Here is a 72,089-nt window from a genome sequence, read left to right as displayed (position 1 = left end):
AAGTACTGTACTGGAGCTTTTCTACCCAGGCCTTTGCTGAAAATGGGCTTTTTTGCTCAGTCAGACTTTCCCGATAAACAAATGTAAAATAAAATTCATAAATAAAGTGACCCCCATCTCAAATCGTTAGAGTGTTTCCTAATAAAATTCATTCTGTTGTTGCCCTGATCTTCATTACTTTACTCACGGATTCCTCAAAATCTGGGGTTCATGTGTTTACTTCTTTTCTGGAACACCTGTCTGCCCTATTTCAAACTTCACAGATTATGTTGAATGTCTATAAATGTACAGTTGTGCTCACTGTCCCAAAGAATGTCAGCCATTAAGACCACAATTACCAAATTATTCTCTGTAGTAGTTGAAATACTTCACATGGTATGGTTTGTTGAAGTATTTGGCCCCATATGTGTTTATGGCATCCTTTCTAGTTATCATCATGACTTTATCCTGGTGCACTGAATCCTGGTTGTTGTGTGCCAGCCTAATGACATTGGACCTGGTGCACTGCATCCTAATTGTTGTGTGCCACCCTAATGACACCATATCTGGTGCACTGCATTCTGATTGTTGTGTGCCATACTAATAACAACAGACCTGATGCACAGCATCCTGACTGTTGTGTGTCACCCTGATGACATCAGACCTAGTGCACTGCATCCTGATTGTTATGTGCCACCCTAATGACACTGTACCTGGTGCACTGCATCATAGTTGTTGTGTGCCACCCTAATGATACCATATCTGGTGCACTGCATTCTGATTGTTGTGTGCCATACTAATAACAACAGACCTGATGCACAGCATCCTGACTGTTGTGTGTCACCCTGATGACATCAGACCTAGTGCACTGCATCCTGATTATGTGCCACCCTAATGACACTGTACCTGGTGCACTGCATCCTGACTGTTGTGTGTCACCCTGATGACATCAGACCTAGTGCACTGCATCCTGATTATGTGCCACCCTAATGACACTGTACCTGGTGCACTGCATCCTGACTGTTGTGTGTCACCCTGATGACATCAGACCTAGTGCACTGCATCCTGATTATGTGCCACCCTAATGACACTGTACCTGGTGCACTGCATCCTGACTGTTGTGTGTCACCCTGATGACATCAGACCTAGTGCACTGCATCCTGATTATGTGCCACCCTAATGACACTGTACCTGGTGCACTGCATCCTGACTGTTGTGTGTCACCCTGATGACATCAGACCTAGTGCACTGCATCCTGATTATGTGCCACCCTAATGACACTGTACCTGGTGCACTGCATCCTGACTGTTGTGTGTCACCCTGATGACATCAGACCTAGTGCACTGCATCCTGATTGTGCCACCCTAATGACACTGTACCTGGTGCACTGCATCCTGATTGTCATGTGCCACCCTAATGACACTGTACCTGGTGCACTGCATCATAGTTGTTGTGCCCCACCCTAATGAGACCAAATTAGTGATGCCCTGCTACTGCTGTTAACACTACCCTTCTGCTCTCCACCATGATCATCAAATTACCCCACACATACTTTTGCCCCATTTAATAAATGATCTACTTTTACTCTACATTATCATTAAAAAGGCAAAATACATGAGCTACCCTTCAGAGATTGTCTTCTAAAACATGTCTTTGTGTACTGAACTGCTTTTCTGCTGAGATAGGTAACCTCCTTCCTTTCCTCAGATTTAGGACAGTTCTACAGATCCATGTAAAACATATCTTAGATGTTATGAAAGTGAATAAGAGGGGTACATCTCCTTCATGCAAAGCTGCTCCTAATACTTCTGTTACGTTAAAGATTTTTGCTTATTTTTGGACATTCTCTCTGCTGCCCATTGACTATCAGCCCATTCATTGCCTGTTACTGAGGTGAGGACTAACTGGGAACAGCTTTCATTCAGAGAACCATCAGCAGTGGTGTGAGGTTTTCACTTAAACCCTACATTCCCTGCAAGCACATGGCTCACCAAGCCAAATAGGCTGTCCACACTGGCCCTCCTTCACTTCCACAAGGGACATGCCAGCACACAGCCTGTTTCCTTCACTCAAGCACAAGAAATAGTTTCCCTTGTCTCTGCCAAATAAATCACACTTCTGTATGTGTTGACCCCTGGGAGTTGCAAGCAGGCTGTGCACCTTCACCTCTCCCTGCCTCACTCTTCTAGTACCGTGGTCACTAATGGATTCCTGGTCACCGGGACCACAGTTAGGGCTCCATCCCTCTGCACCATGCAACAAGGATAATTTAACCATTTTTAATAGTTGTTTAAATGGATGTTTTTTGAACTGCTTCTACTGTGTTCATTTCATTACCAACTGTTAGGTTCTGCTCAGCACTGACTTATGTTCGCTACCAACTTTATTTATTCAATACCCAAAGCTACAGCCAATGCTTTGCCAAACAAACTTATTATAGTTTGCTATATATGTTTTCTTTGCAGCTTAAGCTAAGAAACAAAAGTGCACTTTGTATTTCTGTGTATTTGACTGTGCGTGATAGGGATATGCCTGAAGATGGTGCATGGACTAGTCCAGACATTCTTTAGTGTTAAGACACAATATCCCTGCTGTACATCTAGAAAGATCTCTTTTAGTGTTTCTAAGGATCTACCCAGGAGACTGTTCATATTCCTCTTGTTTATTAACAACCAGAACTGAGGTATCCTGAACTTGTGGTAAGTTTATACAGATCTTTAGTTCCTTTTGATTACATCTGCAGGATGCCTGCTCAGCTCAGACTCCAACCTGGGAATGATGCTGTATAGCAAATAATACTTAACTTCTCCAAGACAAAAGCTATAGTTTTTGGTACTATAGTTAGGCTGTCTCCCCCTTGCAATCAGTGAAATTACTGTCCTGGACTCCTCTGTTGGTTTGAAACCTTCAGAACTGTCACTAGATTTTAATTCCCAGGGGCTTTGGAAGCCAACTCGGGATGGTGGGGGGAGGGGAGCTTTACATGCCTTGCTATTTGATGGCCTCCAAATAGCTAATGGCTTCCCATCCAGCCTCAGCAGAATACTGTCCCTCTATGACAGAAAAAAATAGGGTTTCTCCTTACATTTGACAACATGCCAAAGCTAGATAGCACAACGACTCATTTATTAAGCTTCCTGTCTTACGGCTATATGAAGAGGGGTTAAGGTCTCTCCTCTGGTAAATATCTTCATGAATTTTTTATTTTCTGTTAGTGTATATGATTCTTCTAGGTACAGTTTCTTCTTCCCCTCAAATTATGCAGGTTCATAGCTTATTCTAAATTGTCCATATATGTTCTGAGACATAGCTGAAAGATGTCTGCAACAGACCATAACTACTGAATTAATTAATTGTTGTAAAAAACTAGGTTGGCTGCCCATCAGGAATTGAGCAGAGTTGCAGTTATACTAACAGCTGCACATGTTTTAAGCTCCTTGTATCAGACTTATGCCTCCAGGCCCCTTATTTAAAGCACTCACAGTGGGATACTATGCAGAACTACTTTCCTAATCAAAAGTCATCTAGGTTCTTCATCCAAATGGAAGTACTCAGCAGGAGGGCAAAATTAAGACAGAAAACCTTTTCCACCTTTGCTGCATGTGTCTGAAATGCTTTGCCTTGTTGAATCCCGGTGGTACTGGACTATGGGTTAATTAAGAGCTGGTGTGGCAGTTTAGCTATGCTAATGTTGTGTGTTAGCAATGAGCTTTATCTTGTAGGTCTGGGTTTGATTCTTTCCCTCTCTATTTACCAAGTGTGTGTGTGACTCTAAAAGGATTCACTTGATCAGACAATATTCCCAGGTTGTCCTTAAAGTGGGGATGTTGTACCTTTTGAACTGATTTAAATTAAAAGATGCATACCGAAATACCGCCTTAAGGAAAAGTAACTGTTAATACTTTGGTCAATTACTCTGCCGTCATTTTCTATTGTCATTCTTTTATGTAATGGTATTTAAGTGGCCTACACTTTTTTGGGCTTATCTAATCTGTATTTCTTCTTGTATGCGTAGTAACAAAGGTCATGCATGAAAAAGGTCCTTGGAGCAATATGCCTACTAAATTAACAAATGCATTAAAAACACAATTGGGCCGTCAGACTGTTGACCAATAGCACAGAACTCATACTGCATGACACAAGTGTACATGAATGCTTATGAAATCAGGTTAGTGTGTTTCATCAGGATTGCACAGAAGGCACACTATGACCACAGCTATAAACTCACTTTATCTTAATACAGGATGTGGGGGCACTGAAGGTTTATTGCTTTCTTATACTTATACAGAATAATGAAAACAGTTCATTGCTGTTTTTTTTTCATTTTATTTAACAATATAAATCATTGATGACTATATAACTGGTCCTTTTGTATGAAGGTACATTCATGTGTCAAAAGGAAAACGTTTCTCTTATTTTACATCAGGAATATAGTTTTTCCTGAGCAGCTTGCTGTTGGTAAGATTTTCCCTCAGAGGTGCAAAGTTCAGTCCTGACCTCCGGTCACTGGGTAGAGTTGGCGTGTTCTTCTTATGTCTGCATGAAATTTTTCTCCCCTCTCCAAAAACAAACTGGTTGATTGGTCACATTTGTTTTTGGTCATGAACAAAGAGGGCCCACTCACTCAATTAACAAACAGTAAATAAATAAACAGATTGTTTGCTTTTTATAATAAATACTGTAAGAACAGCTGTGATAAAAGTATTTTCACTAGAAATTAATGTTGCTGAGTGATTTATCAGCACCTCATTTAATTGGATAGGAATTATAGGAACATCTATAACAGGTTTTTATTGCTTGGTCTGCAACGTGCAGGGATTCTCTTATTAAATGTGACTTCCACAGTTCACGTCTCTTCCCTGTAAGCACAAGCAGGTAAACCATTTTTACTTTTTTACTAAATGTAAGAATGACCCCCCCTTTAACAGTTTGTGCCTGAAGTTAGTATTTTTCTTTGTGCACCATATACAATAGATATGGCAACTTGTTTCCCTTTTAATAAAGGGCTGTCTGTAAATGTAATCTTAGCTTGAGGTACTTATAAAATAAACAGTAACCATTTGCTGAATAAGTGCTAAATGCAGCTATAATGCTGTGTTCTGATATCACTTAAACGTTTCAAGGCCCACAGAATGTCTGCTGAATAACCTTGTGGTCTGGGATGCAATGTGTAATAATTGCTGAATAACCTTGTAGTTTTTGATACAACGTTTAATTTCTGCAGGAAGCCTTTATATGGCTTTCCGTTATCTGCTTGGCTTGCAGTGCAAGAATGGAAACTGTTGCATCATCACTTCGCCGTTAATAGTGAGTCATTGCTGCTGACTTTTAAAGTTTGGTTCTGCACTCTGAATGCTGACTCACGCTGAGGCGAGACCGCTTTCAGTTAGAGCTCTCCTTTATGTACGTCCACACCTAGCATTTAGTGGTTAGCAGTATAAGTGAACGTTGCCAAATGCCCATTAATGTTTTCTTTCAAATCTGACTGGGATACCAAACCTGCCTTCATGTTGTACTTTTGCCTTGTTAGCTCTTTCAAGAAACTGCCAGGAGACATGATGCAGTGATCTGCTGTGTTAGATGACGCTTTGACCTGCTTGAAGTGAACATCTGCACTACAGACATTTCCTTTGGATATTAACCTTTGAACCATGCCTGAAATAGCTTTAATCGGACTACAGCTAATTTTATTATTAACACTATATTGCTGATTATTATATATTGAAAATACAAATTCTCCTTTTCAGTGCACCCCTGTGTATCCCTCTTCAACAAACAGCTGAGACAGCTGAGAAAACATTCCAGTGTTAAGGAAAAAGTCTGACCAGCTGAAATGTACTATGCAGTGAACTAGACACATGTATTAAAGCATGCAACTGTAATGTTTTAAACTGGTAACGTCTGTTAGAAAGAAAATATTTTCCATGACCAAGTTCAAGTCTTTTGTAATTAATGCTCATGTTTTATCACAAAGGATTACAACTGCTGACAAACAAGCACACTCAGAAATAAGAGAAATAAGAAAAGCATTTCTGCAGGGGGAGCATGCCCTCCTGTGTTCCTGGTCATGGGAGGGGGCACCGCTAGACACACACACACACACACACACACACACACACACACACACACTCGCACGTACATTTCTGAGATGTGTGTGTATGTGTGTGATATAGTTATATATGTATATATATATATATATATATATATATATATATATATATATATATATATATATACATGTGTGTGTGAGTGTGTGTGTGTGTGTGTGTGTGTGTGTGTGTGTGTGTGTGTGTGTGTGTGTGTGTGTGTGTATAGATAGATAGATAGCTGGACAGATAGATATTTTTTCCAGTTTTTCAGTTTGTTTCATTGTATATTTCTTGCATCAACCATGATGTCCTCATTTGTTTTCAAGGATCACTGCACACTGGAATTTTGCCATTACCCTCTGTTTTGCAGTCTTGCAGGTGGTATATATAATTAGCAAGGGGCATAGATAAAATATTTGTTTCTTTCTTTTTTTTTGCTTGATGTACTCTGAGGAAGCTACACCAGGGGTTGTAGCGAAAACGTTGCTTGTTTTTGTAATAAAAGGTGCGTTAAGACTAAATATCGCTGAGTGGACCTGTGGCTTTCTGGTTTCGCTGATACAGTCTATCTTAAAAAGCATGTTACCATTTAATTTTTATGATTTTAATGTATCAAGTGGTACAAATAATTTATGGGTTGTATGTGGGAAAGGCAATGATGTAATGTGATGAACCAGTGAGTGAGTGAGTTAATGTCAAATTGTGTCTAAATAGAACTATTCACTGTGAATTATCATTATGAAGAAGACTTTTTATACAAAAGAGCTAAATAAATATATTACTCTTTTATTTGGAGCATGGAGTGTTTCTGTTAGTACAGAAAAGCACATTTCAACGTGGCTTACATTAAACATTTGATTGAGTATGTTTCTGGAGTAAGTGAAAATTAATATTCTTTGACATGCATGTTAAATGTGTAGGCACTGATTTAGTTACTATACTAGCAGTAGTAGCAGGTTGACTAGTAGATCCAGATCTGATAAGATGGATAGATACTGTTGGTTAGGTGGAGAGGAAGTTGTGTGAGTCCTAGAGCAAGTGTTAGTGTTAGGGGTTAATTGAAAAGAGGTAGTTCCTAGGATATTAAGCATGGCAGCTTTGAATAGTGTGGATATTAGCATTTAGATTTATTGAGTGCGGTTGAGAGATGGTCACATTTATGGTTTATCCTGTAGGGATGCAAGGCAAAGCCATGACTGTCTTAGAAATTGTTTCAGTAGAGGTCTGAATTGTGAGATTCTATCTGCCTGTCTCAGGAGTTGGTGCAGTTTATTCCAGAACTCAAAGACATAGTTTAAGTAAAGTGAGTCTCCAGAGCTGTTATTTGATTTGGTGATGGTTTTAGATTTTTAAGTCTAATGCGTAGGTTTCTGGGGGTGGGGCTGTTTTAGGATGTCATGCACTAAAGGCCATTTCTCTAATTTAATAATAAGCTGATATGCAATAAGCAGTTGACCGAATAATATGTTGTCGAAGTTCTAATTAGTCTAGTTTTTTTAGAAGATTCACAATGGTGTGTTTGAGTGTTATGTTTCATAGCAAATTTTGCATCCTTATTGTAGCATATGTCTAATTTTGATCTTTGAGTAGCTTGAAGGTTTGCAAGTATTGGACATGCATAGAGTAGGGTTGGTAGGAGATATGTGGTAACAATAATCTTTCTAGCTGAGGCTGAGAGGTAATAGTTCGCTCTATATAGGAGGCCTAGTTTGTAGTGTTTTTTGTAGTTTCTTATATATGATGGTCATATTTTAGGTTTCTATCAATGGTGATGGCAAGTCATTTTTGTATGTGGGATGTTTTCTATTTGTGTGTTGTTGGCTGACATGATTGTGGAGTCAGTTATTTTGTTGGCCAGTTGTTTTGAGGAGAAATTCATTAAGTTTGCTTTTCTTTGGGTTTAGAATTAGCCCCGAGTTCAAGTCTTAGGTGAAATGTTGTAGCTTATCTAAGGTGAGGGTATAGCAGGTGAGGGTGGAGTTGTCTGTATACTGAACTATGGAGGCATGTTTGGTTGAGGTATGTAGGCTGTATATGAAAATATTAAGTAGTAGTGGTCCCATGTATGGAACCCTGGGAGAGACCGACAGTGACCGACAGTGACAGGTAAAAATGATGAGGATTCTGTTTGCCATTTTACATCTTGTTGCACTATTAGAAAGGTAACTGCAATCAGTGCATGGAGAAGGTCAAAAGACCAAAAAACGGTAGTTCTATTAGTAGTTCATGATGATAAACACTGCCAAAAGCCTTTGATAGATCTAGAAATATGGAGGATATTATGTTCCCATTGTTTCTGTGGACATTAATAGTGTTGATGAAACTGAGGAGGGTTGTGGTGGTACTATGGTTTGGCTGGAAACCGTGCTGAGTGGGAGTGAGGAAATTATTATGTAAGATGTATTTGAATAACTGCGTATGGATGCATTTCTCAAAGATTTTTGATAATGGAGGTAGTAGAGAAATGGGGTGGTAGTTTGTTAGGTCACTAGATTTTCTACCTTTGTGCAGATGAATAATGTACAGTACTTTTCCAGAGCAGGGTGGCATAGTTTTCTTTAATGGACCAGTTGATCCGGATGGAGAGAGGGTGGGTGAGGGCATCGGATGTGAATATATTTGCTTGGTAAGTTGTCAGTGGCTAGAGTGGTAGGCTTCATTTTGTGGAGGACATTTCTGTTGGCAGTGGTGGGGACTGCTTGCAGAGGAAAGGTAGGTAACACGTTGTTAGTTTGAGTGGGAATGGGAAGTTTAGTATGTTTGATGAGGGACATAACATAATCGATGAAATGAGAGTTAAACTGGTTTGCAATAGAGTTTGTTTGATTCCTAGTCATAGGGGAGGGGGTGGCTGTTTGACCTGGTTGCAGAAGGTTTTTAAGGATGACCAGAATTGTTTAGGATTTGTTTGTTGTGTGTGTTGTAAGTTAGTGTAATCATTTTTTGTCTAGTTTTATTTGGTACCGTATTTTATGTTTTAGTTGTTTGTGGTATTTTTTCCTTGGTCCATTTTTTCCATGCTTTGCCCCTTAGTAGCATAACTTGTTTGGTATTTTTCGTTAACCATTGGGGCTGGCTTTGATTTTTATACACTTATTGCATATTGTGCTGGTATTAAAAGTATTGAGACAGATGGAGCTGAATTTGCTTATTGCTTCATTGAGGGTAGAGTTTTTAGGATATTCCAGTCACAATATTTTAGGTGGGAGTCAAAGTTTTCTTTTTTGAAGGTAGTAAGTCTACGGACTAGATTGCAGTGGGGTTGTTTGATGATATGAGATGGTTGTCACAGGGCAAAAGTTGGGAGGTCGTCACTGAAAATATCTGGTAGGCAACCTGAGTGAGTTACATAATTAGAAGAGTTTGAAAGAATCCAATCAAGTAATTATTGTTTGTTATTCTTTTTCATCATGTCTTGTGGAGGGGCAGATATGAGTTGGGTGAAGTTGTTTGAAGGTTGTTGAAGGTTTAGGGAGAATAGGGACAGTGAGGAATTTTGTTTTAGCCAGTCAATATTTAAGTCCCCTAGTGTGATAGTTTTGAGGATGATATTGTCAGATACCCATGAGAGAATATCTTCAGTGGTGCTGGTGTTATTCCAGGTGGTATGTAGATGGCTATTATACATAGGGTTTTATGGTTGCTGAATTTTAGATAGAAGCACTGCTAAATTTTGGAATGGGTATATGGCAGGGAGATTGATGTAGAATATCAGGATATATTATCGGTGTTGCTCCTCCTTTTTTATTTTCTCAGTCTTGTCTAAGAATATTGTATGCCTGGGGCAGTATTTCATTGTCTTTAGTTTGGGTTCTAACCAGGTTTCTGTGGCTACTAATATGCTGGGGAGTGTAAGGCCACGTGAGCATGCAGGTGAGATACGTTGTTCTTAATGCTTCTTAGGAGGTTCATGTTATGTAAGAGGAGGGTTTTTTTGTTTTTGCGGAGATTGGCTTTGTATGGAGAAGTTGGTGATGGGAGTTAGTCTGACTGTGATTAAGATAGATGTCTTCAATTAGCATAAGTAAGCTTGAGAAAGGATGTTGATGTGGCAGACGTTTGAGTTTGTGTTTTAGTTTGATACCTACTTTTTGAAGTATGGGGTTGGAAAGCTGGTACCTGTGTTTGTAGAGTTGGGAGATATTTATGTTGTAGATATTGGGGGCCTATGTAGTGTGAGTAATGGGTATGGTTAGGTGACAGTAAATATATTGTATGTATCGAATAGTGTAGGCGATGTTGGAATGATACTTTGTTAGTTGTGAGAGTGCATATAGTGATAGTACCGTGAGCATAGTTTATGGCAACATTGTGTGTGTTGAGAGTGGGAGGAGTGTGAGTTTGATTGGCAGGGGTGAAAGAGAAACATTATGAGATAAATGATTTATTAATTAAGGTTCTTGTTAGATGTTAATAGTGAGCTTAGGTGAAGTAAAGATGAGATGATGATTGAGGTATGATTAAGTGATTGTATTACATTAGTGGTGGATGTGAGTCATAGTTGTGGTGTAGGACTGTCGCTGGTGTTTAAATTTAGAGTAATAGAGGTGCATGAGAATTGAGGGTAGGTTAAGAGAGTGGGGTGAGCCCGAGCATGGTGGGTTACACCTGAATCCAGATGTCCTTCTGCTAATAAAGAAAATAATCAGCTGATTTTATGTGCAGGTATGGTTTAGCTAATACCTAATAGGCGCTGGCTGTCCTTTTACTTTTGTTGAGGTATTCAGTTTGACGAGAAGAGAATAAGGGTGTTATAAATTCAGCTTTAGAATAGGGTTTGACTCAGTGTTTCAATAGACGTAAAATAATTATTTTAGTGAGGCTATTTGTGCTACATACAAAGAGACTATGTATGACTAAAGATGGCTAAGGTCTCTGCACAGTTTTTGTTCTGTGCATCCTCTATGCAGGGAGCATGTAAGGGCTCTTGCAGCTGGAGTACAACTATTTAAAGCAGCGGGAATGTAGGCTGTTTAGTTACATTCTAAAGCATACAGCTGATTACCAGATATAAGGTAGTGAAAGTAGAAAAGGGGTGCAGGAGACTCAGGAACGAGATATTATTATGGAACAGTGTGAGTGAAAACACAATAGAAAAAGATGGTTTAGTGGGCAGTTATTATTTACTGGGCATTATGAGTAGTATCAGACCAAGTCCAATAAATAAGTGTCCATACGTGGACACAAAAGAATATGTAACTGAAGCAATTTAAGATTAGGATAGACAATACAAGGCTTGAATAGTCTGTGACTTCTTTCTCTCTGGTTAGGTTCTTCCTGCTGGAACAGATCAAGTTAGGATTTGTTCTCTTAGATGGAATGTTTAAACAGAGATGGATGATGAAAGAATAAAAATCCCAGGAGAAAGCTTTGGTCAGGATAGGGCTTGAGTGGTGTGTGACTTGTTTCCATCTGATTTGGCTCTTCTTGCTGGAAAATATTGAGTTAGGGCTTGGTCTCTAGGTTGGTATGTTTACACAGAAGTGGACAATGTAAGAATCCCAAGAGTGAGAGCTTTGGTCAGTATGTTGATATGTTTAAGCAGAAGTGGATAATGTAAGAATCCCAAGAGCGAAAGCTTTGGTCAGTATGTTGGTATGTTTAAACAGAAGTGGACAATGTAAGAATCCCAGGGGAGAGCTTTGGTCAGTATGAAGGTATATTTAAACAGAAGTGGACAATGTAAGAATCCCCGGGGAGAGCTTTGGTCAGTATGTTGGTATGTTTAAACAAAAGTGGACAATGTAAGGATTCAAGGGAAGAGCTGTGGTCAGTATGTTGGTATGTTTAAACAGAAGTGGACAATGTACGAATCCCAGGGGAGAGCTGTGGTCAGTATGTTGGGTTAGCCCATGCTGGTACTTCTGGAGTACTGAAGGTGCTGACTGAGCTTCCTTAAAACCAGGAAAAAATAACCAGTAACTGTAGCCAATCTCAGCCGAGACTTCAGAGTAATCAAGCACACATAACTTGCTTAGAAATTTATGCTTCTTTATTAAATAAATAAATAGATGAGCATGTTTACCCTTAGCAGGGCTTCATCAGAGCTTTAACACATATGGTAGACTCCCTCTTATCCGGCCTTTCTTTAACTGGCCATCAAATTTCTGCCGTAGCTCTAGCAAAAGACAACAGAGAAGAACAGAATTTCTGTCTCCTCTAGGCTAAATAATGACAGATATTGGAGTTTAACATTTCATATTCTTTAGAAAAATGCATACTTACACAAATTACTCTAGCTGATTTATAAATAAATGCTATTTTGTATGCTTTTTCTGATTAACCAGCCATTCGTTTATCCAGCCTAATGCCTGGTCCCTGTGAGGCCAGATAAGAGGGTCTCCTGTAGTTAACTGCCAATTCACTTGAGGTGGGGTTATAAATGTATGCTACAGGCTGTTTAGCCAAGCTGAAGCAGGATAGGTCTCATCTTTCACTGGTCTGCATATCTACTCCTATTGGTAGCTAACAATTTTTAGCTCATGTGCTGTGTTCCCATGCTATGTAGCTAGTGCGTAATTGATATAGACACTTTATATATCTGTTGTTAGTGGCTATGCAAATCCATTAGTACATCATCTCCTCTGTAATAAGATAAGCAGATGCCATTTGTCACATTAAATATTGGCAGCAAGTTTTAGCGAATGCATGACAATCAGTTGTTATAATCATTAAGTGTTATGTTGTTGTAAGCATAATTGCAATTAGTTAGAACCATGCTGGGAAGTGACCAGCTGCCCCAGTGACTGGATGCACCTACCTTGTATCCTTTATGTCAGGTAGTGTACCACCCTTTCCATGAAAGAATGAATATATAACTAGTGTTACAACAATTATAAGTAGTGTGACCAGAGCTCTGAGTGTGCTCAGTTTAAGATAACGTACAACATTCTATGGCAGCAGACTGAACAGGGTTAAATATGACTGATTCCTATCCCTGCAGGCTCCATATTAAGGCAAAAGATTTAATCTAAGTCCAAAAGCCACAAGCAAACTCTAAATACTAGATAAAACCATAAAATAAACAAATACGTTTGGAGCATTTCTCCCCGAGCCTCCTCTGAAAATTGACTTGTTCCAAGTCAGACTTTCCCAGTAAACAAATGTTAAATAAATAAAAATAATATTAACTAAAACTGTAAAATAAACAAATGAAGCAGGATTAGAAGTTATGAAATTAGGTTATTATATAAATTTAACTGTAATCTAAATTTGTTGTCTACATTGCCTTTTGTGAACTGTGTTGTGCGTTTCATATAGAGAGAACTATAAGGGAATTTTATTAAAGAATATCTGAGCATTTCAGAGCCATAAAGTGTCTAGTTTTAAGTAATGCTTTAGCTACGCATGTTAAGCAAAAGCTGGAGAGCGCAGAAGGTCGTGTGTTTTAAAATGTCTGCAACAGATCAGCTAAATGATTATGTTTTTAGACTGTAAGTCAGAGATGAGTTAGACTGGGCTGAGTATTGTTGGCAGTTAAGATTAAATGCTTGTAGTTTCCCAGGATTAAATGACAGGGAAAGTTATGGAGTTGTCCAGTAAGGAAAAGGGATAACTCTTCACAGGTTGATGGTCATGTGATTCCACAAGTATATTTCATCAGTTTTTAATTACTGGTAACTTGGTCTGATGATGGAATGAAAGCACTTACCAGTTACTTTTATTTATTTGTTATTAATAAATTTACATCTGTGAAGTTTTACCTTTTATGCATATATAAAGGTGTAATCTGCCTATAACTGAGGAAAGTAAAGATTAATTCATAGATTATTGTTATAATACTAGGAAAAATTAGGTATTGTATGAAAAAACTTTTCTTCTACCATCTTTTAATTTTTTTTTTTTTTTTAATTTCTTTTTATTGACTTTTAGTTACAACAAAACAAATCATACCAAACTATAATACATTATAAAATATATAAACAGAAGTCACTCTACAAGAACTAACTATATACAGAACCCATCTATGCAAGGTCCCTAAAAAGAAGGTTTAAATGCAGAGTATTTATGTTAGTATAAACTCATACACCATTCTCCAAGTGTCCCTCTGTGTAGGATTTAAACCATCTTTTAATTTTGAATATCACCATTCAAGCCTTCTTTATTATTTTTAGATATAAATATGCAGAATGTTACTGTATAATCACACTTTATTAAACACAGCTAGCGCTTTAATTCAAGTGACAGGACTTCTTCAGAACTCTATTAAAATCTGCACACTTCCATCTTATATAGCTAAACATATGATCAGATACATAATTAAATACCATAAAGCCACTAAAATGGGAACTAGGATTGATAAAATGTACCATAAAGCTTCTAAAAAATGGGAACTTGAAAAAATGTAAAAGTGAAAAATAGAAGTATAAATACCTGACTACAATAAGAATGTACACAAATCCATCATATCATAAAATATAGCAGGATTAATGTACTAAAATGTTTATCTAAAACAAAATGCTGCACTTGTTAAAAGAACAAGAGATACCTTCTTCAAGTACCACCACAATGGATATAATATACGTTGTAGATTAACTACGTTTTATTTAAGGATGGCCAGCTCATTCTGTACTCCTGTATTTTGTAAGCTATTGTGATGGCTTTCATATTATGAACAGAGATTTTACCATCTTGTTTTATAAGTATATCTAGGTACCCCTTTCTTCACAGTTCATAGGCAGTTAATAAACCTCCAGTCCAACAGACTATAGAGGAGCCTAGCCCATCCCTTCAGGACACTTCCTGGTTATTTGACTTGATCAGAATCACACAGTAAGCCAGTGAAGACAGAGTGAATCAAACCCTGGACCTTAGGAATGAGCTGATTTGATTTACTTTGCTTTTGTTTAGTGGGTTTGTCCAACTGGATTTATTGAGAAAAAGAAACTTTTCAGCGAAGGAGAAAAGCCCCAACATATTCAATATCAGGTGAACTCTATTCACTCTCTGGGGCTTTCCTTTCTCTCTCTAAAACAGGAATTTCATCTACTAACTACTAGCATATTGGACTAACAGAATTTCCATTTTTCTACACCCTTATCTTCCCACCTTCTAAGCATCTACTTGCATCTAATGTTCTGATCCTCATTCTTTATCTTACTCCTACCTAATGTAGAGTTTGCAGTCTACCACTTTACTTTAATTTAGTATATGTTTTATTATTTTATTTACCTCTTTGTACTTATTTTGTATTTATTATTGCACCTACGTCTCTGTACTTATTTTGTATTTATTATTGCACCTACCTCTCTGTACCTATTTAGTATTTATTATTGCAGCTACCTCTCTGTACTTATTTAGTATTTATTATTGCATCTACCTCTCTGTACTTATTTTGTGTTTATTTATTTTACCTACCTCTCTGTACTTATTTAGCAATTATTATTGCATCTACCTCTCTGTACTTATTTAGTATTTATTATTGCACCTACCTCTCTGTACTTAATTTGCATTTATTATTACATCTACCTCTCTGTACTTATTTTGTATTTATTATTGCATTTACCTCTCTATACTTATTTTGTATTTATTATTGCACCAACCTTTCTGCACTTTAGTATTTACTATTGCACCTACCTCTCTGTACTTATTTTGTATTCATTATTGCACCTACCTCTCTGTACCTATTTAGTATTTATTATTGTATCTACCTCTCTGTACTTAATTTGTTTTTATTATTGCACCTACCTCTCTGTACTTATTTAGTATTTATTATTGCACCTACCTCTCTGCACTTATTTTGTATTTATTATTGTACCTACCTCTCTGCACTTTAGTATTTTTTATTGCACCTACCTCTCTGTACTTATTTAGTATTTATTATTGCACCTACCTCTCTGTAGTTATTTAGTATTTAATATTGTATCTACCTCTCTGTACTTATTTTGTATTTATTATTGCATCTACCTCTCTGTACTTATTTTGTATTTATTATTGCACCTACCTCTCTGTACTTGGTATTTATTATTGCACTTACCTCTCTGTACTTATTTAGTATTTATTATTGCATCTACCTCTCTGTACTTATTTTGTATTTATTATTGCATCTACCTCTCTGTACTTCTATTGTATTTATTATTGCACCTACCTCTCTGTACTTTTTTAGTATTTATTATTGCATCTATCTCTCTGTTCTTATTTTGTATTTATTATTGCACCTACCTCTCTGTACTTATTTAGTATTTATTATTGCATCTACATCTCTGTACTTATTTTGTATTTATTATTGCATCTACCTCTCTGTACTTATTTTGCATTTATTATTGCATCTACATCTCTGTACTTATTTAGTATTTATTATTGCATCTACCTCTCTGTACTTATATTATTGCACCTACCTTTCTGTACTTATTTTGTATTTATTATTGCATCTACCTCTCGGTATTTATTTAGTATTTATTATTGCACCCAACTCTCTGTACTTATTTTATATTTATTATTGCATCTACCTCTCTGTACTTATTTTGCATTTATTATTGCATCTACTTCTCTGTAGTTATATTGTATTTATTATTGCATCTACCTCGCTGTACTTATTTAGTATGTATTATTGCATCTTCCTCTATGTACTTATTTTGTATTTATTATTGCACCTCCCTCTCTGTACTTATTTAGTATTTATTATTGCACCTACCTCTCTGTACTTATTTTGTATTTATTATTGCATATATCTCTCTGTACTTATTTTGTATTTATTGTTGCATCTACCTCTCTGTACTTAGTATTTATTATTGCATCCACCTCTCTGTACTTATTTTGTATTTATTATTGCACCTTATTTATTATTGCATCTACCTCTCTGTACTTCTATTGTATTATTATTGCATCTTCCTCTCTGTACTTATTTAGTGTTTATTATTGCATTTACCTCTCTGCACTTATTTTGTATTTATTAATACATCTACTTCTCTGTACTTATATTGTATTTATTATTGCACCTACCTCTCTGTACTTATTTAGTATTTATTATTGCATCTACCTCTCTGTACTTATTTTGTATTTATTATTGCACCTACCTCTCTGTACTTATTTAGTATTTATTATTGCACCTACCTCTCTGTACTTATTTTGTATTTATTATTGCCTCTACCTCTCTGTACTTATTTTGTATTTATTATTACATCTACCTTTCTGTATGTATTTGGTATTTATTATTGCATCTACCTATTGTACTTATTTAGTATTTATAGTTGCACCCACCTCTCTGTACTTATTTTGTATTTATTATTGCACCTACCTCTCTGTACTTATTTTGTATTTATTATTGCACCTACCTCTCTGTACTTATTTTGTATTTATTATTGCACCTACCTCTCTGTACTTATTTAGTATTTATTATTGCACCTACCTCTCTGTATTTATTTAGTATTTATTATTACACCTAACTCTCATTACTTATTTTGTATTTATTAATGCACCTACCTCTCTGTACTTATACTTATTTAGTATTTATTATTGCACCTACCTCTCTGTACTTATTTTGTATTTGTTATTGCATCTACCTTACTGTACTTATTTTATATTTAGTATTGCATTTACCTCTTTGTACTTATTTGGTATTTATTATTGCACCTACCTCTCTGTACTTATTTTGTATTTATTATTGCATCTAACTCACTGTACTTATTTTGTATTTATTATTGCACCTACCTCTCTGTACTTATTTAGTATTTATTATTACATCTACCTCTATGTACTTATTCAGTATTTATTATTGCACCTACCTCTCTGTACTTATTTAGTATTCAGTTATTATTGATGTGGGCTTTAAGACTTGTTTTTATCTTGTTCATGTAAATTGTCTTAACTTCCATGTATCATTTGGAGCTTTTCTTCCCGGGCCTCTGCTGAAAATGGGTTCCTGACCCAGTCGGACTTTCCCGGTAAATAAATGTTAAATAAATATTACAAACATTTTTAAAGTGGCATTCAGTAATATATGTGAACAGACACTCCCCAGGATTTACTAATCTTCCTTGTAAGACTAGATTAGTCTTACACGGAAACGCCAGTCTAAGAGTAGGATGGCAGCACGCCATGCATATTAATGAGGGCGTGCTGCCTCAACTCTAAAGCTTACATGGAGCGTGGATGAGTGTAGGGGGCATGTCGGACTGCCGAGCAGTCCAAAACTCCACACCTCTGCACTGACAAAACCCAAGAAATGTCGAGTTACATGAGCGAGTCCACTCAGATGTGTACATTGTAACTCTATACTCCTCCATATGTTAAACCTCGTACAAATTTAAAAATTAAAAGAAATTTATTTTTTTTGTTTTATTTCCGATATAGCTGCCTGTATTTGCGCGTGTTTGCACAGGATTGCCCATTGCTTAGCTACAGTTAGCAGCTTAGACACTGAAGAGGATAATAAGAAAAAATATGCAAATTAAACAAAATAGCAATAGCATAGTGGTTAGAGCCTTCGCACAAAGAGAAGGCATTCCTGGTTCAAGTCCCACTACTGCACGTTCCATTTTGTTTTGGAAATCTGTATATAAAAATATTTCCTGACATTTATCATGTATAAGTTTTGTAAAAAGCATTCAAATGTTATATGTAGTAGTGAACAAATTATTTTATATATATATAAAATCTGGAGCATTTCTCCCCGGGCCTCTGCTGAAAACAGGCTCTGTGGAACCTAGTCGGACATTCCCGGTCAACAAATGTTAAATAAATAAATAAAAAAAAATAAAATGAAGGTGAAATGGTTATGCATTCTGAGGCATGAGTAACTTATTTTAAGCAATATAAAGCACTGCTAAGCACATTTTAGTAGTATTTAGCATATTTAAAACCAATTGCTCATAGCTGAGTACTGCGTTAATAAGCTCAATGTATTTGTGCGTAGCTGCTCACCGCGCTAACCAGCGCAACGTCGGGCAATGTCGAGCAACATCGAGCAACGTTGAGCAACGTTGGGCAAAGTCGGGCAAAGTTGAGCAAAGTCGGCTAAACTTGGCCACACCTCCTTTACTGTACCTTAACCATTCAGGTCTGGCCAGTAGGAAAATAAAAAGCAGTGACAGGGCTTGAACTCAGGATACTGTGCACTATAGTCACAATACATAACCACTAAGCCATGACAGCATTTCATAACCATGCACTTTCAACAGACACATATCTATCAAAGAAATATTAAACATTGCCAACATCAGCTAAGCAGGTGTGCCTACAGCTGAGTTTTTTCAAAACTAGCCAATCACAAATAAGTGCGGGAAATTTGGCATATTTAAGCTCCACAGGTGGGAATACTTGCCATAACTGGTTGTAGCTCCCTTCTGCAGTCAGCATGGCTGGTGTTGGAGAAGGCACTTGATTGTGTGCGCAACGCTTGGGCATTGAGGAGACCAAAATAATGGCTTGGCTCCTTGTCCACAATCATGAGGAAAGACTCCTGTGGGGCCAGTACCAGGGCACCCAATATAAAATGGAGGCCTGGAACAGTCTAGCTCTTGATCTCACCAGTGCCACTGGCATTCCTTGGACTGGTGAGCAGGTCAGGCACCATTATTCTGACCTGAAGTGACATAAGGAGGATCAACTAGACCAGTGAATCCAGGAGTCCCGTGCGATGCCTAATGCCCCAGTACTGAGTAAGTAGCCATTGTATTAAGTAGTTAAGAATTGCTATGCTTGTCTATACTATGGATAGGTATGTCTCAATATCATTGCATGTACTTCACAGCTGCAGGTGTCTGGGCTATGAATCAGCAAGCCCATGAAGATAGGTTGCAAAGGCTGTGTCATCAGGCAGGTTAGTAATTATTCTGCATGTACTGTTATATAAAATAAATGAGAGAGCCCTCAAAAAGTGTTTTAACCCAATAAATAAAGATGTAATAATCCTTTAATAAATGTATAATTCCTGGAGTGCGTCTGTGTCATTTTCTTTGATATGTTGTTGTACTGTTGCATTTTACAAATAGTACTGTTGTATTAAGCAGTGTTAACCCACACTTGGGTAGGCCCTTATAACATGGATGAAGGGAGTGCCAGTAGCTTTTATGCATATTTACAGCCCTCAACTGTTGTTTCATGCCCAGCATGTACAGGTTGATCTGGCACATGAGTAGCTTGGTATTTTGTTCCCCAGAAATGTCAGTGTGCTGCCAGAAATGTAGGGAGCTGTTAACATATAACTGATACTTTCACCTGAACATATCTAGATAATTATATATAAGTAGACCTGTCAGTGTACCATCTTAGCAGTAGTGTGTGTGTGCAACTCTCAAAATATGTAGCAGTAACATCTGCATCTTGGACAGTTTGTCAATATAAGGACATTGGGTAGTGTAATAATACATGTAAGGGACATATAACTGCAGTTAATAGGAATGTAGTGAAAACTAGAAGGATATATATGTTGTTAATTGAGCTATCTTTTTCCACCCTACTGTATGTGCATAAAAAATGCAATTCTACACCTCAATTGGTATGTCTAATATCAAAACATTTGTTGGGACATATGTCCTATTGGTTTATAAATATTTGCATTTATTTCTATGCATGTGCCCTGTTAAAATACCACAATATTGGTGGCTTGTTGCCATCAATTCAACCTGCATGCTGTTGTAATGTCCACTATTGTTCTATATATGCATGTGTTATGCTTGCTTTTCAACTGTTGAAATCTGGTGTGTTGGGTTAATGGGAATACTTCTGCATGCTGTTATAACTAATTGGGAATACTGTTGACTGTTACTAACCCATATCTTTATTAAACCCTCCAAACCATAGTTCATATGGGAAGGCCGGTCCCAGCGGACCTACCTTTCCCACCTCAGCTGGCCATGGCACCTGGCACCAGCAGGTCCAGTGCCCAGCCTGGGACCTCCTTCTCCGTTGGCCCTGTGCCACCTTCAGGTGGAAACACTGCAGGGGATGGGGCTCGGCCCCCCTTTGCAAGCGTGGGTGGAGGAGGGCCACCTATCACCCTTCGAATGGTCTGGGCTGTGGTGCATAGAGAGATTGAACGTTCTGTTGCAGAACCTCTACGCCAGCTTGAGGCATGAGTGGTGCAACTCCCGGGTCAGCCTGCCCCTCCTACACAGCCCCCAGCACAGCCACCCTCTGGGCTGTGAAGGTGCAGTGGTGACTGCCCATGGGTGGGGACCTCAGTCCCACTGTTTCCATCTGTGGGCTCATGGGCTTGCGATTTCCAAACATCCCTCCCCGTCAAAGGTGTTCAGCCACCACGTGTGTCATATACCACCCCTGTATGCATCTTGTTTGTCTTGTCTGTTTACCCCCCCAACCTACCTCCCCAAATATACCTACTTCCCCTAACCCACATTCCACTCTCACCTGAAAAAAAAGGGCAATCTGCTCCCAAAAAATGAAATTACGCCCCATATATAGCTGCCCATTTTGCACACATGTCCACTGGACACATACAATGTAATTTAATTGGCATTACAACATACTTTGTTGTCCTCACCCCTCTCTCAGGGGTTGAAGGTTTCATATCTACCTCCAAATTTATTCCATATGCACAGGTGTTGCTGTTAAAGAAATGGGCAGCTATGAACTTTCTCTACACCCATCCTGCACATCCCAAGCTACTTTCCATACTGTCTTTCCCTCTTTGTGCCCCTTTTTGACCACTTTCCTATCTCCCCATTTTTTCTTTTCTTTCAAAGAAATGAGTGCGGGGGTTAGCGGGAGTAAGCACCATTAAGCAGTAGTTAGTGGGTTTGCGTGAGTGTGCACTTGTTTGCACTTAGCTAAGCATTGCTAAGCATCACGCAAACCCGCACAAACATGCTTACAACTGCTTAAAAGTGCTTTAGTCACTCTGTATGTTAGGGCCCTTGTTCTACTCAGGAGCAAAATAAAACACCTCTGTCAGTCTCGAACCCCAGACCTTGTACACACTACACAACATGAAGTACCACTAAGCCATGGTAGATATACAACAAGTTGGTGCTGAAATAAATATATCATGCATCAGAATGAGTGAATGTAAAGGAAAAATAGGAATGCCATACCACACAACTTGTTCTGTGGATCTTTACCAACAGTTGTTGTGGGATTACATTACATGACTGTGATAAGAGAAGCAGCCATTCTAGCAGGAAATACTGTTATACTATCACTTTACAACCCCACACAGTATCACAGCAGGACAAACACTGGCATATCTGTTTAGGACAGAGGCCATACCTCCCAACTGTTCCTAATTTTAAGGGATGTCCCTGATTTTGACACAAATTTTAGCTCTGTCCCTCTGAATCCCTCCTAAAACTACTGACTTTGGCCAGAAAGGTGGTGAATTACACTTAATGAATAATGACAATAATTAAGAGTTAGACACTTCTTTTACTTCAGAAAAGGTGTATTAATTCATATGCTCTGATTCTCTCAATGTTTCAACTTAATGGCACTAACATTTTAAAGGTGTCCCTGACTTTTTTTTTACTTTTCCCTGAGTCTGTTAAAATGTGTACCTGAGTGTTTGAGAGGTCTGGCAGAGGCAGAAACACAGAGGCATATCAGCCTTTCTGCTGTTACACACTGTGCAAATAGCTTTGGAAGGTGTTTCAGAAGCATATCCTTTTGTAGGAATACAACACTGAAATACAAATGGATGTAGCCATATACTGGTAGCAACCAACTGTAACAATGCCATTGCTGTATTGCTGAAAAGACCTGTGTGGTGCACAGACAAAAAATAACAGGCTATTCTCTGGCTACCATATGGATAGGTCCACAGTTGGAAGTTACGCAGACAGATTACTTGCCTTAATAAACTAACATGTACACAGCAACCCTGTAAGTCCAGCAAGATAAAATCCACACAATAATACTTACGCTCTCTGTACTTCTGCACCCCTACCCAAATGTAGAATATACCTGTGTGTGCAGGGTCTACCAAGGATGTAGGTAAGCATACTCACAGTACTGAAATGTGTCCAGTTTTTCTGAGCAGCTTGTGCTAATGTCAACACTAAAAAAGCACAAACTGTTTAGAACTGAGTAAATGAATATTCACAGTATAGCAGTTCACAAACAATTCTTGTGCCAAAGGAATACATCTCAACAATTAGCTTTGTATGGCAGTTAATTGTAAAAGTTGAAAGGAAAGTACATCTTTCCATGTATCTTGGGGTAGCATTTTGAGGGGTGAGTACATTTCTACACTGACAAGTAGGTACTGGAAGCAGCAACATTAGGTCTGAGTACAAAATGTAAATCTCTGGCTACACCCCTGGCTTCTGATATAAGAACTATACCAACCTTCTGTCTTAAACAATGATGTCCACAGCAAACAAGGATGATCTCCATCTTGGAAAGCTGAAAGGGCCACGCATACCTGAGTTAGCAATTTATAGTACTGGGTTGCTATGACAGTGATTACTGCAATTACTACACAGCAGGCTGCATGCAGTTAGCAAGTGGTGGCCAGTAACTGGTGCAGAGGCCATCACATGCTCATGTGCAAATACCTACAAAAGCAGACTGCAATCTCTGCCAACAAACTCAATCACTCTATTGCAGAGACTGACAGAGAGAGAGAGAGAGAGAGAGAGAGAGAGAGAGACAGAGAAAAGGAAAAAGAAAAAAGAAATATTGCCAAATCATACAAAGGAAAGGTATGTGACACATATGTATTTACTGGCATGTAGTAGATGTTATTGAAGAATAGTCTACATAATGTGAACCATTCATATGTGGCAGTAGTACTTATTTATGCATAGATGTTCTGCTTAACTACTGCTATGGACAATACAGTGTGTACCTGTGGGCAGTGGGACATACCTGTGAAATGTGTAGCTCAGCATTAAATGTCAAAGATCTGATCCATGTTATCTGTGTTCTGTACAGTAGTGTGGCCAATGGCTGTTGGGGGGATTAGTGCTGACATTATATAAACATGGGTGTGACAGAACAGCACATGCATGATAGTAATATTAAAGTGTAGCTTAGCAAGGCCCAACAATTCAGCTGTGAGGTCCAGGGACTTACAACAGTGTGGACCTTGTGTGTGTATGCCACACACATACAGAAAAATATATGTGTCATATATATTCACATCTGTATATGTGCATAGAGCAGGGGACATATTGCAACTGTTTGTGGAGGGTGGAAATATATATGTTGGTGAAGGTTAGTATGTGCATATTTGTATGTAGGTTTTAGTGTGTGACAAACAAGATGGCATACAGTGCTGGTATATGACATGTGGTGGTTAAACACTGTGGGTGGTTTGTTCAGTTTGCAATGTTGAAGCCAGTGAGGCCTGCTAAAGCTACCTGGGCTGTGAACACCTTTAATGCATTTATCCCAAGACTGTGCAATTTTATTACATTACTGTATACATCACATCCTTTGTATAATTGATATTCTCACTATGAAAGGTGAAATGTATATGTGCCTACATATATATGTATATGTACACCAATGTATGTGTATATGTGTATATATATATATATATATATATATATATATATATATATATATATATATATGTGTGTGTGTAGTTATATAGTTATATATACTCATACACACCTACATCTACTTTTTGCAATAGAGTCTCTGTGCTGTTAACTGACTGTGATGGTCAGTGTGTTTGTGAATACATCAAAGATATGTATCTGTGGGATAGCTTAGTGGGAAACTGTTTATGTCATGGTATTATGGGTCCTTGCTTTGATCCTAGCAAAAACTGTGCATTCTGTTGCTAGGCAGAAAAAGTGATATTGCATACAATGTGATTAAGTCCCTTGGTTTTAACTCAGGTGTGTCATTGGAGGCTAAAGCACTACATCTATGATTATTGATTGGTACTGATATTGAATCCAAATCCTGTGTGTACTGTAGTACTACTTGAAGCTCTGGGCCTGTACAGCAAAGTATGGTGTATGTCCACATTGCTTGCATCCACTGTTTTGTGTGGTCCCTGTATTCATCACAGATTACATTTCTCCAGATGAAGGTTGTGTAAGTACTGACGCACAGTACTGTATAGTACACACTGAAAGCTTATCTGGGTTGTCATACCTTTGTGTCCTGTAATTATGTCTGATGTGTGTGTATGTCTGTAACATGTCCTTTTACATATGTGTGGTCAAACATATAACTACGTATCTAGCAACATTCATAGTGTACTACAGCAGTATGCAACCTATATTCACAATTGTGCACATGTTTTGGACACGGGTTTGCCATTAACAAGTTGTGTGGTATAATAGTAATACATTTACTGGACCTTACACTCATTGTGATGGATGATATATTTCTTTACACATCAGCTTGATGTATATCTGCTGTGGCTAGGTGGTGCATCGTGTTGCATACAGTGTGCCAGGTACTCTTGTATAGTCTTATATAGTGATTTAATTTTGTTGCTGTGCAGAACATGGTTCATTAGATTGAGAGTGAGCCAGGCACTTCCAAGCAGTTGTGGGGTGAGCAGTGATAAGTGGCAGTTAAAGTGTTTCACTCTCAGTTAGCTAATAGGTTGCTATATATGGCAGTTCAATGACATCTGTACTGTATAATGTTAAATGTGCCATATGACTTGCTCAGACATATTTTCGTATTTATGTCTTCCAGGGATCATGGCACATCGCAGGAACCCCACTTACAGTAGTGCTGAAGATGACATAATTGCTACCAGTATGATTCAGCACTACAGTCTTATGTTCTCATGAACCAGCCAGAACCAGCAGGAGCATACTGCAATGTGGCAAGATGTTGTCCGCATGGTAAATGAAGTAGGCCTGCATAACCGGACATATGAGCAGGTACGCCACCACTGCAGTGATCTTCTCAGACATGTCCGTCAGAGTGCTGCTGATGTGCGGAGACGGGTTCACTTCAGTTCACTGAACTTTCAGTTCACTGACTTTCATTTCGCTGACACCATTTCACTGAAACTTCATTTCACTGAAAGTTCATTTCACTGACAACTATTATTAGCAATAAAATGGAATATTCCCCCTTCCCCACTGTAGTGCGACCCTGGAGTTAGAATATATAGTTGGGGGGGGCACTAATATTGCTTAGTAAAGAAAGTGGGGGCTGTGCCCCACACCCCGATGTGGGGGGCTCTGCCCCCCACACCCCGCTAACTATATATTCTAACTCCAGGGTCGCACTACAGTGGGGAAGGGGGCATATTCCATTTACTTTGTAATAATACTTGTCAGTGAAATGAACTTTCAGTGAAATGAAGTTTCAGTGAAATGAATTTCAGTGAAATGGTGTCAGTGAAATGAAAGTCAGTGAATTGAAAGTTCAGTGAACTGAAGTGAACCCGTGGAGACTACAGCCCCCCCTCACCAGAGTGGAGGAGCTGCTCCTGAGCCTGGTGGCACCTGCACAACAACAACAGCAGCAGACATACACCATGATGGAGGTTGGTGCCACCCAGCATGCACACATGGAGCATGCAGGTAACATGGAATATCTGTAGACTACCGTTATCTGTATTGGTAGATCATGCATATGTGAGATGTGGAGTGTGTCGTTAAAAGATGTGGAGCCTGTTGTTGTGCAATACTGATCATTTGGAACATAATCTGTAGCCCTGTGAATGTAAACTGTTGTTGCACTGTAAGATTGCAAACACACAGTAACAATGCCACAGCTGTGGCCACTGACAAACTGTTTCATCTCTATGTAGGTCCCTCTGGGGTGACATCAAGGCAGTGGACAGATGCTGGTGAGTGTGTTCTACATTTATTATTGTAAATAAAAAGTGCATGTCATAGTTAAGGTGTAGGCCATGTACACATGTAACACACCTACCCATAATGCATGCTGTGCATGTTTGGTGTAAGACCATGCACATCTCACTAATGTGATTAGCTGCCTCAAACACATGCAATACCCAGACCATCTCAAACAAATGTGGCTAGACTGTAGTGACCATTGGATAGGCACAGCTGATACTCAACATGCACATAACATGCACATCTATGTCATACACAGAGCATTTTAACATGCTACACACAAAGGATTCCCAATCCCTCTGTAAATAAACACTCCAGTATCCAAAATCTCATCCACACATTACACATAATATACCTGAGGGGTAGAGGCCTATCATGGGGCATTTAAACACTCTGCAATACACTACACATTCATGTCAGGGAATGCTCCTTATTGGCCTCCTTACAAACTCATGTAACAACTGGTTGTGAAATGTTGAATGTAGCCAAGATAGTACAGTTCCAGTACAGCATGAGTAGTGCTGGTTTGGGAAACATTTGTAGCCTTGAGTGACCACATGATGCTTCATGATGATGGCCTATGGTACTATACCCCATCCAGTTATTGTAACCACAGTACTACACATAGCTTTCATTGCTATACACCTTGCTATACTCCTTAATGTTGCATGTGTGCACACATATACACCTCTAAACAATATGCATACCAATCACCATTTGCACAACTGACACATATATGTCTTGTGATGCTATTGAGTGGCTAGGTCATATGACACACATTGGGTATGTGTAGTGTTTAAATATGCAATTGTATTTTAGCATGCCATGTCATGGATGACACTGGCATGTCCACAATATGATCTACACTCACCATAAGTACCTTACATTAGGTATGGTGCCGAATGGTATTCCATCAATTATCCATGTACCACTGATGATGTTGTGTGAATACTCATCATGCATGTGCTAAAAATGTGTCTACAATTATTTGCTAAAGACACAGAGACTGTAATCAGCATTGGATGCCTATCTGACACACAAATACACACCCAGCCATGGTATGTACACCTGTTTGTTATGGTGCACAGTACATTACAGAGTTTTGAATACCTGCACAGCAATGTTGTGTCCATGTATGCATTGTGTTCCAGGGGGAGGCCCATCACCTAATAACAAAGCACATGCATCAAAGCCATGTATACTGTTAGTAACAAGGACTGTCTACACTTGCACTGCATGCTGTTGAGCAACACATGTCCTGCATGCTGACATGTGTGATATGACTGTTTTGCTTGTGATACTGTACCCCACCATCACCTGCTATTGTGCATGTTCTGAGATTGCTGGTGTTGTGTGTGTCTGCTTTAGGGAGGAGTGTATTTTTGTGTGTCTGCATGTGTGCATGTGCGCATGTGTGCTTGTGTGCATGTGTGCATGTGTGCATGTGGTCTGAAGTCATGTTCAGGTCTTAAAGTGTGTTTCCTGTTTTCCTCTCACAGGTGGCGAGGTGGGGCTGGTTCAGTACAGCAGGGAACCTGATGTCACTGACACAGACAGTGATCATGAGGATAGGTGTGTTGAGGCACAGGCAGGTTTGTCAGGGTCTGTTGTTGGGCCACCAATTGACAGTACACAAGTCTCCACCCCATCCATCCACACAGTCATACTGCCTGTACATCCATCATCACCATTGCCCTTAGCTGAGGGACAGTGTAAGGTTGGCACTGGCCAGGACAGTGTGGTATCTATGACACATATATCAGGACACAGCAGCCATAGCCAGATGTCTCGAATGGTACCACATAGGCAGATACCCAGGGGGTTCTCGTCAGAGCACTGCTGGTCATCATGTCTCTGGCAGACGTGCCACAACTCTTTCTACCACACGCATGTTCCAGGCTGTCATGGAGGCACAGACACGAATGGAGTGGTACACCAGATAGGGACTAAGGGCACAGAGGGCTCATAACACCTCTGTAAATGACAGTATCCGTGACCTAGCAGGTGCCATACGTAATTACACTGACGTCATTGATAGACATTGGGATGAGACATTGGATGTCCTCCACAATGTCATGTCCATGTGTCAGGACAGTGCGGGACAGTTGAGACGCCGACATGAACGTATGCCAGCAACATCAGCAGCTGGAGGTCGCTGTGGATGTCCAGCAAGTCACAGCTGCTCCCGTAGTGCCAGTACCAGCCCCAGCAATGTTGGGGGGGCTGTCCATAGACTGTCCTAGAAGACCACATTCACATGGCTCTGGCCAGTCCCAGCAGGGACCTGGATCCAGTGGACATATGTCAACCTCTTCGGATAGTACCCAGTCTGGATTAGTACCTAATACTGTCTGTAGCACCCCTGCCAGGCACAGGTTCCATATCCATAGCCAGAGACGGTTATCTGTAAAGGCTGCCAGGTACAGTCTGTAGCTGTCTCACAAATCCCCGTATATGGCAGCCACATGGTGGAACTGTGTGCATGCAGACACACACACATAAACCATAAACCTAGGGCAAACACATACCCACACACATTACATCAACATTGGCCCATAATAGTACTCATGGCCCTCACACACACTCTCACACACACATGTCGATTGTATGGCTCAGTGTAGGCCTCTGGCAAACCAACAACACACCCTGTGCATATGATGAAACTGTGCCACCTCCTGTCATCTGTAACACTGATGCAGGAACAGGTTAACATGGTGCTGATGTACAGGGTGACTTTATAGCCATATAGCAATGTTAGCATGTTGTCAGCAGTAAAGTGTAATGATATCCTTGAAGGTGTAGCTGAGCAGGCATGATGCATTAAATCTGTAATTAGCAATGTTGTATTGTTTCCACCAGTGTTTATTCCAATTGTGTTTTGTTTGCCCATGTGTCACTTGGCTGATGTGTTTAGTTGTGTCAGCATGTATTATACAGTGGACAGTAAGTATGGGGTGTGTGCAGCAAAGGTCTGCAGGTGTACATTTGTGAACATGGTGGAGGTGCACTGCCTGCATGTACGTGCATATTGGACACATGGGCATGGTGACATGCCCTGTATTGACCAGTGTTAAGACTCCATACTTTCTATTGGTGGCCAGTATACATTGTACTACACACATTTTGGAACTTGAGTACACGTGTGTGTATATGACATGAGTTGACACTGTGCTGTGGGTGATGCTGTTGTTGCTATCTGTCATCGGTTTGCATTACTATGGTTAACACTGTCCCAGCTACATAATCCTTTATTAATGCATACTGTTTACCTACAGGGTTGCATGGACCATGCTATCACAAACACAAGAAATTCTCACTTATACAGTAAAAGTGCATTAGTCTCATGGACCCCTGCCATAAACTAAATATATAATAGAAGGTGTGAAGTTGTACCAAAAAAGAGTTACATACCAAGAAGGGATAACCTCTCTGGTCAGTATCATTGGGAAAATACAATCCCTCAATAAACATACAAGGCAAGCTTCAAAATACAAAATGGCAAGGATTCCAAAGACAACACTAAAGCTTTCTTCAGTGTTGTTCATAATCTACACGTGAAATCTCAGATCGGGTCACAGTTAATGTAAATGGTCACAAAGTACACTTATCTGACTGACATTACCAATTCCTTGTCAGACAGTTTGAATGTGGATTTCACCACCCTGTCATTACACAAAGGCCACATTTCCAGACCTGAAGAATGTAAAACCTGATGATTCACAGACACTCTAGTTACAACATCTCTTTAACAAAGTACACACCACAGTGGCAATGGTACTGGACAGTGTCCCTGGCTGTGTCATGCACAAGCTGACATATGAAGTCACCACTTACCTAAATGCTCTGTCCAGATGCAGCCTCTATACAGGTTACATACTTGTGGAATGACACATAGTAACGGTGTTCACAGTCCACAAGGGTTGAGCTACAATGTCTTCTTCTTCTTCTCCTTTCGGATGCTCCCATTAGGGGTCGCCACAGTACATAATTTCTTCCTGGCCTCTGAATCTTGCGCTATCACACCATCCACCTGCATGTCCTCTCTCACAACAGCCATAAACCTCATCTTAGGCATTCCTCTTTTCCCGTTACCCGGCGGCTTCATCCTTAGCATCTATTTCACAATGTACTCTGCATCCCTCCTCGGCACATGTACAAACCAACTTAATCCTTCCTATCTGGCATGTTCACCTAACCTTCAAACCTGGCCTGACCCTCTAATATACTTATTCTTAAACCTGTCCACCCTCATCACACCCAGTGCAAATGTTAACATAAATTGATTAAGGGTAGAACTACAACAGGTCATGGAAACTCTCACCCTATAAGCCAGACCAATGTTATCTGGAAGGCTATGGAGCACAGCATTATGGAACTCATTAACAGAGACATTATGAACCTGCAAACACTGCACCATACCCACTTAGGTTCTCTAAAGGCCAGATCATGGCTCCCACACCTAGTAGACTTCAGGCCAGTCAACAAGGCTATAGGTGAGGGAGGGGAGGTCAACGCAGCCAAGCTATAGCTCACCAGCAATTCATACCCATCCCACATACTGGTATTATACATAACCTCAACAGACTGACCATAAACGATTGTTAGATGATGGCTTGACAACTGACGCACAGATGTAGGACACACAGTAACATCTGCAGCCTCCATGTACTATTCTATGCCAGTAACAAGTGGTATTCACCTGCACTCAGTCCTGGGACCACTCCTGTTTGACATATAGCTTTCTTAGGTACAAGCAAACACAGTAGGGATATGTCTGCCCACGTTTGATGACAATGCATACTGTGGGCTATACTTTATTCTCCAGATGACACACACATCCTCCAAAAGGGTATCATACAGACAGATACCTGGTGTCAAACTCATGCTGTAAAGCTATAAGCCAAAGAAAGCATAGTAATCCACTTTTAGAAAACAAAGTATCCCTAGAGTACCACATAGGTAGTAGCTCCCAAAATGTGGAACAGGTACTAATGTATACATAGAGCCATGTGTTAAGTCATCTCTCCTTTGATAATCACATTACCAAAGAGTTTTGGAAATCCCTCTGTGGATCGCAAAAGCAATAAAGGGTTTGCATGCAGATCCACAGAGGTTGTTGCACACCTATAATTGTCATCTTTGCCAGACTTTGCTTGTTTTGGAACAGGTTTCAAATATACCTCAAGCATAAACCCTCACTCACACTCTTCAATAGAAACCGTGATGAGTGGATGTGAAACGGAAGACATAGCCCAGGGATCACTGCAGTGGCTAAGCTTGTCACAAGCATACAGAAGTGACCTATGGTCTGGAAAGCACCAGCACGCTCTGGCAAAGATAACAAATGCGTTCATGGAGAAAGCAGAGTACCCACCTATGAAATACTTGAGGTCACATGTACGTATATGGATTTGCCCCACAGCTACCTTACATGTGTAATGCACATACAGTTGTCATTGCGATATGTCATACACTAGAAAAATCAAAACCCACTCCACATTGGCCAGCAGTGTCACACACCTGGAGCACACACACAGTCAGCAAGTGCGAGATGCAAACTCTTTCCTAACTACTTTATGATATTACAGCAGTATGCATTTACATGACACGCTGCACACATTACTGGGATTTTACCTTTCCACAGGTATATTTGTAGGATGGTGACATCATCAGACTTGACAAAGATGAGTATACCACTTTTAAGGGGTGTGAGTAGTCTCCAGAAAGGTTGTTTCTTCCCAGGAAGACGCACGCACATAGTGGGCAAATGCAGGATTCAAACCCCTACCTAACTATATGATGATACTATAGCAGTATGCATGTACACGACACGCTATACACATTACTGGGATTTCACCTTTACACAGGTATATTTGTAGGCTGGTGAAATCATGAGACTTGACAAAGATGAATATACCACTTTTACGGTGTTTGAGTAGTCTCCAAAAAGGCTGCTCCTCCCCAGGAAGACACACACACAGAGTTGACAAGTGCAGGATTCAAAGCCCTACCTAACTACATTATGATACTACAGCAGTACACATTTACACAATGCGCTATACACATTTCTGGGATTTCACCTTTCCAAAGGTATATTTGTAGGATGGTGACATCATCAGACTTGACAAAGATGAGTATACCACTTTTAAGGTGTGTGAGTGGTCTCCAAAAAGGTTGCTCCTCCCCAGGGAGACACACACACTCTTAGTTGGCAAGTGCAGGATTCAAACTCTCTGTTTATGAGTTCCATGATAATTCACTCCATAGCTTTGCGGACCAGGCTGGTCAGACTTATAGGGCGATAGTTCCCAGGTTCTGTTGTGGCACCACCATTGTGGAGCAGGATGACTGTTGTTGTACACCATTCTTTGGGTACATAGCCTGTGGTAAGGCTGAGTCTGAACAGTGAATTTAGGTGAGGGTTTAGTTCCTTTTGGAGCTCGTGTAAGACGCAGCCTGGGACACCATCTGGTCCCATTGATGCTGTATTCTTAGCTTTGGAGAGGGCTGTTTTTACCTGCATGTCCGTGATGTCTGGGACTCTGCATTCTTCTGGGATGGACACGGGCCCTTTTGGGGGTGGGGGGTGAAGTTTGCATTAAACTTGTCCGCCAGGATGTTGGCAATGTCAGTTGGTTCAGTGTATTTTTTGCCATTTTGCAAGCATATCTGAGAGTTGCCACCTAAATGTGTGATATAGCTAAAGAAGGCTTTGTGGTTATCTTTAGATTCCTTGACAATTTTTTCTTTAGAAACTGGCCTTGGATGATTTTATGAGCGATCGTAGTTTCTTGCTAATAATGATCAGTGATGCCTTTCCTTTTTGGAATTTTGTTCTATCATGTAGTAGTTTCCTCCTGTTGTATAGCTTATTTATGGCCAAGGACCACCAGACTGGTTTCCTCTTTTTGGAGGAGTGAGTTTTGGTTTTACTCGGGATGGCTCGATCTATGCATCCCTGTAGATGCTCATATAATGCACTTGTAAAGGATTCTGTGGATTGGATAGCATTATCCTGTAGCAAGGGGCTTTGAAACTTTCCATTTCGGTCTTAAGAAGTGTGAAGTTTGCTTTTGAAAAGTTTTTCACAGTGGTTTCCTTGACTGGGGGTGGGGTTGGGATGTGGATGTCCAGTGTAATTACTTTATGATCTGATCTTACCAGCGAGGGGTTTACCTCTGGTGTGGAACACTGATCCCCCATGCTGGTGATGATCAGGTCCAGTATGTTGTCACCTCTAGTGGGCATGGTGACTTGCTGTTCCAGGGCGTTTGAGTTTATAAACTCTAGGAAGCATTGGGCAAAGGAGTTTGTACTAGAGTAATCCTCCCAGTCAATGTTTGGGTAGTTGAAATCTCCTAATATCATGGTGTTTAGTAGGACCTTTATATTTTTCAGTGTTCTCAGGAATGCTGAGTGAGGGTCCTGAGACAAGGTAGGTGATCTGTAGCAGGCTATGATCTGATAAGCAGCTTTGCCCACTGTTAGTTGCACTTGGATGGTCTCCGAGGCCTCGTGCTGTGCCACTAACCTGGAGGTGTGGGTATCTTTTATAAGAATGGATACACCCCCTCCTTTTGTATTTCGATCCGGGTTTTGGGGCCAAAGCTCAGAGAGATTGGGATTTCTTTACGTGGAGCATGTCCAACAGCTCTGTGTTTGACATAGCTTTGTATGTTAGGCAGAGATCACCTCTGAGTAGGCAATATGTGACAGAGTAAAGCTGGAGTGTTTTGTGACGGTCTGTGTAGGGCATGTATTTGAAGCTGCTAATCCTCTTTGTGAGGTATTTCTGCGGGCTTTCCAGTTGTTGTAGATGTCTTGTGAGGTACATACCAAAAGGGCTGTTGTACTCTATAATGGATCTAATGAGTGATGAGTAGAGGGGAACAATGACCTCTTTTTTTCTGCATTAGAAACCTTTTGTGATGAGGTGTGTCACGTAGAAGGATTTCCTGACTACTGTGGCGATGTGATTATCAAAGGAGAGTCTACTGACCACCTGTGTCCCAAGGTCTCTTATCACACTTTCAGTGTTAAGTATACTACCAACTATGTTGTAGTTCATGGGTACATAGTTTTTACCAAAGGGGATGACAATGCACTTTTTGGTACTGAGCTTGAGGCCACGGCTTTGACACCGGGCATCTGTCTCAGTGAGGCCCTTTTGTAGGATGTCCACATCGTTAGTAGTTTTGATTATGGCTCCTAGTTTGCAGTCATCTGGGAACTTCATTAGCCAAAGACCTTCTGTATTAGCCTGTACTTCAGGGAAGTAGATACCAAACAGGACAGGACACAGGACTGAACCCTGTGGTACTCCACTTGTCACTGGTCTGAAGTCGGACTTGGAGTCTGCTACTTTCACAGTGTGGGTTCTGTCAGTGAGCCAGTTGGCAACTCATCTTGTGACATAAGGATTTATACCTAGCTTAGTAAGTTTATCTATAATTCCAGAGGGGGGATGGTGTCGAAAGCCTTGGCAAGATTTAGATAGGCTGTCTGAACCACCTTACCCTTGTCTACGGCTTTGGTGACTGCTTCGAAGAAGTCGATCAGGTTTAGGAGACATGATCTGCCTTTTACAAACCTGAAATGGCTGTGGTCCAGAGTTTGGAGATTGCCAATGTCTTTGTTTTTAAGTTCCATGATGATATGTTCCATGGCCTTGCAGGCCAGGCTCATCAGGCTAATGGGGTGCTAGTTCCTGGGGTCCATGGTGGCCCCCCTTTGTGTAGTGGGATAACCGTCACTGTGCGCCATTCAGCAGGCACAAAGCTTGAGGTGAGGCTATGATTGAACATGGTACTTAGGTGTGGTGCCAGTTCGTTCTGTAGTTCGTGTAGAACGCAGCCTGGGATGTTATCTGGTCCCATGGATGCTGTGTTCCTGGCTTTGGAGAGTGTTTTTTACCTGTGCAGCCATGATGACAGCAACTTTGCATTCTTCCGGTATAGAGATGGGTTCTTTCATGGGTGAGAGGGGGGTAAAGTTAGCACTGAACCTGTCTGCCAGGATGTTGCCAATATCAGTTGGGTCTGTATATTTAGTGCCATTGTGCTGTAACTCAGAGCAGATCTGAGTGTTGCCATTGTGATTCTTGACATAGCTATATAATGCTTTGTGGTTTTCTTTAGAATCAGTGGTGATTTTGTTTTCATAACTAGCTTTGGAGGATTTTATCCGGGATTGCAGCTTCTTACTGAGGCTGACCAGGGTGCTCCTCCACTCATGGGTTTTACCCTCTTTTGCAACAGTTTCTTCCTTCTGTTGTGCAGTTTGTTTATGGCAGTGGACCAGATTGGCTTTCTTTTCTTGGAGTATAGCATCTTGGTTCTGTTTGGGATAGCACGATCCATGCACTCATGTAAGTGCTTATAAAGTGCAATTGTGTAGGATTCAGTAGTTGTAACTGTATTGTCCATCTGCATGGGTGTCCTGAGGTTCTCCACTTCTGTCTTAAGAATCATGAAGTTGTCTTTGGAGATATTTTTTAACATGGTTTCCTTAATGGGGGAGTGGGGGCAGAATGTGGATATGTAGGGTAATTAGCTTATGGTCAGATCGGACCAATGAGGTGTTGACTTCAGGTGTGGAACACCAGTCACTCAGGACAAACCAAACCCCGTAACAAACACAAATAACCACAAAGTGAGCTAAATGCTACTCATTGCCAGAAGTCTCAGCCTCCAGATGCACACACTCGAGGCACTTCTCAGTATGGAGAATATTGATTTCTGTGCAGCAACAGAAACCTAGTTCAAGGCTCCAGAGAGCACACCAGCACTACCAGGATACTACTCATTCCATACCTTACAGCATCAGAATCTGGATCATAGCACATAGGATGGGGATGTATCCATATTCATCAAAGATACCTACACCTCTCTCTACATGCTCTCTACAGGATATGTACCCATAGAATGTTGCATAGCAACGTTCTTCCCACTCCACAGGGGTGGGGCCACAAAAGACCCCTGGCATTCATGCTCTATGAACCTGATGAGTCTGATCTGCAAGGCTATGGAGCCAATCATAATGGAAGTCAACAATAAAGACATTGGGAACCTTCACATAGTTGAGCACACCCAGTTTGGATTTGTCAAATGCAGATCACACCTTCTGAACTGGGTGGATTTCTTTGAGACAGTTACCCAGGCTACAGATGATTGAAATGAGCTCCGCATAGCCTACCCATACCTCACTAAGGCCTTTGACACTATTCCCCAGTCAGGTATCATAAATGAACTCACCAACCTGGGCATGAATCCATTCATCACAAGATGGATTGCAAACTGGCTCACAGATAGATCCCACAAATTAAGAGTTGCTGGCTACATGTCAGACTCTACACCGATAACAACTGGTGTCCCGCAGGGTTCAGTCCTGGGGTCCCTCCTGTTTGGTATAGACTTCTCAAAAGTGCATGCCAACACAGGAGGGTTGTGGTTGACTAAGTTTGCTGCGAACTGTAAAGTGTTTGCCATAATAGATTCCCCGGATGACACAAATATTCTGCAGAAGGGACTTTATGAGACAGATGTGTGTTGTCAGAATCATGGCGTCAAGCTCAATGTGGAAGAATGCATAGTAATCCTCTTTGGTGAAAACAAAGTACCCACAAACTACCACATAGGTGTTACCCCCTTAAAACTGACAAGGTAATAAGGGATCTGGGGACACAAGTAGATAGTCATCTTTCCTTTAACAACCATGTTGCCAAAGTGATTGGGAAATTCTATGTGGCCCACCTAATCAACAAAGGGTTTGCATCAGGATCAAAAGAGGTAGTGGTGGCCCTCTACTCTTAAGTCATCAGACCCATCATTGAGTACAATACACCATTTTGGATGTACTCAACTAAGCATATCCAGCAGCTGTAGAGACCACATAGGTACCTCACCAAGAGGATTACTGGCCTCAAACAGTTGTGTTTTGCAACACAACTGGTAAAACTAAATCTGTTCTCCGTTGTGTACCACCTACTCAGAGGCACACTCTGCCTAACATACAGAGCCATGTCCAACTCATAACTGTTGAACATGCTCCATCTACGGATAACAAAACTGAGTCACACTACACACTCCAGGGATATGAACCTCATCACAACAATGAATACAACATGCTGGTGGGATAGAGTATCATCCCAGACACTTGCCTTACTGTGGAACAGAGTCCCAATGTACATCAGACAGAGCCCCTCTCTGACACTCTTCAATAGGAACCTTGATGAGTGGATGGGAAACAGACAATTCATGCCAGGCATCACATCAGCAGCCCCACTAGAAAGGGGCTTAGGGTACTAACTATTAGAACTAGGCCTTGGGAGACTACCCAATGTGGTGGTGAAAGCTGCACAACTTGCCTAGGCTAACATATGCCTTATTGAAGATAGTCTACTACATACATATGAACCTATGTGACAGGTACATGTCTACAGATAGTAGATGTGTACTTCATTGTACAGTCATGTTGTACAGCAGGCACATGGACCACATACACTGTAATACTTACAGATACTGGTGGCTGTTATGTACAGTGGGTGAGATGTGCACCTCATGTCTTTTGTGCCATTGGGATGTGTGCTGGGTGGGACAGTCCTGGATGGCTCCCTGTCATGGTCACCTTCTTACATACATTTCTGCCATCCTATATATATATATATATATATATATATATATATATATATATATAGGTACGTAGATAGGTAATAGGCTATCTGCCTGAAGGCATATATTAGTATGGTCAGAGTGTGCTATCACCACACATGGGGTTAGTTCCCTAGGCCTCTGTGTAGTAGAGCTGATGAAGTGATCCATGGTGTGACAGTTCAGTTTCACATACACTCATCAAGGCTCCTCTGGAAGAGTGTCAGTTAGGGACTCAGCTTAATGTAGGTTGGGAGCCTGTTCCAAAGTAAGGGAAGTCTGTGAGTTAGTAATATATCCCTCTAACATGTTCTATTTATTGTCGTGATGATGATATCCCTAGAGCATGTGGCACAGTGAGCTTGGATTTACTTCAGATAGCGCATGTACATCAGTTCTGCATTGGACATGGACCTGTCTGTTGGGCAGAGATCACCTGAGTAGATAGTATGTAACAGAGTACAGATTGAGTTAAATTCAGTCTTGTTGCATGGAGCAACTGTTTGAGGCCAGTAATCCTCTTGTTGAAGTACTTCAGTGGTCTTTCCAGCTGCTGAAGGTGCCTAGTCAGATTCATCGCAAGTGTGCCATGATACTGTCTGATGGGTCTGATGACTGATAAGTAGAGGGAACCTCCTTTGACCTACATGCAAAGACCTTGGCAATTTGTGGGAACACATAGCATGATTTTCTAACCACTTTCTAACCACTTTGTGAATGTGTTTCTGGAAGCAGAGATGACTATCCACATGTGTCCATAGATCCCTTATTATTACCTCCATGTTTAGAGTGTTGGCACCTATGTGGTATTTGTATGACTGTAGCTCGAGGCCATAATTTTGACACCACATCTGTCTGACTGAAACCCTTTTTAAGGATGTCTCTGTTGTCCCAAACATCGATTATGACAACCTTTCTGCAGTCATCCACAAACTTTGCCAAACATAGCCCTCATGTGTTTGACTGTATTTCAGAAAAGTATACACCAGACAGGAGGGGTCCCAGGACTGAGCCATGGGGGACAGCAGTTGTTACCAGCTTGAACAGGAGACCAAAATTCTTACCTTGTGGGATCTATCTGTGCCCCAGTTGGCAATCCATCAAATGACATGCGTGTTTATGCACAGGTTGTTAATTTTGTGGATACGGCATGCATGTGGGATGTTGGAAAAGGGCTTTTCAAGGTCTATGTAGGCCGTGTGGAGCTCATTTCATTGATGTATGTCCTGGGTGACTGCCTTGAAAACTGTCTAGCAGCTTTAGGAACCATGATTTTCCCCTGACCAAACCAAAATGGGTAGGGTTGGGTGTTTGCAGGCTCCTAATAGCTCTGTTTATGAGTTCCATAATGATGGACTCCATGGCCTTGCAGATCAGGCTTATTAGGCTTATAAGACTATAGTTCCCATGGCCAAATGTTGCTGTAACCCATTCAACAGTTTCATATCCTGTACAGAGGGTGAGTCTCAACAGACTGTTCAGGTGCAGGGTCTGTTTGTTTTGGAGTTCACATATGACACAGCCAGGGACACCATGTCATCCCATAGACGCCGTGTTTTTAGGTTTGGATAGAGCTGTTTAACCATTGTATATGTGATTTCTGGGTTTTCACAATCTCCAGGTATGGTAATGGGCCCTTTTGTCAGAGAGAGGGGGGTAAATATGTTTGAACCTGTCTGACAAGATGTTGGCAATGTCAGTCATGTACATGTATTCATTTACACTTTGCACTGACTCAGAACATATATGAGTTTACACTGATATTTATGACATAGCAAAAGAAAGCTTCATGGTTCTCTATGGACTCTTTGACAATATTTTTGCCAGGACATGGCTTGGATAATGTTAGAAGAGCTCATTGTTTCTTGATCATACTGATGGCTTGGATAATGTTAGGAGAGCTCATTGTTTCGTGATGATACTGATGGCTTGGATAATGATAGGAGTGCTCATTGTTTCTTGATGATACTGATGGCTTGGATAATGTTAGGAGAGCTCATTGTTTCTTGGTGATACTGATGGCTTGGATAATGTTAGGAGAGCTCATTGTGTCTTGATGATACTGATGGTTTGGATAATGTTAGGAGAGTTCATTGTTTCTTGATGATACTGATGGCTTGGATAATATTAGGAGTGCTCATTGTTCCTTGATGATACTGATGGCTTGGATAATGTTAGGAGAGCTCATTGTTTCTTGATGATACTGATGGTTTGGATAATGTTAGGAGTGCTCATTGTTTCTTGATGATACTGATGACTTGGATAATGTTAGGAGAGCTCATTGTTTCTTGATGATACTGATGGCTTGGATAATGTTAGGAGAGCTCATTGTGTCTTGATGATACTAATGGTTTGGATAATGTTAGGAGTGCTCATTGTTTCTTGATGATACTGATGACTTGGATAACGTTAGGAGAGCTCATTGTTTCTTGGTGATACTAATGGTTTGGATAATGTTAGGAATGCTCATTGTTTCTTGATGATACTGATGACTTGGATAATGTTAGGAGAGCTCATTGTGTCTTGGTGATACTGATGGCTTGGATAATGTTAGGAGAGCTCATTGTTTCCTGGTGATACTGATGGCTTGGATAATGTCAGGAGAGCTCATTGTTTCTTGATGATACTGATGGCTTGGATAATGTTAGGAGTGCTCATTGTTTCTTGATGATACTGATGGCTTGGATAATGTTAGGAGTGCTCATTGTTTTTTGATGATACTGATGGCTTGGATAATGTTAGGAGTGCTCATTGTTTCTTGGTGATACTGATGGTTTGGATAATGTTAGGAGTGCTCATTGTTTCTTGGTGATACTGATGACGTGGATAATGTTAGGAGAGCTCATTGTTTCTTGATGATATTGATGACTTGGATAATGTTAGAAGAGCTTATTGTTTCTTGGTGATACTGATGACTTGGATAATGTTAGGAGTGCTCATTGTTTCTTGATGATACTGATGTCTTGGATAATGTTAGGAGTGCACATTGTTTCTTGATGATACTGATGGCTTGAATAATGTCAGGAGAGCTCATTGTTTCTTGATGATACTGATGGCTTGGATAATGTTAGGAGTGCTCATTGTTTCTTGATGATACTGATGGCTTGGATAATGTTAGGAGTGCTCATTGTTTCCTGATGATACTGATGGTTTGGATAATGTTAGGAGTGCTCATTGTTTCTTGGTGATACTGATGGTTTGGATAATGTTAGGAGTGCTCATTGCTTCTTGATGATACTGATGGCTTGGATAATGTTAGGAGTGCTCATTGTTTCTTGATGATACTGATGGCTTGGATAATGTTAGGAGTGCTCATTGTTTCTTGGTGATACTGATGGTTTGGATAATGTTAGGAGTGCTCATTGTTTCTTGGTGATACTGATGACGTGGATAATGTTAGGAGAGCTCATTGTTTCTTGATGATATTGATGACTTGGATAATGTTAGGAGAGCTCATTGTTTCTTGGTGATACTGATGACTTGGATAATGTTAGGAGTGCTCATTATTTCTTGATGATACTGATGACTTGGATAATGTTAGGAGTGCTCATTGTTTCTTGATGATACTGATGGCTTGGATAATGTTAGGAGAGCTCATTGTTTCTTGATGATACTGATGGCTTGGATAATGTTAGGAGAGCTCATTGTGTCTTGGTGATACTGATGGCTTGGATAATGTTAGGAGAGCTCATTGTGTCTTGGTGATACTAATGGTTTGGATAATGTTAGGAGTGCTCATTGTTTCTTGATGATACTGATGACTTGGATAATGTTAGGAGAGCTCATTGTTTCTTGATGATACTGATGGTTTGGATAATGTTAGGATTGCTCATTGTTTCTTGATGATACTGATGACTTGGATAATGTTAGGAATGCTCATTGTTTCTTGATTATACTGATGACTTGGATAATGTTAGGAGAGCTCATTGTTTCTTGATGATACTGATGGCTTGGATAATGTTAGGAGAGCTCATTGTTTCCTGGTGATACTGATGGCTTGGATAATGTCAGGAGAGCTCATTGTTTCTTGATGATACTGATGGCTTGGATAATGTTAGGAGTGCTCATTGTTTCTTGATGATACTGATGGCTTGGATAATGTTAGGAGTGCTCATTTTTTCCTGATGATACTGATGGCTTGGATAATGTTAGGAGTGCTCATTGTTTCTTGGTGATACTGATGGTTTGGATAATGTTAGGAGTGCTCATTGTTTCTTGGTGATACTGATGGTTTGGATAATGTTAGGAGTGCTCATTGTTTCTTGGTGATACTGATGACGTGGATAATGTTAGGAGAGCTCATTGTATTGTTTCTTGGTGATACTGATGACTTGGATAATGTTAGATGATACTGATGGCTTGAATAATGTCAGGAGAGCTCATTGTTTCTGTTAGGAGTGCTCATTGTTTCCTGATGATACTGATGGTTTTGGATAAATTTAGTGCTCATTCATTCTTTCTGAGTGATACTTGATGGTTTGGATAATGTTAGGAGTGCTCATTGTTTCTGTTAGGAGTGCTCATTGTTTTCTGATATATACTGATGACTTGGATAATGTTAGGAGGAGGCTCATTGTTGATGATGGATGATATGGCTTCTTGAGTGTGTTAGGTTGTACTTGTTATTTAGATGATTGTTTCTTGGTGATACTGATGGTTTTTGGATAATGTTAGAGAGCTCATGTTTGTTTTGGATGATGATGAAAATTTGGAGATAATGTTGAGAGGTTTCTTGTTGTTACTTGATGATAATGTTAGGATTGCTCATTGTTTCTTGATGATACTGATGACTTGGATAATGTTAGGAATGCTCATTGTTTCTTGATGATACTGATGACTTGGATAATGTTAGGAGAGCTCATTGTTTCTTGATGATACTGATGGCTTGGATAATGTTAGAGAGCTCATTGTTTCCTGGTGATACTGATGGCTTGGATAATGTCAGGAGAGCTCATTGTTTCTTGATGATACTGATGGCTTGGATAATGTTAGGAGTGCTCATTGTTTCTTGATGATACTGATGGCTTGGATAATGTTAGGAGTGCTCATTTTTTCCTGATGATACTGATGGCTTGGATAATGTTAGGAGTGCTCATTTTTTCTTGGTGATACTGATGGTTTGGATAATGTTAGGAGTGCTCATTGTTTCTTGGTGATACTGATGACTTGGATAATGTTAGGAGAGCTCATTGTTTCTTGATGATACTGATGGTTTGGATAATGTTAGGAGAGCTCATTGTGTCTTGGTGATACTGATGGCTTGGATAATGTTAGGAGTGCTCATTGTTTCTTGGTGATACTGATGACTTGGATAATGTTAGGAGAGCTCATTGTTTCTTGATGATACTGATGACTTGGATAATGTTAGGAGTGCTCATTGTGTCTTGATGATACTGATGGCTTGGATAATGTTAGGAGTGCTCATTGTTTCTTGATGATACTGATGGCTTGGATAATGTTAGGAGTGCTCATTGTTTCTTGATGATACTGATGGCTTGGATAATGTTAGGAGTGCTCATTGTTTCTTGGTGATACTGATGGCTTGGATAATGTTAGGAGTGCTCATTGTGTCTTGATGATACTGATGGCTTGGATAATGTTATTAGTGCTCCTTGTTTCTTGATGATACTGATGGCTTGGATAATGTTAGGAGATCTCATTGTTTCCTGGTGATACTGATGGCTTGGATAATGTTAGGAGAGCTCATTGTTTCTTGGTGATACTGATGACTTGGATAATGTTAGGAGTGCTCATTGTGTCTTGATGATACTGATGGCTTGGATAATGTTAGGAGTGCTCCTTGTTTCTTGATGATACTGATGGCTTGGATAATGTTAGGAGAGCTCATTGTTTCTTGATCATACTGATGGCTTGGATAATGTTAGGAGAGCTCCTTGTTTCTTGATGATACTGATGGCTTGGATAATGTTAGAGAGCCTTTGTTTTCTCTAGTGATACTGATGACTTGGATAATGTTAGGAGTGCTCATTGTTTCTTGATGATACAAATGACTTGGATAATGTTAGGAAAGCTCATTGTTTCTTGATGATACTGATCGGAGATTTATTGATCTTTGCATTTTCACTTTCTTTGAACAACTTAAGTACTTGTAGTACATAGTTTGATTATGACAGGGGTCCAGTATATTATATGGGTCTGTTTTCATATCACTGTGCGCAAGGCAGGATTGGTGAATAGTGACAGGTGTCTGGAGTAAGAACTGCAACTGCCAGATATTTGTGGCCCACTGCTGTCCTCAGACATGGCCTGTGTGAGCATGCCCAGTATGACCTTTCAGTATGTTGTTGACTGACATTTGCTTTGTTTGTATTAGTGTGTGAGCATGCCCAGTATGACCTTTCAGTATGTTGTTGACTGACATTTACTTTGTTTGTTTGTGTTTGAGCATGCCTAGTATGACCTTTCAGTATGTTGTTGACTGACATTTGCTTCGTTTGTTTGTGTGTGAGCATGCCCAGTATGACCTTTCAGTATGTTGCTGACTGAAATTTGCTAAATTTGTTTAAGTGTGTGAGCATGCCCACTATGGGCATATATACTATATGTGTGTGAAAAATCAAGTTGGGTTTTACTTCAGGGCTCACCTTTGTGTTGTACATCGACAGGAAGCACACTGTGCCTGCAGGGCTTCCATGAGTCAATTTGCATAGACTTATCAACATTTCTACATACGGAGGGGACAACTATTATTTGTACATTTCTACCGGGGGGGGCACACCTGATTGTTACTGTGGGTGTACATTGGATGATGGGTACACCTGACACTTATACACATTTGCTAGGCCTGCACTGCTATGTCAGGTACTCCATTTCAGTCTGTACTGCTGCCTATCATACTGACTTGAGGCATACCACTGTACTACAGACCTTAGCTTCCAATTACACTCATATTAGTGACTTCATAGCCTACCCAACCCACATCACACTGCCTGGCCTACTGTTATCTGTCTGCATAGTCCTGGGGGAAGGTTACTCATATGCCTCTTCAGAGGCCAGGATACAGCATTTGTTTGTGTTTGCGTTTGTCTACAATTGTCCTGCTGGCTGTGACTGTTAGGTATGTGCCCCCCCAACTGGTATGTGTGAGTGACTTAAGTTGTGTTTGTGCCAGTGAAATGCTGTCATGGCTTAGTGGTTCAGTACTGTGACTATAGTGCACAGTATCCTGAGTTCGAGCCATGTCACTGCTTTTTATTTTCCTGCTGGGCAGACCTGACTGGTTAAGGAACAGTAAAGCAGGTGTGAGCGTGTTTACCCAAATTTGCACGACTTTGCCCAACATTGCCCGACGTTACCCGACATTGCACTGGTTAGTGCGGTGCGCAGCTATGCGCAATTGTATTTAAATGTGCTCAATACTGGTAAAAGTTGCTTAGCAGTGCTTTATATTGGTTAAAATAGGGACTCATGCCTCAGGTGGTGCTGTAGGGCTGCCTATGTCGGATGCACATAGTACACTCCCTATATATGTTTGAAAACAGGTAGTGTCAAGTTCGGCATCCCTTTTACTGTATGTGGGAGTCAGAGAGAGGTGTCATTTCCAGGGTTCCTACTGAGACAGTGTATGTGCTATGCGTTGCTTCTTTGTCAAGGCCAGGGCATACTGGGCATGCCTCCTTCTGCCTACTGGGGCAGGCTCAGGTTGTTTCTCCTCTGAGTCATGCTGTGCAGGCCTTGGCAATGGTGGGGGGGCTGTTTGGCCCTGCCCCATGTTGTTCCTGCTGCAGCTGTTTCCGCAGGATCATATTGTGTAGCATGGCACACACCATGATAATTTGGGGACATGTAGTTGGTGAGTACTACAAGGCTCCAACAGATGTGTCCAGGCACCGGAACCGTGACTTGAGCATCCCAAACACATGCTCAATTATGTTTCTTGTTTGTGCGTGTACCTCATTATGGAGCTCTTGTTCAGTTGTGTGTGCTTTTCTGATGGGTGTCATCAGCCACGGCTCCAGTGCGTATCCAGCATCCCCCACTAGGTGACCATCAGGGATGTCCCCATTGGCAAATCTCTGGTACAGCTGCGTCAGATGCCAGATGTGGGAATCGTGATAACTTCCAGGGCAGCCAGCACACACACATTCATTATTATGCCCTGGGCATCACACACGACCTGGCTGTTGATGGAGGGGAAGCCCTTGTGGTTCATGTAGACCCTACCCTGCTCACCGGGTGGTGCTTTGATGTGTATGAGCATGCAGTCTATTGCACCCACTACCTCAGGGTATTCTGCTATTTGGTGAAAAAGATGCATATTGCTGGTCAATGCCTCATGGGAATTGGGGAAATATACGTGCTCACCGACATGTGCTGAAATGGCATCTGGGAACTGGTGCAGTACCCTGGATGCTGATGCCTGTGAAATCCCCATCATATCACCAGTTGGTCTCTGGAAGGTACCTGTAGCTAGTATTCTTAGGTCAACACATACCTTGGTATCCACTGGGATGGGTTCCCCTCTGTTGCTTCTGTGTGTGAGGTGTGGCGGCACAGCTCAACAATTTGCTGCAGGAGGTCTCTGTCCACCCTATAGCGCTCCACTATCTCCAGCTCATGTAGCCCCTGGTAGGTACTGTCTTCTCCGTCTCCTCACTGTGGGTTGCTCAGCAGCATTCACAACATCACTACCCTCAGCACCTTGCACATGTCGGTTTATGATACAAGAGCAGCCCCTAACATTTTGTCTGACTTTAAAGTTTTTAAGCTTTCCCTCTTTGTATACTGCAGTGTTGCAGAGTTCTTGGGAAAAAACAGGGAAGAATGCTGTTTGCAGAGTTTAAAGTGCTGGGCTGGGCTAGTCTGCTACCTGTGTAATTGGCTGATTCTGATATATTTCACCTGACAGATCCACTAGTTCTCCTTGGTTAACTTCCTACTACTTCTTTTCCTTCCTTTTGCCTTTCTGTTTCCGCCCAGGGCAGCGCCGCGCAAACGAGCGCACATAAGCGCACACACACGCACACGCTGTGTGCACATTTGCAAGAAATTTCAGATATATTCACTGTGTACACCTTTGGTTTCTGGTTTTCAAAAAGGACAAATGTAGACACACCTTTTGCAATCCTGAGTAACTCAGGGCAAATACAAGACACTGTGCTCCAATAAGCTTACAGCCTTTCTGACACACCCCCTTATGATGTTACCTATATTCTACGCTACTACTCACCTACTCCTACACTTACAGTCTTGGGACATGGCTCACATGCTGGGGAAAATTGGGATTTGCTATCCTTATCCTCATTTGCATAGGATTGCCTACTAATGCATGGTTACATCTCTCACACTGAGCTTCCCCCCTTAGCAACCACTACTCAGTGGCCATGTTGTCTTCAGCCTGCCATTCACCTGCATAGCAGGATAAGATTTTTAATGAAAATGGCTATTTGTGGCTATTTTTAAATTATTTTCTGTTTTTTTTAAGCGCTGCATGTTTGCGCGGTGCTGCGCTATGCTTAAACATTGGAGATCGGGGGAAAAAAGTTAGATTTTAATACTTTTAAACATTTATAAATGCCAATGGCCTTATATTTGGCCATTGGCATGCTTCCTCAACTGTATGCATCCTTTATTTGGAGCTGTCATAGCTCCGTTTAGCTATTTGCAGAACGGTACTCCATTACCAACGGAGTACATTTCTGCAGATAACACCAATCTTCCATGGACAGGTGAGTGTTTCCTGGATTGCAAATTTACCTCATTTGCATAACGTTCAGCAGCAAATGAGGTAATTTGCATACCATGACACAGTCTGTGCAAGAGTAGCTTTAGCAGCTCTCGTGCATGCCCCTGCTGGCTGTACCTGGATTGCACGGCAGACATATTGCCTCCGTGAGCTCCTACACTCTTCTTGCACTCCGTGCAAGCTTTTGTGAATCCGGCCCACTAAGTAATATACAATAATAACCAGACATACGTTTGCTAATTAGATTACATTCATATAACAAAAAAGCAACTATTACAGTATAAAAGACACTTATGCATTAGTAGATGTTGAACAGTGAGCATTTGAATAGGTGTGTTAGTGGGTTTGTCAAATAGATCATAGATCATCTGATTAGTGTTTAGAAATTCAAAGAAATGGAGATGAGAGAAGGAAGTAAGTAAGGCAGAAAATGGTAACATTGTAATGTAGAGGTAGAGTGTAAAGGCAGAAAATGGTAACATTGTAATGTAGAGGTGGAGTGTAAAGCAGGTTTACAGACAATTATATACATGCGTATCATAATGTTTATATTAGAAGTATAGAGGTGGGGGTGAGCGGTGTCATAAAACAATGCGTATATCTGGGAGATACCAAACGGTTCAGTAGTACCTCCTCCACTGTTAATGCTTGTAATGTCATCCCATTGAAATTCATATTTGAAATGATAACCTTTGCCCTCAATAGCACCATTTCCATGGGATTAATAAGATACCCAGGATACCAGGGTGCTTAATTTGTGCAATAAAAAATACAAATTGTGCCCCCCTCCTAATATTCGTTCAGAACACTAATGCGGGTTGAGCCCCTAAAATCTGGAAGCTTATACAGTACCAGTACAGAAGGAAGGCTCCTTCACAGACCACATATTGTGCCAGCTGATGGAGAGCATCATCAAGGAACGTACTTAGAGAAATCTGGTAAACCTCCTCCGTGATCTAACACAGTACACCTTTATCAGAGGTAAGTCTTGTAAGCCTCACCTTATTAGTGCTGTTCTTAATGAACATTTACCTGTTTGTGCAGCTTACTTCAATCTGTAAAAAGTATTTGGCACTATTCCCCATGGCAGAGTAAAGGATCTAAATGTAAATGACACCATAGTATCTAAGGGCTATGACTAGCTACATGATCACACATAGCAGGTAAGAAAAGAGCGACTCCTATCCAAATATTCAGATGGCTGTAAACTTGAGAGCATTGTCCTTAATCCTACTAACACTACCTTACTTCAAATGGCACTTTATATCTTAATATTACACATGAAAAATGCAGTAAAAATTACCTTGTTTAGTGTCAAAAATATAGGATTCTAGTATTAGGCTATTTTAGCAAAAAAAAAAAAACTCTAGCTTATATACCGTAGATATGTAACAATAACAGTAACAGATGCTTGGTGCCAGAGCCATGAGCTCAAGCTTAATGCCAAGAAATGTATAGTCATCCCCTTTAGGAAAAACCATGTACCCATGAATTACCACATAGGTGGCAGTACACTAAACACCGAAAGTGTGATGAGAGACATAGGGACACAGGTGGACAGTGGTCTCACCTTCGATAACCACATCATCACAACAGTGAGGAAATCCTTCTATGTGGCACACCTCATCACTAAGGGCTTTTCATCCAGAAAAAAGGGGGTCATTGTCCCACTGTACTCATCCCTCATTAGACCCATTATAGAGTACAAAGCCCCATTTGGTATGTACCTCACAAGACATCTGCAACAGCTGGAAAGGCCGCATAAAGACCTCATTAAAAGAATCACAGGCCTAAAGCAGATGCCCTATGCTAACCATCTAAAAAACTCCAGCTATACTCTGTGGCATATTGTCTACTCAGTGGTGATCTCTGCTTAACATACAAGGCCATGTCAAACCCTGAGCTGTTGGACATGCTACACTTAAACAAATCCCAATCCCTCAGAGCCACACATTCCAGGGATCTAAACTTTGTCATCACAATGAACAAAACATGCTGGAGGGATAGATTCCTGACCCAGAGACTCCCCATACTCTGGAGTAGACTGCCCATACATTTCAAGCAGAGTGCCTCCTTGGCCCTCTTCAAAAGGAACCTTGACGATTGGATGGAGATAGGAAATTCACCCTGGGGATCACATCAGTCACCCTGCTACACAGGGGTCCAGGGAAGTAAATATTGTGGGAAGAAATATCCAGGGAATTGTTATGGCTAGGCTTGTATAGGCCCTAGGACCGATAGCCTAGTACCAACCTATGAACAACTAAAAGTTCTGAAAGTAGTAAAAAACATTGAAAAGCTTGTAGATAATGATCTTTCATTGATACTGATATAGTTTCTACCGTCTGCAAAACATATGGATTTTATTTTATCTCTTAACCAGATAAGCTCACTGGACAAGTGCTCCCATTTCAGGAACAGCCTAAGAGCACTGTCTAAGTGACTTACTTATAGTCACACAGTAGTCAAATGTAGGGGGAAGGGATCAAACCCTGTACCCTTGACTACAGGAAGCAGCTTAGAACCCATGCTAACCACCAAACTGAGGGGACCACCTAATCCTGCTTGGGGTCTATATCTGTGTCAGGTGATAACTGTCCAGTTTTATACACAGCTTTTATAAGACCAGTTATATCACTCTCTGTTCTTTAACCTTCTCACGTTATCCGTTACAGCTGGACAAGGTACAAAGAGCCTCACAAAGGAAATAGAAGGGCTTCAAGGCTTGTCTTATATCCAAAGACTACAACAACTCTGTCTCTTCTCTGTGTCTTATTGTCAGCTTAGAGAAGACATACACCTGACATATAGAGCACTAAAGGACCACCTTATTATTTGAAACCCTATGCATAGAATACTCCCTCCCCTCAGTGATCTGACCTCTATAAAACGTTGTATCACCAGTACTGTGAAATGTGCCTTAGGCCTGTGCAGTAGAGGGATGAAGTCCGGGCTATGACCTAGATACCCCACAACTGACTAGTAGTTCATGCATGACAAAGACAGAGGCAGGGAAGGATGAAAGTAGCTAGCCACTGCTAGTTCAGCCATTCTGAGGGAGGATAGTGGCATTAAAGTAGTTAGGAGCCTCTGTGGGGATTAGGGTGGATCTGGTTAGGCATAGCACCAGCCTTATGCAAATGCCAGCTTATTTTCAGTGTTTGACTTTGGCCACCAAATGGAACAAAGGGACTCTGCACTCTCACCCTGACTATAGAATAAATGAGCTTTAGAGCTGTTATCAAAGCCTGGGAACAAATGCATAAACTCTTGCTGAAGGAAGGAATTGGTCAATGCCCTCTACCTGTTAATGTCTGTTACTTTCCCTGCTTGTACTTGATACTGTTTGTTACTGTCTCCTCCCAGCCACTTTGTTACATAGCGTCTGCCCCCCCCCCCCCATGGATACATAGATACTGGCATCCCTGCCATTGCTTTACTGTATTTCTAGCCTATCTGTGACTCAGATTATTTGTTCCCAGAGGAGAAGGTTTGGCATAATGGGTAAAGTGTTCACCTCATAGACACAGTGTACAAGGTTTGATTCTGAACTCAGGATATTGCCTAGAGTGTTCCACTATAAAGGCTTCTCATTCACATTTGCAGTGGTTAGAGAACTGTGTTTTGCTACAGGATATAGTTACAAAGCTGCACTAGTTTAAGTTTATAGCCTATAACTAGCACAGCATCTTTGAATCAAGACTGAACAGCGTGGTAAGCCCTGAATGTTTAGAAAAGAGATGAGTTGATTTTGGCATCTTCCAAGCATCCCAAACAATGTTTTTCAACAGTAAGGGAAGAAAGGAGCAGTGTTGAGCTACGCCCAGTGTGCCACCACCAGTGAGCTTGCTCTGTAGTGGGTTGATTGTGCATATGAGCTTTTTTTCTGTATAAGAAGCCTTTCTAAATCAAGCAGGTCTCAGTGTTCTAATCTTGTGGCTGCAGCAGTTTGCACTAAGCACATTTTAGGCACTCGGAGCTGCAGTAAACCACACCTAGCATAAGAAATCTAATCTTTAGCCATCCACCTAAACTGGCAAAGCCAGAAAGTACCTCCATCTGATACCCTACACCCCTGCAACTTAGAACCAAACCACCTACTTGCCCCAACAGTATAGACACACCCGCCGTCAATAGCACTCCTGTCGAAACAATGAACCAGCATTTTCCTACAATGTCTGTAGCCAGCCTGATTGAATTGTATATCTTGAGACACTGTAATGATTGTCTTATGCTACCTGATGATCCATCTATTACTTAAACAGCATAATGTCAAAATCTCACACACAGGCAACCAAGACATCAGGATTGTAGGAAGTGCACCACACAACACAACGCACCGCAACACTCACACAACACATAATCCATTGTATGCTGAAGTTCTGAAGACCAACTAAGTCCTGTCTGAACTGCCATCAGTACACCACACAACACACCATGACTCTCACACAACACATAATCCATCGTATGCTAAAGTTCTGAAGACTAAGTCCTGACTGAACATATTCTCTCTCTCTGTGTCTCCATCCCCTCTCTTATCTTCCTGCTCTTCCTGTCCCCCTACGTCCACACGACCATAACTCTCATCTTACTATCCTTCATGCTTTCTTTTTCTTACTCCATTTTGATTATCTCACATAAGCAGTTAACTTATAGGTTCATAGGTTGGTACTAGGCTATCGGTCCTAAGGCCTATACAAGCCTAGCCATAACAATTCCCTGGATATTTCTTCCCACAATATTATGTGCCTTGTGCAGTACTTTTTGCTTGTAATTTTCAGCTTTGTATTGAAATTATGTAATGTATAACACAAATGAATATACAGATTTACACCTTGATATTACAATATCCACATCAGAATTATTTTTAAAGTAATATGGCTTCTCACATACCTCACACATCTTCTCTGAATGTTTGCAACATCTACAGTTTCAAAGCATTTGCATCTGCTTTATGTAATTGTAAATTTGCTGCTCTTAAACTGTTTTGTAATAATATGGAGCTTTTCTCCCCTGGCCTCGTGTGAAAATGGTCTTCTACCCAGTTAGACTTTCCCAGTAATCAAATGTTAATAAATGAAAACAATAAATAAAAATTAGTTAGTTAGCTTAATGAAAATGTAATCTTTATGACCATTATTGTGTAATCCCTCTAACTGTGGAGTTTTTCTCCCAGTGCCTCTGCTGAAAAGGGGCACATTTTGGTTCAGTCAGACATTCTTAGTAAACAAATGTCAAATGAATAAATAAACTTGTCAAAACCATAAAGATCCCCAAAATGTAACACAGGCATTAAACACCCTCAACAAAACTCTAAAACTGCAAAGCTTACCACCTCACATAATACTAGGACTCCCAAAGTCTTACATGCTAAGCCCTTAAGGCAGACATCTACCCAAACAAATATTCTAGTCATAGGAGACTCCATTATAAGCTATACAGATGTACCTCTTACCAGACTGAGCAAGGAAAGAATAACACGTATTTGCTTGTCTGTTGCCAGGATCCATCAGATCATACACACACAAACAGGTCCTTGACTCTGTCATAGTATATATGGACAATAATTACCTGAGATGTAATTCCCTCGGCTATAAAAAGAGGGACATGATGCAGGTCTCTGACTATGTGTCCCAGGTAAATATGAGCCCAGCTCTGAGCAGCATTCGAACATTTGCAAGGATGATACCTCAGTATCAGCAAAATATAATCAACATCAATAACTGGATTATCTTTCGGTGTTATTTGAAGGAGGTACAATATTTGTTATCCTGCGAGGACATGATCGATAGACCGAGTTACTTCACCAGTGATGGTCAGCACCTGTCCACTCTAAGTAATTTGGTCTACACCTGTCCTCTTTAAGTTTTTGAATACTGGTAAGGCATTCTCCACCCCCATACTGTATTTTTTAGGCAACGACAACCAGATATACCTACAGACAAAGCTGCATGAGCAAAGGACAATATGAAGGTGTTACTGATCAATGCTAGAAGCCTATACAAAAAACTCTATTCCCTGCAAGCCCTTCTCACCTTGGAGGATAACAATTTCTCCATAGTGACAGTGACATGGTTAAAAATTGGAAGAGAGCATTCCAGCTGTGCAAGGCTATAATGCGTAACACACATTTACACCAGCTACTGCAAAGGAGGGGAAATGGTGGTGGCATCGTAATGTTTATCCGGAAGTGTCTTGCATGTAAGCTGGTTAAGCAACATGACACATTTGTATGTCTTCATGTCAACACACCATTAGTAAAGTCCCTAATGCATTACAGTGAGCTGTAGAACTTCCTCTATGACCCAAGATAGTCAGAGCACCTACTTACCCAGTGCCATTTTCCTAGGTGACTTTAACTCTCTAACTATAGACTGACAAACCTACACCACCACCAATGGGCAAGTACAGAGCTTCCTGGACTTTCTTAACACAAATGTTCTGGAACAACAAGTGACAGTATGCAATGGGCAAAACATCCTTCACTTTATCCTTAATGTAGGTGAGTCCTGTGCCACCCCTTGAATTTCATCTTCACTCCTCAGGTCAGTCCATAAAACTGATTTCCTTGAAATAAAATTGAAACCCAAGGTCTCAGCAGCCTGTAGAATATTTAGAAATGTCTCCAAGGTAAACTTCCTACTTCTAAGTGATACCCTGGCAAGTTTCTACCCACCCCCTTCAAATCCATTAAAATCTGCTGTGTATGTGGATACATACACCATTAACGTGTATGAGCACACCATCATCTTCATAGAAACAGCTGTCCCTGTGGTAACAAGCATAGGATTAACCCCAGAAACAAACATTCCTGGAGGAACCACAACATAAAACAAGCTTTACAATAAAAGTAAGAGAATTATACCCAACTATCAGAAGAGCAACTCACAGCAGGTTGGATTCATCATCATTAAAACAGATAACTAACTGATAAGTTTAACTAAAATCACCAAAGCCAAGTCTGAGGAGAAAATATCGGGTCTATATTATGTGATCGAAGAGTCTACTCTTCAAACACATAATAATCGACAAATATACAGCGAATGCTGTAAACCGCAAATGGACATATCCACAAATTTTTCCCTCTGGGAAAAAATTCACATGACCGTAAAAAAACCCCCCTTAAAACACTAATCAAGTAGGGAGCTTCGCCCCCCCCCCATACCACCACTAACTAAATATACCAACTCCAAGAACACTCTACATTGAAGAAAAGGGCAATTCCCGATAACAGCCAACTGAATTTTGTCTTGAGCAGAAAATTTGTGGATATGGCCATTCACGGTTTACGGCATTTGCTGTACATTTGTTGATTATTATGTGCTTGAAGAGTAGACTCTTCGATCACATAATATAGACCCAAAATATCCACCCATGCAAAGGACAACCAAAAAGCCTTCTTTAGCTATGTTAACAACCTCAAGAGTTCTACACAATATGCGGAGCTGATTGTTAATGACACCATCTACACCAGTGCTGACAACATAGCAAACCTGTTAGCTGATAAATTCATCTCTAACTTTACCCATCTTTCACCCCCTATCATCTCACAAGATATTCCAGCAACCGATGCCCCCCCCCGTCTTCATGTAGGACTAAGTCCCAAATGCACTGTCAAAGATCAGGAATACTTCATCAATGCGCCCTGAACATATTCCGGGACATGTCATAAATAGCATAAATCATGAATTATCTGTGCCCCTAACAATGCTATTCAATCTCAGCATCCACACTGAGTTTGTACCAAATGAATGCAGGACAGCAATTTTCATACCCCTGCACAAGAGAGGGACATACACTGACCTGGATAATTACTCTCTCATAAGTCTAACCAGCCTCATTTATAAGGCCATGGAAAGACTCATCATGGATTAATCAGTAAGGACTTAAGAAATCTCCAAACACTGGACCCATCCCAGTTGGGGTCCATCAAAGGCAGGTCTTGCCTACTCAAACTAGTAAACTTCTTTGAAGAGATTACCAAAGAAATGGGGGAAGGCAAGACAGTGCATGCTACTCACCTAGCTCTGACCAAAGTTTTTGACACAATACCTCACTTAGGCATAGTGGAGAAGCTTGGCCATCTAGGAATAAACTCCTGTGTCACCCACTGGATTGTAACCAGCTCATAGATAGGACTAAGGAGGCCAAGATAGGGAAAGCTACCTCCACAAAAGGACCAGTGACCAGTGGAGTCTCAGAGGGCTCAGTGCTGGGATTTCTCCTGTTTGCATCTACTTCTCGGAAGTAAAAGTCAATGCTAAAGGGATCTAGTTGACAAAGTTTGCAGATGACTTTAAGTTATGAGCAGTCATTGAATCCCCAAATGACCCACCCATTCTGTAGGAAGGTTTGTCCCAAACAAAGCCAGAGTCATGCACTAAAACTGAATGAAAACAAGTGCATTATTGTATCTTTTGGGAAATCTGCTATCCCAGGAAAATTATCACATTGACAATATACACCTAAGGGTCAACTCTGTAGTTCGGGATTTAGGAACATATGTGGACAGTGGGATCACATTTGACCAGCATGTGTCGACAGTGGTAAGAAAGTCCTTCTATACTGCACAGCTTATAAGCAAAGGGATAGCCTCCAGGTCCAGGGATGTCATTGTTCCCTTTTCTTAACTCTTTATTAGGCCAATCATTGAGTGCAGTGCCCTTTTTAGCATATATCTGTCTAGGAATATGCAACTATTTGAATTTCCATAGACGTTCCTCACAAAGAGAATACATGGCCTAAAACACAAGTCCTGCAGGGGCCATCTGAAAGCACTGTCACTCTATTCAGTATCATACAGACTGCTTTCAGAGGACCTGTGTCTGACTTATGATGCATCATGTGACCCAGTACTGATGGACGTACTGTGCATCCACAAGTCAAATGTTATCAGAAATTCTCATTCCAGGTACCTAAACCTCTTCCTTAACTTAAACTACTTCTCTGAAACAGACTCCTCCTCCATATAAATCAAAGTTCATTCCTGTCCCTATTCAGGGGACAGGATCTGTGAATAGAACTGATGAACTTTGCCTCAGGACTACCCCCTGTACTACTTATTGGCAGGAATGCCCCCTGTACTACCAATGGACAAAGGCAGCATCTAAAATGGTCTTACTACAATATGGCCTCCATAAATACTCAATGTTATTACTCAAGAAATAATCACTATCTCACAAGAGCTAATGTCTATCCTATAAATATAGAACTTGGTATAGGTAATTTTAATTAATGGGATAGTCATCTAGACTTAAAATGTACCACAAGGGCAGTTAGCCTCATATCCAGCTAGGAACCTATAAATCTTTAAAAGGAGGAGGGTTTGATGATAGTCATGTAAGTGGAGTTTCAAAAAATAAAATTATACAATAAAACAAGACAACTTCATATCTGAAAGGTGCCCACACCCATTGGATAAGTATACCCTTAATTAAACTTGGTTCATGAATCCCAACCTTCATGAAGGACTTGGATGACTTCATAGCTGCCTCTAAGTTGAGGCACAGGGGGCAGAGTATCAAGCTCCTCAATTCGCAAGGGGCCTTAAGCTTGTTCCCAAAACCTGTTAAACTCTGCTGATGATACAGCAAATGGAAATCATACACATTCGTATAATTTCTGGCTTTACCAGAAAGGCTCATCCAGACTCTGCTACACTTTGCTGTGAAGGAAAGGTTAGTTTGCTGTTATTTTTTGTATTTCTGTATTGCCTTTCTATATTTTGAATACTGTAGTTTGTTTTCTTTACCTTGTGTTTTGCTTGCATTCTGTTTAACAGCATATTAAAACTTCAAAAGAGACCACAGCTCTCTCTGTTCTGAGTCAGGCAGAATTTTTCCCCTCCCTCTCACCCATTTAAGTTGTCTTGTTAAATACCACTGTCTTTCTAGTTGCCCGCCTCTTATGTTAATCTGACCATATATCTCATTTCTCTCTACTTTCACTGGCTTATGTGAGTAATCACAAAACCATCACTTTTGAAATCCCACCCCTTCAATTATTTAAATTTATTGGCCATCCTACAGTATTTCATAGTACCAAAATACAAAAGTAACCACCCTTTCAGTCCATCTTGCTGTTTTAAAAATAGTAACTCTCCACTAAACCTTAACTTTTAAACAGGTAAAACTCAAGTTACCTACTTTCATATCTAACTTCTCTAGTGCACACTGCAGAGTGCATTCTTTTCAATCTTACCTTTAAGCATCCCTGTTACTAGCACTTTCTCTAATACCTAAAAGATCATCTCTACTTGACTCCAAGTAGACTTTTCTCTATCTGTTAAACCTAGCACTTGCTCCTACAGTACTTATTACCTTGATACGGCACTCTTATAGATAGCACCCCAAAAGGCAAACCCCCATTTCTCGGTCACTCCGTCCCCGAATCTCTTTTAAAGTTTTTGTCTAGTCCTTCTAGCATGTCGAGGATCAGTTGCTAGTGTCCTCTCCTGCTCAGCTGGTGAACCTGGGAATATTGAGGCAATGTTACAATTGCCTCATGTACACAGACAACCCTCTCCTCCTCCCACAAAACACAAATACATGCGAGATGCAACTATACGGCCAAACTGGAGGCTGAGTCAACATAGGACTGGCAAGACCAGTCAGGAGGAGAAGGTTACCACACACACTATAGACCCAGTCTCACATAGTACCATCACAACCTCAAATCATACACATAAACACACAAAGACATACTCGGTTCTGATCAAAAATCTACCAAAACAGCAGAGGCCACCAAAGCAGACACCCAAACAACCACCACCTCAGAACACAACACCTGCAACACATAGACCTCACAGTCAGAGTGTCAAACAGTCACAGCCCTTAAGGCCAAACACAATGCCAGACACACTAGTCATTGGTGACTCCATAGTCAGACACACTGACGTCCCGCTCACCAGACTGAGTAAGGAGAAGGTCACAGTAAGAGCACTCAGGTCTCTCAACAGCAGGTACAAATATGACTCAGTCATTGTCCACGCTGGTGTAAACAACCTGAGACGCATCCTCCTTGGACTACATGAAAAGAGACATTGAGGAGCTCTCTGATTATGTAGCCCAGGCAGGTATGACCCTGACCTTGAGCAGTATCCTACCTTCACCAAGAATGATGCCACAATACAGAGATAAGATGATCAGCTTTAACAATTGGCTTAAACTCTGGTGTCATTCAAAGGGGATCCAATGTCTGTCTGCCTGGGATGACATGCTGGACAAGCCACGCTGTTTCGGGCAAGGACTTGCACCTGTCACCCCTGGGATCGGATATTGGCAAAGGCTCTTGCCACCCCATAGTGCCTTTTTAGGCAAGGCTCAAATTCTAAACCTACCACCCTAGAACACAAAAAGGAAAACTAAGGGTAATGCTGCTCAATGCCAGAAGTCTAAATCTCAAAATGCACGCTCGAGGCCCTTCTCAGTATGGAGAACATCGATGTCTGTGCAGTGACAGAAACCTGGTTCAAGGCTCCTGAGAGCACCCCAGCACTATCAGGTTTTACCTCTTATCATGCTCCAGCCCCAAAAGACAATACCAAGAAAGGAGGGGGTATCCATATTCATCAAAGACACCCACACCTCAAGACTGGTGGCAACGCGACGATGCATCGGAGACCATCCAGGTGCAATTAACCATAGGCAAGACTGCTCTGCAAATTGTAGCATGTTACAGGCCACCCTCACAAACTCAGGAACCTCACATGGCCTTCCTGGAAACACTAGAGGCTGTAAATGTATCACCATACACCATCATACTAGGTGACTTCAATTACCCTAATATAGACTGGGAACACTACTCAAGCCCAAACACCCTAGCCCAAAAGTTCCTGGAATTCATAAACTCAAATGCCATGGAACAACTAGTCACCATCCCCACAAGAGGAGAAAACATACTTGATCTCATCATCACGAACATGGGAGCACAATGTTCAACACCGAAGTATACCCTCACTGGTGAGATCAGATCACAACTAATCTCGCTGGAGGTCCTCATCCCACCCCACCTGAAATAAAAAGACCACAGTAAAGAACTTCTCGAAGCCGACTTCACACTTCTAAAGACTAGTGTGGTCTCCTTTAAGGCCCCCGAAATGACGGAAAACAGTACTCAAGCCACTGAATCACTTACAAATGCCTTCTACCAGCACCTGCAGGACTGCATGGATAAGGCAATCCCAAGCAAAACAAAGACTCTTTGTACCAAAAAGAGCGTCCACTCTGGTGGACCCCAGCCATAAACAAACTCTACAACAAAAGGAGGAAGCTACTACAAGATAGAGCAAAATCCTTAAAAGGTAAGACACCCTTGATCACTATAAGTAAAAACTAAGAGCTCTCATAAAATCATCCAAAGCAAATTTTGAGAGAAAAATAGCTAAAGACTCAAAAGACAATCATAAGGCCTTCTTTAGCTATAGAAACCTGGGAGGAAACTCCCAGATATGCTCAGAACTAGTTCAAAATGATGTGAAGATTACTGATCCTACAGACATTGCCAACATACTGGCTGACAGGTTCAGTGCAAAGGAGAGATATCTATACCAAGCGATTGCCCCCCAAACATCTCCAACGCCCAAGTGAGAACTGCTCTCCAAAGCAAAAACACAGCATCCATGGGACCTGATGGTGTCCCCGCTGTGTGCTCCACTTTAACTCAATGAGGAATTAAACCCACAGCTAGGACAGCTGTTTAATCATAGTCTTACCTCTGGATACGTACCCACTGCAACTGTGGTCCCACTTCACAAAGGCGGTGCCTCCACCGACCCTGAAATTATCGCCCATTAGCTTGACAAGGAGCCTTATCTGCAAAGCCATGGAGAGATCATAAGGATCATAAAATAAAGACATAGGGAATTTGCAGACTTTGGATCCATCCCAGTTTGGCTTTGTCAAAGGCAGATCATGCCTTCTAAACTTGGTTGACCAGTCACCAAAGCCATTGATGAGGAAAGGCAGTCCGTATCATTGAAAAACTCATCAGCTTAAATGTTAACCCATACATCACAAGATGGGTTGCAAACTGGCTGAGTGACAGAACCCACAGGGTCAGAGTTGCTGGCACATGTCAGACTCAAAGCCTGTCACAAGTGGTGTACCACAGGGCTCAGTCCTCTTGTTTGGCATCTACTTTTCAGTACAAGCAAACACAGGAGGGTTATACATCTGACACAGATATCCTTCAGAAGGGTCTAGAGCCATGGCCTAAAGTTAAATGCCAAAAATGCATAGTCATACCCTTCGGGAAAACAAGGTTACCCCTAGCTACCAAATAGGTGGCAATCCACTGAGTACAGAAGAAGTTATCAGGGACCTGGGGACCCAGGTTGATAGTAGTCTGCCATTCGACACCCATGTAGCTAAAGTAGTTAGGAAGACCTTCTACATTGCCCACCTTATCATGAAGGGATTCTCATCTAGATCAAGGAGGTCACATCAGACCAATGATTGAGTACAATGCCCCATTCGAATGTATCTGACCCGACACTTGCAGCAGCTGGAGAGGCCACAAAGTTCCTCACCAAAAGGATAAAGGGTCTCAAACATCTGTCCTATGCTGCCCGACTGAAAGAACTCCAGCTCTATTCAGTCGCCATCGCTTGCTCAGAGGTGACCTTTGCCTAACATACAAGGCCATGTCAAACCCAGATTTGATGAATATGCTTCACCTCAAAAATCTAGATCCGTCAGAGCCACAAGGGGGAGACTTAAACCTCACACAACTATTAATAGCGTGCTGGAGGGATAGATTCATCACCCAAAGACTCCTATGCTGTGGAATAAAATCCCGGTATATGTGAGGCAGAGCACCTGCTGGCCTTGTTCAAGAGAAATCTTGACCAATGGATGGGAGATCGCAGATATAGGATTACCTCAGTGTCACTGCTCAACAGAGGCACAGCAAAATAATGGGTATAGTTCCCCATACTAAAGGGGTGGCGTAAGCCACAAAACTATGGGCTAGGCTTGTAAATGCCCTCGGGCAGATAGCCTAGTATGAACCTATGAACCTATGAACCTATAATCTCATGGGCAAATTAAAAGTAAATGGTGCTGAACTTTTCTTAGCAAGAATAAGTAGTCAGAACCCCTGATTATCATTGTACACAAACAAATACCAATCTCGTGGCATGGCAGACTTTATTTTGCAATTGTATGAAATTGGTAGTGCTTTCTTTTTAGGTTTATTAAGACCTTGTAGATCAAAACAAATGCAAATTTGATCATGTTTCCAGCAGGACCCATACTGTTTGAACATTTGTTAAGGTTTGGCTTTTCCTAATCATACTAATAAACATCATGCAGTTCAGCTCCTCTTGGTTACTCTCCTCAAAGCTACTAGATCTTTCTTTGGAGCCTGCACTACTGGTAACACCGCAGGACCTATGTGAGTATAATGAATTCCTGGCAAATATCACAGGCTCTCAATAAATCTTCAGATCTATATTCTAAGCAAACTAGAACATTGTTATAATAATATTGCTAAATTTGTTACTGCCTTTCCCATCAAAATCCATCTCTGAATAGCACTAAAACAGATTAACTGGCTAGAATATTTAAATATACTTATATTTAATCAACTTAAACTTCCACACAAATGTTTACACTGACCTCATAAATCTCCTTCTTTGACATGTCTGATGGAATGGTGAATGGTACTCCCCTACCCGTGAACTTAGATCCTCAGAAAAATTGATGTCATGTATCACCACTGCCAATAACTGTCATGGTGACGCACTGCACTGTCGCTCAGTATCTGAACAGCAGAACTCACAACAACAAACTCAGTGTGAAATTAATAACATACAACACTATCTGAGCAATGGAACTCACAACAACAAACTCAGTGTGCAATTAATAATGTACGACAATTTAAAGTCCTTCTAAAACACACCTCCTCAGCAACTAGGACTGCTATCGTTCTTCTCACTGCTAATTCTCTATGTATTGTTTAATTTCACCATCAAATATCTTAATTTTTAATCAACTTGTCATTCTCACCATTGTTTAATTCCTGAGTAAGTTTGATTACTCAGTTTGTCAGCTCTTTCATCACTCCAATTACTTCTCACACTATAGTTCTCCTATCTTTCATAAATCTAAGTTAATCTCTAGTATTCTTCTTTTTCCTCGACTCAGACACTTTTCTTTTGCCTACCTAATTGTTCCCATACTCCATAGTGTATTCTTTTTCCACTAATAGTGTTGCTCCTATCAGTTCTGTAGGTAATTTAGCTGTTAAACCATCTGTATACATTTCTAATCTCTTCGAATCCTGCCTGTTTATGTTATAACTCATAATCCGTTAACAAAAAGCCTTATTACTTATCTTCCTGATGATAATGATGATGAGGAGGAGTATTACTTATCTTCCTGATGAAGATGATGAGGAGGAGTATTACTTATCTTCCTGATGATGATGATGAGGAGGAGTATTACTTATCTTCCTGATGATGATGATGATGAGGAGGATTATGATTAATTCTTATCTTTCACACATTCATCCCTCAAACTCCACCATAACTTTGTGTGTAAATTCTGTTGTGTCTCGTCTAACGTATCCAATTGTTCTATTACTTATTGTTCTTTATTTTGACTCCTCATTGTTGGTTTGAATTTACCAGATGCATTACTTGTGTTAATAAGATTCATTTGTATTTTGTCTATATACAGAATCTTCTAAAGCTAGTAGACTAAAGTATGTGAAATGTATTTATATTGTAATATTAAGTAATATTTTCTTTTTATGCAAATGTATTGTATTGTATTATGTGGATCTTTACTTCCTGAGATACTGTTGAAAAGGGGTTTCTGCCCGTCAAACATTTGAAGTAAACAAATGAAATAAATAATACATAAGTATTCAGTCGACATATTTTGGCCGGATATGTCCTGAAACTGTGCAGTAACACTGTAAATTCATTTTGACATGCTAAGCCTCAGACAAGCCATGTGATCCAGGATTGATAGAACATTTTCCGAATCTTGCATTTAACATTCTTATATTTACATCTTAAGTTTTGCTTGTTTTCACAGAATGACACAAATAAGTAAGCAACTTGCATATTGAAGGCTTCACTTTCCTCTCTTTCAAACTCAGTGCTTTAAACACTTGAGAAGATTTTGCAGTACATTTTGCTCCAATATATCGTCTAAGCACTACATTCCAATTATTAACTTTATGCTTTTTCCCAGATTTCAAATGGATCCTCTGGTTAGCCTTTCCTTGGATTTTTCTCCTGTGCACTTCAATCTTTGCACATCCTCAGCACAATTCATGCCTACAAACAACAATCTTTTCATGACTTGTTCCTGTATATGCAGGTGATTGAATGAAAGTTAATAATTTATTTCATTTTACATGTCAGCAGTGCAGTTTCATTTTTTGTCGTTCACACATTTGATTAATTAATGGACATTACTTGTTATCATGTTTATAGCCATGCATTGTGCAGCCGTAATCCATAATACTTTTCCCAAGCCTTATTTGCTGGGCTTTGTTAAGATCTTGTGACTCATTTTAACCATGTCTTTTAAGCAACTTTGCATACTTTATTTTTTTCTGTGAGCTTTTTATCTGTGACATCATTTCATTCTCTCTGTACCCGAATGTAGAGACGGGGGGTCCAAATGGAGAGATGAAAAGTCAGCAAGCAAAGGAGAGTCGTATTGCTGAAAATGAATTTATCCTCAAGTCTTGGTGAGTACTTCATGAGGTGGACCCTGTTTTTCACAAAATCCCGACAAAGCGACACTGATATATTGACTGTATTTATATAGCATATATTTTGGACAGAAGTAAGTCAAAAACTAAAAAAGATAGCTGGGTGCACAAGACGCAGGATAAAAAATTGCCCAATCCTGGTAGGTGCACTGGTGCCAGGACTGGAAAAAATGACAGTATAGAATCCTCAAAATACACAAACATCCCTACAATGGGGCCAGGTGAAGCCCAGGGGGAGGATGGCCACCCTGTTGTAGAAGGAGGTAGCAGTCCACAGAAATCACAAAAACTGGCCAAAGAAGAGCCATAAAGAGGATAGAGTAGACTATTGAGATTAAGAAATAAATTATGTATTGTTACTATTATGCAAAAAGCCCAGAATTTCCAGACACAGGATATACAAAAACAGTAAGAGATAAATTAGAGGAAAGAAAAATATGTCCACAGGAAAAACTGTCAGAAGCTTCAAATAAATATTTGCCTTCATTAATACAACAGATTTTTGAAAAATAGTATATGGATCAATAAACTTTGATCTGTTTGGAAAAAGAAGAATCTGAGGAAGTGTGAAAATATAAACAACAAAACTTAGATATTTTTGAAAAGTATAAAACAGAAATATGGACATGGGAAAGAAAGAGAGATTTGATATGGTGCAATATTTATGCAAAGGAGAAAGCCAAATTAATCAATATAAAGAAGGCAGCCCCAAAGGTATTCAAATAGAAATACAGGCAAAGGCATCCGGATATGGAAAATTTCACAATAAGAAAAATAAACTATCATAGAAGCTATGGAAGTGAACCCAAGGGGTGGACCATGGCCATTACATTTGGAAATGAATGAAGCTTTATGGCAATTAAGAACGAATGCTACTCAATGGCCAGGCCTGAATGATTCTATTTCAATTACTTGTTTTTTGAAGTTAAAGAGCCTAGATAGGTGAATTTGTTATACATTGTATTTTAACATAGGTGGTTATCCAACAATTTTTAAGTTTTTAACATAATATGCATATGTATCTATTTATTTATTAATTTATTATAAACACATTTATCATTTATTTATTAAACCTAAAACGTTTTTTTATGATACCAACATATTTGCTTAATGTTGGCAATTAACTTTTATTAATTTTATTAATTATGTGCATTCTGACCCTCTAAAATGAATTTTATTGTGTATACAAGTTATATATATGCACACATATTTTAGCTTTTACTCATACAGACATTATTCATTTATACATTCATAACTTTTCGTGAATAGGTTACACAAGCATGTGTGTATGTGTATGCACTTGTAAACCTAACACAAGTATATTAGTTATTTACTTTGTAATATATTTTTACTTTCTAATTTCATGACAACTGATTGTAATGCACAAATGGTATATACACACACACACACACACACACACACACACACACACACACACACACACACACACACACACACACACACACATGTTTTTATACTATTTGTGTTGGTTTGACTCATGGTAAAACTGCATATTTTATTGCACATTTCACTGTGTTATACCTTTAACTATCACACCCTACACCAAAGGATTCAATTAGTGAAAACAGAAAATGATTGATGCTTTTGTTTTAAAACTTAATTAATGATGGTATAAAAGTTTTCCAGTTGTTGGGCATGCTCCGTTCTTGAAAAAGTCTCCTACACAGGAGAAAAAAACGCTTGGATTTGACTCATTTGGATTAATATTTGTTTATTTATTTTATTTTTTTCCTCTGTGTGTTGTTAATAAATTGCTTTGTTACATATTATATGCCTAATGGATTGTTTTTTTCACCACTGAAGCCATTCTGGTTCATACTTTTAAATGGAACAGTCATTTTTTTGCGGCAGAGTGGTGCAGCAGTTAACGGTGTTGCCTCAGCGCAAGAGGTTTGCTGGTTCAATTCTTGGCTAGGGTGCCTTCTGTGAGGCATTGCATGTCCTGCATTTGTGTGGGTTTCCTCCCATATTCCAAAGAGATGCATCTGGAGCATTTCTCCCTGGGCCTATGGAGAAAATAGGTTCTGTCCTAGTCGGAATTTCCTGGTCAGCAAATAATAAATAAATTCTGGCAGTTTAAAGTGGTGTAAAATAACTGAATAATTTTTTTCTGTGGAGAAATAGTGTTTATTTTACTTTTGTGGGATTGGCATAATGTGTTAAAGTGCCTTTGTTGTGTTTTTCTGTCAAAAAAGTAACTTTTTTAGACTGGCAGTGTTTACCAATATTTGCTGTTTGCCTTCCCTGGGAAAGAGGAACCATTTTCGGTTTGACCATAGAACACGCTACCAGTGCCATAGTTGGTCCTTCTTCTAGACACAAAAGGACAAAATTAAGCAGACAGCTTTGTTCATCATAGTAAGCTAGCAGTTTATCTCAGCCAAACGTGGGTGGCTCTGCTGAGGCTAGCTGTACTTCAGACCGTTCATCTTTTTCCCAGATCCCACTGATGTAGCACCTACAGCCACTATGGACTGGGGGTTAGCCATGTCCTCTGCTACTGTTGGAATTCCCTCAGTGGCCAGGAAGAGTCACTATTGTCAGTCCTGGAAGAGGGAACAGGGAAGGTGTGTCAGAGTGCTGTGCCCGTCCCCGGGGAAGCAGCGGCTGCCATTAGTAACATGTTCGGCCCCATTTTTCCTGTCAAAAAGAAACAGAAAACCAAGAATGTATCTAATCCTCAATTTTCTTTGGATAGGAGTACTATACTGGGTCTGGCCCGAAGTTTAATGCTAGTGATCCTTCTTGTAAATTAGCTTCTGGTAAAATAAAGAGGAATTCTGCTTTTCCTGAAGAGAATTAAGGTTCTGAATCTAAAAAGGAGGAAGCAGGGATGGATACAGAGTTTTTTCGCCAGACTTCTGATTCAGACTCAAAGGAGAGCTCAGTTTCTGCTTCTCCCAGTGGGGGGTTTCTCTTTCTCTGAGACTATTGCTAGAATGTCCCAGTGTTTTCAGTGAGATAACACTGAGGTTTCTCAGTCTGTCAGAAAATACTGAGTTGTTACATAACATCTATCTGCTTTAGAGAATGTGTGTGCATTACTGTCTGCAATTTTCCTGATAGTCAGCCAGCTGCCCTAAAATGCAGGGGATGTATAAAGTTCCTCTGTGTTTTTAACTTTTTATACACTTCACAAACCTGACCCAACTGCTATATCTTTAGTTGATCCCATTGCTACTAAGCATTTAGTTAAGTCCAATCCTACTTCTGATAAGAGTTGGAAAATTATTATTAGGTAAGGGGGAAAAGTGTATACTTCTGCAACTTTGATTTTCAGAATTTTGAATTGTCAGGCTCATATATTAAAGTTTATTCTGATGAATTGTGAACATATGAAGAATGTTTTATCTGCAGTTTCTTCTTGTGAGGAAAACTCTGATTTAAATAACTTAGTTTCTTATGTTGCATAGATCACCACTCATATTTTACTGTGTGTATGACTCTTGATATGTTTCCCAGGGCTATGGCCATTGTTTTGAGGAGGTTTGCTTGTCTGCATTCTCTGAACCTCCCAGATGGTTTTAAAAATAAGATTTAAAATTCTCCCTTGGATAGAGATTTAGTGTTTAGCCCCTCTGATACAGAGATGATCAAAAACTATGATGAAAGGGGCAAGTTACTCCAGGGAATCTCTCTGATTTTTCAGCCCTCCTTTTCCAAATTTTTCAAGGGATTTTCTATCTCCTCATTCAGTATTGGCAAAAAACAGAATAAACAGTCTCAACAAAATATGGATAAACAGGTGCTTAAGAAGAAATGGCAGAGGGGTTCCAAAAAGAAGTCTTGAACCTCCCAAAATTGTCTCAATGACTGTTCAAGAGACCTTGAGCCTCTCTCTCACCCTGGCCCCTTTTTCTTCCAGAAAGCCTGAATCTCCGTTTCTGAATCTTTCTTTCCTAAACATGTTTGTGATTATGTCCAAATTCAAAATAAGTCACTTTACAACCTGTTACCTCTTCTTCCAATTTCTAGTTTCCTGGCAGCATTCGACTTAAAAGATGCTTATCATCACATCCCTATTCGTCCAGATTTCAGATATTTCTTAAGGTTTTGTGTGTCTGAATCACATTATCAGTTCTCTGACTTATCATTTGGACTGTCCACTGCACCAATTTCACAAACTGTCCAGCTCCAGTTATACCTCATTGCAGGCTACAGGGTATCCACATTTTCCATATTTAGATGACTTGCTTATCTTTTCAATGTTTTTTCAGAGCATCAGGAATCTCTTGGGTGAGAGATCTCTTATACAAGCTGGGATTCCTAGACAACATTCAAAAGTCTTTCTTGATTCCTTTATACAGGATTGCATTCTTGGGATGTCAACTAGACACCTCAGTTCAAAGAGCTTTTCTTTCGCAAGAAAAATAGATCTTTATTTAGATCTAGATCTAAGGTTTTCCACTTAGACTTCAGTAACTGCAAGGGAATACCTCATGATTTTGGGTCTCATGGCATCTATGATTCTCATGATATCCCTATCAAGACTACATATGAGGAAGATATAATGGTATCCGAAATCTCCTTGGTCCGAGAGTCAACACCTTTTATCTTTTCAAATCTGAGTGCAGGGGCTTGTCAAAGCAGAAATCTTTTGGTGGAGACAACAGGTATCCTTAAATACAGGTTTCCTCTTCTTCCTCACAACAGACACTTCAGACTTTGCTTGGTGGCAGTTTCAGGAGGGATAAAAGTGCAGAGGGTGTGGGACACCAAGGACAGATGTCAGCACATAAATATCAAGGAGATGCCTGCCCTGATCAAGGCACTCAACTCTCTGAAGCATCTTTGGTCCAGGGGACCACTTCAAGTGGTTACAGACAATACCACATGTGACGCCCGTGCCCTGGCCCAGCAATCAAGGAGTCTCAATCCTCACCACTAACACCAGAGAGGGCATCTCATATATGAGGAAAGGATAACAAATGAACACAGTAAAGTCTAATTTCCCTTAAGAGCACACAGAGATCACAGTCAGTCTGGGGCTGGTTGCTCCCTTTCTCTCCAGGTCCACAATAAGACTCCCCACTGGCACAACTCAGCTGGCAAGCTAACCTGCAGTACCCTCTCTGTCCAACCAGTGCTTCGAGTCCCTGCCCAAGTAGCTGGCACACACACATGCACACACTTTGAGATAAGTATTTATACAACTTCACAGACACTCCTGGGAAAGGCTGACACAGATTCTCCAGCTGTGCCCCTATACCCAGACTATACGGTAGTTATTACTACCACCATAAATATTTATCAGCTACTAAAAGGCCCTTAAAAGGGTGTCCAATTATTACTGTGCAATATTATTATCCAATAGCAGTGTAACTTAAGCAATCAAAGCTTAGTGGAAGGGCTTATTACAGGATCACTTATAAGCATGCAATGTACTCTACAGCTTAATTTATCTCTACATAAACCAGCCACAGTTGAATAGGGTTTAAAATATTTAATAATAAATACTAAAAACACAAGACAATACTACTACACCACAGTGCTATTCAAGAGTTCAGAGATCACATAGAAACTTAAAATAATTCTGTAGTACAGTTCTGACATAACAGAAACCACTTAGTCTAATATTTTCTAATTCCTAGCTATTGTTACAAGAAAACATACTTCTAAAGTAACTTACTTACATAGAGCAAGGCAGTGCTGAGTTGAATAGTCAGACAAAAATGCTTACAGTCTCTCTCTGAGCAACAGTTTTTAAAATCACTAACAAACATTTCTGCTGGCCCTCCCAGATTATATCATTTTGATACTTAGGTTTTCCCAGTATACACATTTCATCATTTTGACACTTAGTGTGGAGTTCCCAGGCCAACAGGCTACATTATTTAGCAAGCTAACACCTGCTCAGTAAACTACAACAATAAAAGACATTTCACGTGTACACTCTAGTAATTATTCCTTAAGTTAAAACAACAGAAAGAATGTGTTCAGCTAGCCTCTTCGGCACTACTTTCTAGATCGAAAGACAGATCTGAAATAATTTTAACTTCAAAAGAAAGATTTGAAATGCTTGACTTAGTTTTCCTTACAGCAGATGGCAATGTTGCTACAATCTTGAATTTCAACATTTTACAGTATTTTCTTTCATTTAACAAGCCTGTATTTTACATTTATATTTACAAATGCCAGAATTATGTATCAAATTCTATTTGGCTAGCCTGGCAGTCTTCACCCATCTCTACCCAATCTTCACATCAAAGTCATGTCGTACATCGACAAACAAGGGGAAGCAAGTCATACCCACTTTGTAGACTAGCCATGCTAGCATGGGGTATAGCTTCACAGCAGAGGTTCGCTCTACAAGCATCCTACATTCTATCAGAGCAAAACTGTGTGGCAGACTAGCTGAGCAGGACCAGGGCAGATCCTTACAAATACAAATAGAAACAAGATCATTAGGTCTTCCAGGATTTGATCCATCTGTGGGGAGTTCCTCAAATGGACTTCTTTGCCTCCTGTCTGAACAATCAACTAGCAAGATTCTGTTCCAGGACTCCATACAAGACGGCCTGGAACACAGATGCCTTTTCTTTTCCTTGGGCAGTATTATTCCTGTATGCTTTTCTACTTTTTCCACTAATATCCAGGATTCTTCTGAAGATTCAGAGGAAATCTCTCCAGATCATTGCAGTGACTCTGTTTTGGAAACTATGTTTCTCCTTTCATTTGGAAATTGCCAGGGGTGATTACCAGAAGTTCCCTCATGGAATGGATCTACTCACACAAGAACAGGAGTGTTTGATACACCCCACCATCAATCAACTTCAGTTGACTGCCTGGATGATAGGGTTTTAGGCACCAGTTAATTGGGGACCTGTAGAAGGTACTAATGAAGACAAGAAAGCCTGCTACTAGAAAATCATATATTAGAAAATGGAAAAGGCTTTCTAGTTGATGAAAACAACATAATCAGCATCCATTCAGGGCTGGTTGTTCTGTAGTTCTGCAATATTTGTGTGAGTTACTATCCTGTAGCCTTTCTTATTCTTCTGTCAAGGTTCATTTATTGGCCATCTCAGCATATCTGCCCATATATCCTTCTCTTTCAATGCAGTCTCATGTCAAAATGTTCTTGAAAGGTGTTTTGCATAAGAAGCCTCAAAGAAAACTCATGCCCCCTCCATGGGATCTTAATTTTGTGTTAGAGAAGGTAACACTTGTTCTATTTGAACCAGCTAATCTGTCTGATCTGATGTTCTCAACATGAAAAACAGCTTTATTGATT

Source organism: Protopterus annectens, chromosome 5.part1 (assembly GCF_019279795.1).
Source record: "Protopterus annectens isolate FY-2018-M chromosome 5.part1, PAN1.0, whole genome shotgun sequence".
Lineage (NCBI taxonomy): Eukaryota > Metazoa > Chordata > Ceratodontiformes > Protopteridae > Protopterus > Protopterus annectens.
This window is presented reverse-complemented; position numbering follows the sequence as displayed.